The 72,089-nt window shown below is 44.7% G+C and overlaps 2 non-coding genes across 2 annotated transcripts; both read right to left on the reverse strand.

Moving 5' to 3' along the window:
• Nucleotides 1-19,886: 19,886 nt before the first annotated feature.
• LOC125555182 lies at nucleotides 19,887-19,974 on the reverse strand. The gene has a single exon (XR_007304613.1). It is a non-coding gene; the product is annotated as a small nucleolar RNA snoR118 (small nucleolar RNA).
• A 68-nt stretch (nucleotides 19,975-20,042) lies between these two features.
• LOC125555096 lies at nucleotides 20,043-20,116 on the reverse strand. Its single transcript, XR_007304538.1, has one exon. It is a non-coding gene; the product is annotated as a small nucleolar RNA R66 (small nucleolar RNA).
• Nucleotides 20,117-72,089: the final 51,973 nt, after the last annotated feature.

The raw sequence follows: 72,089 nt of genomic DNA on the forward strand, positions 1-72,089 counted from the left end.
GCACCTATAGGTAGGGCTTGGTTCAGCGTCACCACCGAACTTGGCATACTCATGATAGGATTAATGGGTGCAACAATAATTTGATTTGTTGGGCAAGAATAATAGTTCATCGGCACTGGAGGCGCCGATGAAATAGGTAAAATTGGATTAGGGAATTCTTCGATAGTAGGCACACCAATATTACCACTAGGTGATTGAGGTATATTTTTTAGCATTACTATTTTCCAAGAAATCTTGGTATAAAAGATTATTGCTATCAGTAATGCGACTATCAAGTTCAGTCCATACCTCCAGGCAGAAGGCATTACTCACAGAGGGTTTAACCTGCTCATCATGAAGAGGAGGAAACTTGATTTCTCCAACCGGAGTGATGTTGCCTTGGAAATCCTTCTTATAATTTGCAAGGAACTCCTGTAACTCCTTCTCTTCACGTGCCTTCTTGTACTCCTCATATATTTGGCGATGCTCCTCCGATAATTCCTCAAGATTGGGCTTGATGATGTTATCGGCCTCAATTTCTCAGGGCTTAGGAATCTTGTCGCTGCTAGACATGATGGATGATGATGATTGCTCTTTAGTCCCTAGTGGAGTCGCCAAAAGTGTGTTCACGCATGAACACGTGACATGTACCCTCGACGCCGGGGTGATGCGCCACAGCTCACGTCGAAGGAGTCTCACCGGAAACGCGATTCGCAAGATGATCGGCAAGAACTTTTGAAGACCCGAAATCTCACATGCCCGAGGGGGACCCTATCGGGAAATGCGGCGGCTATGGGCTGCCCTAGATCAGCCCAACCGCCCCTAGAGCCTCGGAATACGCAGCTCCCCAACACGAAGAACGAGGAAGCAAGAACGAAGGAGACAAACGTAGATGAAAAAGTAGTAGATGTGTTTTTGTGATTGTGTATTGTTCAATCGATCATCACGTCTCATCCATTTATGGGATGGTTGGACTTTCCGTACAAGAAAATGACTAAAAATTCCGCTCAAAATGTCAAAAATCCTAACCTAACTCGGGCAGGAATCTTTGACAATTTTCCGAATCAACTCGGAGCCACCGAGTGGTTTGCTTCGGTCCCACCGAGTGAACGTGGCCGACCTTCTGTAATCTTCTGTATCTCACTCGGAATTTCTGAGTGGTTTCACTCGAAATTACCGAGTCAACTCGGTCTCACCGAGTCAAATAAACACGGTCGGTCCGAAATGACTCTGCAGCTTCTGTTTCTGACCTTGTTTTAGCTCCACGGGTTGCATACAACCTTGGGTTAAGATGATTTTTATATCAAATCAACTGTTTCGATGAGACGCACAAATTTCATGTTGAAACTTTTTCCACCAGAGACCACCTTAATTGAGTTTTTGGCCATTTTAAGCATCTATAAAATTGTCACGACTTTTGCATCCGAGCTCCGTTTTAGACCATCTTCGTATCCATTTTGATCTTCTTAAAGAAAGCCATCAGAAGGTGACTTCCAATCATAAGTTTGAATTAGTATTGATATAGCCTAAGCTACTTTTATGACCATATCATCACGTTTTAAGTGTCAACACGCTCTGTTCAATTGCACCAAGCGCAACTGTTTTGGGATGAGATGAAGTGGGTGCATATGAAGGTATCAACTTTGCACCCTGTGACTTGGGCTATTTTGAGGGAACACCATCATGGCTTACTTTATTAATTAACACAAAATGCTTACATCATTTATGAGCGATTCAAGAGTAAACAAAAGATGATCTTCTACTCAATTACATCAATAACTGTCGTGGATATGGGACACGGGTATTCTCATGGAGGTAGGCGGCGGCCCATCATGAGAGGTGGCCCGGCAGGCCGACTTAAATAATTTGAATAAGACCTATCCGTCTTGTAATAGAAAAGAGACTAGTCCTAATCCTAGGACTCTACATGTAAGCCGGCCTCTTCAACTTATATAAGGAGGGGCAAGGCTCCCCAAGAGGGACAAGATTCACAAGTTAGGTTTAAATAGACAAGTCAATAGCTCTTAAGATAGAGCATCCTTGTAATTGTGATCATCATCATCAATATCAATGAAGCAGTGATGAGGACATGACTACCTTGGATACGACCAAAAATATTGCATACATGCATATTTGTCAGGTGATTTCTAATGCAAACTATTCAATAATCTATTTATGTTATCCAAAACAAAAATACTTCACACAATTTTGTGTTTTGTCTAATTGCGGGTGTATGGGACATTTGTACAATCCCATATGAAGATAAGGGAAAAGAAGAAGTTTAGGTTCTGTTCAAAAAGTCCTCTCACGTCACTTTTGGGCCAAGAGAAGATAGAGTCCAAGTCTCTCACGTTCTGGATTCATTCGGATTGCACAGACATACCTGACTCAAAACGCCAACAACTTTTTCATACGGACTCCGAATTGGGTGATTCTTTTTTTGTTAGAAACTAGATTTCGTGCTCTTTCCAACCCAATTGGATTCATCTTCAAATTCATCCGGAGCGTTGAGTTATGGATGAAACAATCTGACGTTGCAGCAGAATCCGAGTCAAACTACAAGCCCAAAGGTGTTGCATCACCTCCACTTGGGCCCATGAGCCTTGTACGACCTAGGGTTAGTTTTAGGCTGCCTTGGGACGTCTGCCCACCTCCTTGGCCGCCACCCCTTGCTCCTATATAAGTAGATCCATCTAGTAGCTTTTTCCTTGGGATTTGTTTAGTTAAAAGTTAGTCATTGCAACTTCGTGTACTTCGTTTGTGTCCAACGACCAGACCAAGACCGCTTACGGATCCCCACCATTATCAATACTTCATATATATTCGCAATATTCAGATTGCTTTATCATATTCATGCTTGTTCTTCGATTGCTTGCAGGAATAGACCTTCGTGGTTAGGCTGACCGTGCTTCTGGCATCGTCAGTAACCTCAGGAGATTGGTTTAGCGATTGCTAAGGCGCAACGTCGTGCACGTTTGTAGTCGGATCGTTAAAGTTGACTCCACCAAATCGATAGTTATCATCTCATCGAAAGATCGGGACACCCCGCCTCTATCAAGTGGTATCAGTTTTCAGGTTGCTCGGTGAGAATTTCTAGTTTCCCCTAGATTAGATTTATTTTCTTACCTATTGTCCAAGAAAAAGCCACAAAAAAGTTAGATCTATTCTTCCTTTTGTCCAAGCCAGTCTGAGCCTTTGCAATTTTCTTTTCATTGTTTGCATTATTGAATTATCGGTTGCATCGTTGTGTCGAGTTGCTGGTCTTAGTGTCTAATTCGTTTAGAGTTTCGAGTTCTGTTCACATTAGTCACGTCGCCGCTACATCATTATCCCTTCCGCTGTCCACCACACCATCCAGCAATTTCCACCACGTGCTACCCATAGTTCATTGTCACAATCATAGTTGAGGTCGTTCACATCTTCGCTTGATCCAATCTGCATCTTATCTAGTTTGTCTTGGAAAGAGGGAGAGAAAAAAAGACAGAGAAAAAAAGAGAGAGAAAAAGAAAAAAGTCAGAGAAAAAAAAGAGAGAAAGAAAAAGAAAAAAAGTGTGAGGAAAAAAAGAGAAGAAAAAAAAACAAAATTCGGATCTATCTAGACTCAATCTCGTAGTTGAATTCTGTTTTGTGCACTGTTCAGTAAAACATGCATAACTTCCTCATACGAAGTCTGATTTGGCTCCGCGAGTACTCAAATAAAAGCTAGCGATGAGCCGCATCTAAATAGTTGCAGAAGTTAATTCAATATTTGGCACCTCAAAATCGACTTCTAAATAGGTCTTTTTTCCCTCTGAAGTTCACAAACACATCTTATTCTAGTTTTTCACGCTAGTTTAGAATTTTTTGACTCCTCATATCAACTCGGAATTGAGTGATTCCTTTTGTGTTTGAAAGCATGAGTCAATACCATTCTTGAAAAAAAGTAATCAGAAAAATTGGCTCGAACTTTTCTAGAGGAAAGTTGGAGAGAGAGAGTTGTTGTATATCCTGCTTGGCAGTTGTTTTTCATCATTATCTTTACTGCCGTTGTGATCTTCACTTATATCTTGCTGTCCAGAGCTACTTAGTATCCTTCATTGATGCTAGTTGTGCTATGTCGTGACCTCATTAGTGTTCTAGGCTCGCGTCTCTAGTCCGGTCTAGCCTAGGACCAGCACAGTACCGTCGTTGAACGTTTATTCAACATTGCATCTTTGAATTGATTATTGCTAATCTTTTGCTACCATATATAGCCAACCCAGCTCCACATATTTGTACCCGTGTATTGATACGTCTCCGTCGTATCTACTTTTCCAAACACTTTTGCCCTTGTTTTGGACTCTAACTTGTATGATTTGAATGGAACTAACCCGGACTGACGCTGTTTTCAGCAGAATTGCCATGCTGTTGTTTTATGTGCAGAAAACAAAAGTTCTCGGAATGACCTGAAACTCCACGAAATATCTTAGAATAAATAATAAAAAATCCTCGCCAAAGATGAAGACCAGGGGGCCACACCCTGTCCATGAGGGTGGGGGGCGCGCCCCTCCCCCCTGGGCGTGCCCCCCTACCTCATGGGCCCCCTGGTGGCCCTCCGACGCCAACTCCAACTCCATATATTGGCTTTTGAGGAGGAAAAAATCAGGGAGAAAGTTTCATCGCGTTTTACGATACGGAGCCGCCGCCAAGCCCTAATCTCTCTCGGGAGGGCTGATCTAGAGTCCGTTCGGGGCTCCGGAGAGGGGGATTCGTCGCCGTCGTCATCATCAACCATCCTCCATCACCAATTTCATGATGCTCACCGCCGTGCGTGAGTAATTGCATCGTAGGCTTGCTGGACGGTGATGGGTTGGATGAGATTTATCATGTAATCGAGTTAGTTTTGTTAGGGTTTGATCCCTAGTATCCACTATGTTCTGAGATTGATGTTGCTATGACTTTGCTATGCTTAATGCTTGTCACTAGGGCCTGAGTGCCATGATTTCAGATCTGAACCTATTATGTTTTCATGAATATATGTGATTTCTAGATCCTATCTTGCAAGTCTATAGTCACCTACTATGTGTTATGATCCGGCAACCCCGAAGTGACAATAATCGGGACCACTCCCGGTGATGACCATAGTTTGAGGAGTTCATGTATTCACTATGTGTTAATGCTTTGTTCCGGTTCTCTATTAAAAGGAGGCCTTAATATCCCTTAGTTTCCAATAGGACCCCGCTGCCATGGGAGGGTAGGACAAAAGATGTCATGCAAGTTCTTTCCATAAGCACGTATGACTATATTACGGAATACATGCCTACATTACATTGATGAATTGGAGCTAGTTCTGTGTCACCCTATGTTATGACTGTTACATGATGAACCACATCCGGCATAATTATCCATCACTGATCCGGTGCCTACGAGTTTTCCATATACTGGTTTACGCTTATTTACTTTTCCGTTGCTACTGTTACAATCACTACAAAAATACCAAAAACATTACTTTTGCTGTCTTTACTTTTTACCGTTACCACCACTATCATATTACTTTGCTACTAAACACTTTGCTGCAGATACTAAGTTTCCAGGTGTGGTTGAATTGACAACTCAGCTGCTAATACTTGAGAATATTCTTTGGCTCCCCTTGTGTCGAATCAACAAATTTGGGTTGAATACTCTACCCTCGAAAACTGTTGCGATCCCCTATACTTGTGGGTTATCAAGACCTTTTTCTGGCGCCGTTGCCGGGGAGCATAGCTCTATTCTTTGAGTCACTTGGGATTTATATCTGCTGGACACTATGAAGAACTTGAAAGACGCTAAGACAAAAATTTATCCCTCAACTACGAGGGGAGGTAAGGAACTGCCATCTAGCTCTGCACTTGATTCACCTTCTGTTATGAGTAAGCTAGCGACACCTAAACCTACTACTGCTATGAATTCTGATATGTCGCATGTTATTGATGATGCCACTTCTGCTATGCATGATACTTATGATGAAACTACTTCTATGCTTGATACTACTGTGCCACTTGGTGAATTTCTAGATGAGCAAATTTCTAAGTCTAGAGGAAGAAAAATTAGTGAACCTGAATAGGATGATGTTAGTGATGATGAACCTATGCCTGTTATTCCTGAGGGTTATCTTTTTAATAATGAATCTTATGAAGCTATTCTTTCTTGTCCGGATAAACCTAAACGTAAGAGGTTACTAATTAAGTGGAGTAAGGAATCTTTTAGAGGTAGGATGAGACCCAACCCTGCTTTTGCTACTTCACCTATCTGTGTTCCTGATCAGGATTATTATGATATTACTGTTGATCCAGATATAATTACTTTGGTTGAATATGATCCTTTTTATGGCTATGAATCTGAAACTGTTGTGGCACATCTTCGTAAGTTAGATGAAATAGCTGCCCTGTTTACTAATAATCTGAGATCGTGCCACTTTTATATACTCAAAATATTTCCGTTCTCATTAAAGGGTGATGCTAAGAAATGGTTTAATGCTCTTGATCCTGCCTGTGTGCAAAGTCCCCAGGATATGATTTATTACTTCTCTGCTAAATATTTCCCTGCTCATAAGAAACAAGCTGCTTTGAGGGAAATATACAATTTTGTGCAAATTGAAGAAGAGAGTCTCCCACAAGCTTGGGGAAGGCTTCTCAAGTTACTTAATGCTTTGCCTAATCATCCTCTTAAGAAACCTGAAATATTTGATATATTTTATAATGGACTAACTGATGCTTCCAAAGATTACCTGGATAGTTGTGCTGGTTCTCTTTTCAGGGAAAGAACACCGGATGACGCTGAAATTTTATTGAATAATATGTTGGCAAATGAAAATAATTGGGCACCTCCTGAGCCACCTCCCGAGCCAGCTCCTGAGCCAATTACTGAGCCTATTCCTAAACCAACTCCGAAGAAGAGAGGTGTTCTATTTCTCAGTCCCGAAGATATGCAAGAGGCAAAGAAATCTATGAAAGAAAAAGGTATTAAAGCTGAAGATGTTAAGAATTTACCTCCTATTGAAGAAATACATGGTCTTAACTTACCGCCTGTTGAAGAAGTATATGATCTCAATTACTTATTTACTGAAGAACCTCCCGATATCCCGACACAGGTAGTAAAGGTAAATTCTCTCTATAGATATGATAAAGTTGAAGTCCCTCCTACTAAAATTGCTAGTCAGTGCTTGGATGAGTTTGATGACTTTATGTTTAAGCAAGATGACTTTAATGCTTATTTTGGTAGACAATTAAAGCAGAATACCTTTATGATTAAATGCTTGAGTGATTATATGGATAATATTAGAGGTGAACTTAAACTTGTTAGCAAACATGCTTCTATGGTTACCACTCAAGTAGAACAAGTACTTAAAGCTCAGAAAGAAATGCTTGATGAAATGAATAGTAAGAAAAATGATTATGCTGTTAGAGTGGCTACTAGAACTGGTAGAATGACTCAGGAACCTTTGTATCCTGAAGGCCACCCTAAGAGAATCGAGCAAGATTCTCAAAGAAATAATATTGATGCACCTAGTTCTTCTAAAAGGAAGAAAAAGAAAAATGATAGAACTGTGCAAACTTCTAGTGAACCTATTGCTGAACCACCTGATAATCCAAATGATATCTCTATGTCTGATGCTGAAACACAATCTGGTAATGAACATGAACCTAGTGAAAATGTTAATGATGATGTTCATGATGATGCTCAACCTAGTAATGATAATGATGTAGAAGTTGAACCTGCTGTTGATCTTGATAACCCACAATCAAAGAATCAACGTTATGATAAAAGAGACTTCGTTGCTAGGAAACATGGTAAAGAAAGAGAACCATGGGTTCAGAAACCCATGCCTTTTCCTCCGAAACCATCCAAGAAAAAGGATGATGAGGATTTTGAGCGCTTTGTTGAAATGATTAGACCTATCTTTTTGCGTATGCGATTGACTGATGTGCTCAAAACAAATCCTTATGCTAAGTATATGAAGGATATCATTACTAATAAAAGAAAGATACCGGAGGCTGAAATTTCCACCATGCTTGCTAATTACACTTTTAAGGGTGGAATACCAAAGAAACTTGGAGATCCAGGAGTACCTACTATACCATGCTCCATTAAAAGAAATTATGTTAAAACTTCTTTATGTGATCTTGGAGCCGGTGTTAGTGTTATGCCTCTCTCTCTTTATATCGTAGACTTGACTTGAATAAGTTGACACCTACTGAAATATCTTTGCAAATGGCTGATAAATCAACTGCTATACCTGTCAGTATTTGTGAGGATGTACCTGTTGTGGTTGCAAACGTTACTATTTTAACGCACTTTGTTATTCTTGATATTCCCGAGGATGATAGTGTGTCTATTATTCTTGGAAGACCTTTCCTTAATACTGCAGGGGCTGTTATTGATTGCAACAAAGGCAATGTCACTTTTCATGTTAATGGTAATGAGCATACGGTGCACTTTCCGAGGAAACAACCTCAAGTTTATAGTGTCAACTCTATTGGAAAAATTACATCGATTATATTTGGAGGTTTTGAATTTCCTCTTCCTACTGTCAAAAAGAAATATGATATACTTATTGTTGGGGATGTCCATATCCCCGTTGAGGTAACATGGTGTTATTCGAGATTTCTCCGGTTCCATGATTATCGGAATGAGTTTGTTAACAAGACTTTATCAACCTTGTTACTGGATTCTTTTTGATGAGCATGAGATGGATGAAACTAGAAGCACAACCTTCTGTACCCTCTTTATATTTTCTGTTCTTTAGTAGAAATAAAGTAAAATAGTATTTTTCTGTCTGTTTCCTGACTTATCCGTGCAATATAAAAATATCCCAAAAATAAAAGTCCTCAGAATGCCATGCCAATTTAATATGATTTTTCAGGAATATTTAAGGATTTTTAGTGCAAAAATTACCGCGGGGGGAGCTGCCACCTGGTCACAAGGGTGGAGGGCGCGCCCCCCTGCCTCGTGGGCCCATGGTGGCCCTCCTCCCCTTATTCCTGCACCCATCTTCTTCCCCTGTCTCGCACAAACCCGAAAAACCAACTCAAGCTCGTGTTCCAGCAACTTTTGCTGCGATTTTCGATCTCCTTGCTCAAAGCACCTCTTGCAAAACTGCTTGGGGAGATTGTTCCTTGGTATGTGACTCCTCCATTGGTCCAATTAGTTTTTGTTCTAGTGCTTTATTCATTGCAAATTTGTGCTGCATAGGTGACCATGTTCTTGAGCTTGCATGTCAAATATATATGGTTCCAAGTAGTTCTAATGCTTGATATATGCTCTAGGCACTTGTATGAGTAGTTGCTATCAATCTTATTGAAGTTGGTTCACTTTTGTTTGAAGTTACTAAAAATTTCAGATTGTTTCAGAAATAATGGAGACTTTTGAGGGGCTCGTCGAGCCGAAGTTCTAAGGAGAAACAAAAGGAAGAAGAACAGAAGCCCAAATTTAATCTACCTCGTATCGCGGAGGTCCGGCCGTGTGAATGGCCTTCCGATGACTTCTTGAGGAGTGCCGGGATTTATGAAGATTTCTATCTATTGATTGAGAACGCCGGCCTCACCAACTTCCTCCGCGACCAACGTCATCAGTATCTCTTACTCACAAATACTTTTGTGCAGAACTTCTACTTTTTCCCTAAGAAATCACCTCCAACAGTAGAGTTCCATTTATATGATGTTGCTAGGGAGATGACATTAGCTGCATTTTGCGAGGTTTGCAAAATACCTTTCGAGGGTTCTTTAGATGAACCACACCGTAATGAAGTGGAAGCTTATATTGACACTATCACTGTGGGAGAAACCAGGAAGGTTTCTGATGCAAGAATTACTAGCATACATTTCCCTGTTTTACGCTACTTTGCCTTATTTGCTAGTCGTTGCTTGATTGGTCGCGGGAACTGTGGGAACCTTAGTATTCCTGATATTATTATTTTGCTCCATGGTTTATACCGCAATAACTCTGTTAGTATGGGTGGAATTTTTGCTAGACGGTTGAGTATGAACCGTACTAAGGGCCCCATCTTTGGAGGCATTTATGCTTCACGCCTAGCTGAACATTTTGAAATACCTATTAGGCATGAGGAGAAAGAAGAAACAGCGCTACCCCGTGCTTATTTAGATTATAAGAGTATGGTAGCGCATGATTTTCTTGTTAAGAATCGTGAAAGGGCGCTTAAATATAAATTGTACTTTGATAAACATCACCCTGAGGCTATTACTTTGCCTGCTCCCTCTTTGTTTAACTTGTCTGCAGGTACTTACATTGTTCCGTGGGCGGCTGTTCAAGCCTATCGGAATCCTGCACCAGCCTCGGAACCGGAGCCTCCACGAATGTCTGTTTATTCTTGGGATCCTGAGGCGGTTGCCAGCCAGTGGCAGTCAGAGTCCTCTTCATCACATTATGATCCCAACTATTCTTCATCGCAGTACGACCCCAGCTTCACCTACGGATATCAGCCAGGTTATCCCTGGCAATAGACCAACTTAGGCCAAAAGCCTAAGCTTGGGGGAGTACGTATTTCCCACAGACATTACATTCATGTTCACACTCATTGCTAGATATCGGTGCTCATACTCTTTCATTGTAATATCCATGTTAGTTTAAATTTATTTTTCTAGCTTTCTTCTTGTGTGTTTGATAAACCTTAAGAAAAAAAAGAAAAAAATTAGTTAGTCTACTTTCCATGCTTGTAGTAGAATTAAAAAGAAAACCCAAAAATATTTCCCGTCCTTCTTTTGCTTGTTGGGAGCTTTTCTGTGTAAATAGTTTTTATTTTTCTTTTCCTTTCTTTGGGGGTCGAGAAGACTATATTGAAAATGCTTAGTGGCTCTTATATGCATGATTGTTTATTTAACTTAGAGCCCATATTACTTGTCTTCTCTCTAGAGTTGAATGCTTGCAGATTCCAGCTTAGTCCAATGCACGTGCACTCCTATTATTATACACACCGTTCGGTCGTGCAAGTGAAAGGCAATAATGATGATATATGATGGACTCATTGGGATGAGAAAAGCTGGTATGAACTCGATCTCTCTTGTTTTTGTAAATATGACGATTCATCGTTCCTGATTCAGCTATTATGAAGTAAACATATTTGCAATGACATTTAGAGATTATAGTTGCTTGTGCCATGCTTGATTAGCTATGAGTTATAATGGTTAACCTTGCGTGCCAACATGCTATTGAGATGATTATGATGTGGTATGATAGGATGGTATCCTCCTTTAAATGAATTGAGTGACTCGACTTGGCACATGTTCACGCATGTAGTTGAATCAAATCAACATAGCCTTCATGATATTTATGTTCATGGTGGATTATATCCTACTCATGCTTATATTCGGTGTGAATTAATTTTAATGCATGTTTATGGCTGTTGTCGCTCTCTCAGTTGGTCGCTTCCCAGTCTTTTGCTAGCCTTCACCTGTACTAAGCGGGAATACTGCTTGTGCATCCAAACTCCTTAAACCCCAAAGTTGTTCCATATGAGTCCACTATACCTTCCTATATGCGGTATCTACCTGCCGTTCCAAGTAAATTTGTATGTGCCAAACTCCAAACCTTCCAATGAAATTATGTTTTGTATGCTCGAGTAGCTCATGTGCAACTATGGCTGCCTATATCTTCCATGCTAGGTGGGTTATTCTTAAGAGGAGTGGACTCTGCTCCTCATTCACGAGAAAGGGCCGGTAACCGGGATGCCCAGTCCCATGATCCAAAAATATCAAAGCAAATCAAAATAATTAAACAAAACTCCCCCTGGGACCCGTTGAATGTTGGAGGCACTCGTTGTTTCGAGCAAGCCATGGATTGATGCTTGTGGAGGAGGGGGAGTATAAACCTTTACCATTCTGTTTGGGAACTGCCTATAATGCATGTAGTATGGAAGATACAGCCATCTCATAGTTGTTACGTTGACAGTGAAAGTATGCCGCTCAAAATATTATTTATCTCTATTTCAAAAATCGAGCTCTCGCACCTCTACAAATCCCTGCTTCCCTCTGCGAAGGGCCTATCTATTTACTTTTATGTTGAGTCATCACCCTTCTTATTCAAAAGCACCCGCTGGAGAGCACACTGTCGTTTGCATTCATTATGATTGGTTTATATTGGGTATGACTTGACTGGATCTCTTTTACCATGAATTACAATGTTTAGTCAGTCCTTGATCTTTAAAGGTGCTCTGCATTTATGTTTTGCGGTCTCAGAAAGGGCTAGCGAGATACCATTTTGTTATATCATGTTATGATTATTTTGAGAAAGTATTGTCATCCGAGTTTTATTATTATGGCTCGCTAGCTGATTATGCTATTGATATGAGTAATTTTGAGACATGCGTGTTATTGTGAGTATGGTTAGTTCATAATAATTGCTGAAACTTGAATGCTGGCTTTTCATGTTTACAACAACAAGAGCAAACAGAGTTTGTAAAAGTGTTTCTTTTTCTCTTTCAGTTTGTCAACTGAATTGCTTGAGGACAAGTAAGGGTTTAAGCTTGGGGGAGTTGATACGTCTCCGTCGTATCTACTTTTCCAAACACTTTTGCCCTTGTTTTGGACTCTAACTTGTATGATTTGAATGGAACTAACCCGGACTGACGCTGTTTTCAGCAGAATTGCCATGGTGTTGTTTTATGTGCAGAAAACAAAATTTTTCGGAATGACCTGAAACTCCACGGAATATCTTAATAAAAAATCCTCGCCAAAGATGAAGACCAGGGGGCCCACACCCTGTCCACGAGGGTGGGGGCGCGCCCCTCCCCCCTGGGCGCGCCCCCTACCTCGTGGGCCCCCTGGTGGCCCTCCGACACCAACTCCAACTCCATATATTGGCTTTCGAGGAGGAAAAAATCAGAGAGAAAGTTTCATCGCGTTTTACGATACGGAGCCGCCGCCAAGCCCTAATCTCTCTCGGGAGGGCTGATCTGGAGTCCGTTCGGGGCTCCGGAGAGGGGGATTCGTCGCCGTCGTCATCATCAACCATCCTCCATCACCAATTTCATGATGCTCACCGCCGTGCGTGAGTAATTGCATCGTAGGCTTGCTGGACGGTGATGGGTTGGATGAGATTTATCATGTAATCGAGTTAGTTTTGTTAGGGTTTGATCCCTAGTATCCACTATGTTCTGAGATTGATGTTGCTATGACTTTGCTATGCTTAATGCTTGTCACTAGGGCCCGAGTGCCATGATTTCAGATCTGAACCTATTATGTTTTCATGAATATATGTGAGTTCTAGATCCTATCTTGCAAGTCTATAGTCACCTACTATGTGTTATGATTCGGCAACCCCGAAGTGACAATAATCGGGAACACTCCCGGTGATGACCATAGTTTGAGGAGTTCATGTATTCACTATGTGTTAATGCTTTGTTCCGGTTCTCTATTAAAAGGAGGCCTTAATATCCCTTAGTTTCTAATAGGACCCCGCTGCCATGGGAGGGTAGGACAAAAGATGTCATGCAAGTTCTTTTCCATAAGCACGTATGACTATTTACGGAATACATGCCTACATTATATTGATGAACTGGAGCTAGTTCTGTGTCACCCTATGTTATGATTGTTACATGATGAACCACATCTGGCATAATTATCCATCATTGATCCGGTGCCTACGAGTTTTCCATATACTGGTTTACGCTTATTTACTTTTCCGTTGCTACTGTTACAATCACTACAAAAATACCAAAAACATTACTTCTGTTGTCTTTACTTTGTTACCGTTATCACCACTATCATATTACTTTGCTACTAAACACTTTGCTGCAGATACTAAGTTTCCAGGTGTGGTTGAATTGACAACTCAGCTGCTAATACTTGAGAATATTCTTTGGCTCCCCTTGTGTCGAATCAACAAATTCGGGTTGAATACTCTACCCTCGAAAACTGTTGTGATCCCCTATACTTGTGGGTTATCATGTATACGTACGCTCCCCTGGCAATCTCTTTACACAATCTTCAGAGTTACTTGACACCGCTGGTTGCCTGTCACCACCTGCTGCTTGGTAAAAACTTGTAAGATATTGATATTTGCTTTACTGTGAGCGCTTTACCACCACACCCTAGTAGTTCATAGGAACATTATTTTTGAATTTTGTTTCTTGTTTCAACTAATCATGACAGGTTCCGAAGATAGAAGTTCTTGGACGACGAACACATCTTCACCATCATGAGAGTTGGGACAACACACACAAGCACATGGTCAGGTTATCTTTTTACCGTCATTTGAGGGTAGATTTAATCCTACTACTTATCTAGCTTGGGAGCTTGAAGTAGAACAAGTTTTTAGTCACCATGACTTTTCTGAACTTGAGCGAGTGCGAGCAGCCACTAGAGCATTTACTAGTTTTGCTTCTGTTTGTTGGAGTGTACATTGTAAGAAAAACATTGATAACCAACCCACAACTTGGAAAGTTTTGAAAGCTGTAATGAGACAACAATTTTCCCTCCTTACTATCATCGTGAATTGCTTCGCAAATTTGAACAATTTAAACAAGGCAGCAACACTGTTCATGCTTACTACCAAGAGTTCGAATCTTATATGCATCATTGTGACATAGAAGAATTTGAGAATGATACAATGGATAGATTTTTTGGTGGTTTAAACCTTGATATTCAGGCAAGATTTCAGTATATTCCTCGTTGCATTACTGGTATGTATGTCCGTGCTTGTACCTTTGAGAGACAGATATAGGAGGATGCATTGGGTGACTACAACAACTACTATTCCAGTTCATGCTCACCACCGCCGGTTGGTTACTCCACCGTTGCACTTACTAGAGCAGCCCCACCTCGGATTGTGATCGTGACATCATCTCAAGAGTATGGTACATTGTCAACGTCCGTACCTACATCAGCTACATCTCTGCGACAAGGTAACAGTAAAGGTATTGATGATATAACTTCACATGAGAATGATGCATGCCTAGTTAACTTGAATGCATCATGTGTTGAGTTACCTGTTGATTTGAGCACACCACCTATTTTAGAGACTCTTTTTACTGTCATGAATGCGTCATGTGATCAAACAACTGAAATATCAACAATTTTGAGTGCACCCATTGAATTAACTGTTGATGCAAAAGAACCAATGTTTAATCATTTTGATATGACCTCTAATCTTGATGATGATTCTGTGTCCAATGACTTATTGCATGTTTGCTTATTTAAGCATGTTGTAGCATGTAAATTTGATGCAAGTAAGGTTTATTCATCGAAGTTAGGATGGTTTAATGATGAACATTGCCAATCTTTTGAAATGAATAAGAGCTTCACTTATATGTGCAAACTGAGTTGCAATATTTTCATGCCTTCTACTTCTTGTGATAATTTTTTGGCTTTAGATTTTATGAACAATGAAAGTTACTCATGTATACATGTGTCATATGTGCAAAAATCAACGGAAGTTAAAACGGATGACATATACATATACAACATGTACACCTTGTCTCTTTTGTTAGCCACATTTCAGATTAAGCAACGCCGAGGACGGCTTTATTTTCAAGAAGGGGAGGATGATGAGGACATGACTACCTTGGATACGACCAAAAATATTGCATACATGCATATTTGTCAGGTGATTTCTAATGCAAACTATTCAATAATCTATTTATGTTATCCAGAACAAAAATACTTCACACACTTTTGTGTTTTGTCTAATTGCAGGTGTATGGGACATTTGTACAATCCCATATGAAGATAAGGGAAAAGAAGAAGTTTAGGTTCTGTTCAAAAAGTCCTCTCACATCACTTTTGGGCCAAGAGAAGATAGAGTACAAGTCTCTCACGTTCTGGATTCAGATTCGGACTACACAGACATACCTGACTCAAAACGCCAACAACTTTTTCATACGGACTCCGAATTGGGTGATTCTTTTTTTGTTCGAAACTAGATTTCGTGCTCTTTCCAACCCAATTGAATTCACCTTCAAATTCATCCAGAGCGATGAGTTATAGACGAAATAATCAGACGTTGCAGCAGAATCCGAGTCAAACTACAAGCCCAAAGGTGTTGCATCATCCCCACTTGGGCCCATGAGCCTTGTACGACCTAGGGTTAGTTTTAGGCTGCCTTGGGACGTCCGCCCACCTCCTTGGCCGCCACCCCTTGCTCCTATATAAATAGATCCATCTAGTAGCTTTTTCCTTGGGATTTGTTTAGTTAAAAGTTAGCCATTGCAACTTCGTGTACTTCGTTTGTGTCCAACGACCAGACCAAGACCGCTTACGGATCCCCACCATTATCAATACTTCATATATATTCGCAATATTCAGATTGCTTTATCATATTCTTGCTTGTTCTTCGATTGCTTGCAGGAATAGACCTTCGTGGTCAGGCTGACCGTGCTTCTGGCATCGTCAGTAACCTCAGGAGATTGGTTTAGCGATTGCTAAGGCGCAACGTCTTGCACGTTTGTAGTCGGATCGTCAAAGTCGACTCCACCAAATCGATAGTTATCATCTCATCGAAAGATCGGGACCCTCGCCTCTATCAAGCAGGATGTAGCCTTTTACCTCCACCGTGAGGGGCCAAACCTGGGTAAAACCTTGCGTCTCTCGTCCCGCTCAACCCCTCTCAAACTACCACATAGATGTGTTGGCCTCACGACTAAGTCTTTTCAACGAGGACATCTACCGTGACAATTTCATGACAATAATGATTCTCATAGCAATGTCTATCTAGTTCATGAGTGTGCAATTGGCTTCCCTATACAATGCTCATACTAAACATTACCAATCTTCGTCACAAGATCAATATTGCAATTTGCATATATAGCGGCTTAATGACAAGGCTACATAGAGAATCGGATTAGGAGTAAGTTAGTAATTAAAAAAGGTCAAAATGCACACGGGTGTTCTCATGGAGATATGGGACACAGGTATTCTCACGGGTATTCTCCATACGCTTCAGCTGCATAGGGAGCAAATGAAAAAGGTAAATGTTTCCAGCCGGAGCACCGGCGGAACGTTTCGGCCGGCTGCGTGACACGCTGGCTTTACACCTCCACGCAAAATAGTCATGCATGAGACGCTTGTTGTGGTGGGTCCATGGGAACCGCCTTTTCCCTGTATCTTATCTCTTCCCATCCCCTCGTTTTTCTAGCCACACAACGCTTTTTGCCTGTATCTTATCTCTTCTCATTTCCTTTGTTTCCCTGGCCTCACGCCGCTGCAGCACTTGTTCTTCCACCTCCAGTCTAGCGCATGCACCAGCAATGGGTGTGGCCGATGCTGTAAACAAGACGGCCACCGGCGGATTTGGGCGCGAAGGTGCGGCAACCGTTGGGGCGTCAGAGCTGCAACCACATCGCCGGAGATGCTACCACTGGTGGTTGTGGGTGCTACAACCCCTTGTCGGTGGAGCTGCATCCATCGGCGTCTGGCGATGGAGAGCTACAACTGTTCACTCGGCGCAGCCCGGCAGTGGTCGTCGCATGTCTCTAACCATGGCATGGCTCGAGTTTTTTTTGCTGGAACCATCTCTAAATTTTGCTACTAGTGTCTTCGGTTTTTGTTGGATCCAACCTAGATTCTGCTCCCATGTTTGGTTTTGCTGGAACCAGTGTACTAATTTGTTACCACCGTCTTCGTATTTTGTTGGAACCAAGTAAATTTTGCTGCCATGTTTTTTGCTGGAATCATTTTTGTACCACGTTTACTACAACGGTTTTTGGTTTTGCTACTGTCAGCACTTTCGTTTGTTACATCCTTTTCGATGAGGACAAACTCGCCGTTCCCCATTCCCCGTTCCCTCGCGTCGCCCTTTCGAGGGCGACCGATCTCCCCGCCCGCCTCCCCCCTTCTCAATCCCTTCCCTCGCCACCGCCGGAGACGGGCGCCGGGTCCCCCGCGCGGCCACCGATGAGGGTGGCGGCGAGGCCCTCGGCCGCGACACCGCTCGGGCTCGGGCCCAGGGTTTGAGGCGGCGGACTCTGCTGGTGAGGGCGGCATCGTCCTGGGCGGGCGACTCGCCAGTGTTGAGGGCGGCGTCTACTCGACCGCGCGGGCGGCGAGTTGGCGGTGGATGCGGGCGCCGCGTTGGAGGGATCCCCTGCTGCTCTCCTTCGCCAGATCTGAAGACGGCGCTCCCGTGCTGCTGCTTCCTCCTCGTCAGTCCCGCCGGATCCGGTAGCTGATTGCGCGGATGTGGGGTTGCGAGCTCTAGATCGGAGTAATTTCTTGGCCGGCGGCACTCCGGGCGCCGTTTCCTTCTTGAAGGCGGCTTCAAGATCCAGCTCCCTCCCCCTCGTCCTTCCCCTACACCCGGGTGAAAACCCACAATTTTGGTTGGGCGGCGGCGATGTCCGGCTTCGTCGACTTGAAGGCGCCGCTTTGGGTCCGCGGGGAGGTGAGACAGCTGCAGCGCGTTCTTGGAGTTCATGATGGCGGCGGTTCTCTCTTTAGTGGTGTCGCTTCGCCATGGCAGTCAGCTGGTCCGGCTCTCGTGGTGATTGTAGTGCTCAACTCTTCACCGTGTTTTCCTGGGGTGCTCCCGTTGAGAGAGGCTGGAGGTGGAGCGGCTTCATCTTGCATGTCTGACCGACAGGTGCTACACTTTGTCATGCCTGGTCGGCAGGTGCTACGCACGACAAATCTTTCAAAAACTTCAAGCTGTGTCGGCTGGTGGTACTTGGCAATATGGTGCTGAGGTGTATCAGTGGTGCCGCGACGTGCTCAGCCATTTGCGCGCAGGGAGGAGGTGTCATTGGGCGCCGTGGTGGCGTCGACGATAACTGGACCGAGCAAGCTTACCAATGAGACCCATGCCCGGCAGGCGTCCTGGATGGGGATGTTAGGTTAGCTGCGATGTCTGTTTGATATTAGGCCCAAACTATCTGCGCCCCTTCATCAAGGGAATAGGTGTAGCAACAGTCTATTGCTTAAACGACAACTTTAGTCTTACTATTGTATTTCTTTATAAGGTCTTATGAGAATAATTAATAAAATGACCGTAGTATGTATGTGTGCTTGCATGTACGCGCTTCCGCCGCCGCAGGTATTCAGGCATGTACAGACGGTAAGTATCAGATGGCGATGATCATGTCATCATCGTGTACTTGCTCACAATGCATCCATGGATGGGTACACGAAAGAGCACCCATATGCATGAATGAATCAGTAACTAATGTGCTAGTACATGTGTGTGCGCTTGACGTCGTTTTTTTCTTCTTCTTTTTTTCTACAATCACCAATTATTTTGACATAGCTCCGTACAAAACCACTTCAAATGAAATAAAACACAAAAGCATGGGAAAGGAGTAAAATAAATAATAGTCATTTCGTGTGCAAGTCAACAATATTGTTAAATAGGGAATATGATTTTAAAGTAGTGTTATACAAGGAATTCTCTCCTTTCTTAGCTTCGTCTCAGTTTTTACGAGAGCCTTTTGTCCACCATGATTTATGTCGTTAATTCTTCAATTGGCCAAATTTTAGATAAGTTACACACAGATAAGGATGTATCCGGTTTCTCGTTTAACAATTTTTGTTGCCCTAAGAAAGAGAAATGTATACATCAGTGACGCAGCCTGAGACTTGGCAACAGGCTGCCTGGATGATGAGCCACCGTACGATCTTCCTCGCAGGATTTGAAACGAATAAAAGGAGACGCAGGTTCATTACAAATCACAAACGGACAGTCGGGTCTTGTTGTCGGAGAGAGCCTGCTTAGGAATGGATTGCACCACTCCCCTCCACTGCCCACTCGCATAATCTTAAAAGGATGGAAAGAACAGATGCAGTGCTGAGATATAGGAAGGTTGGTAAGCGGGTTGCCCATTGAGATGGGCAGGCCGACCAGATTTCCTTCCATGTTGGTTTGACTACAGCCGAATCTGGCGAGCAAGACGAGGGTACAAAGAACCCAGGCCTTGGTACAATGCAGCCCTGGATAGTTGAGAAAATATGAACGATAATGTGTTGAAAGAGCTGTCAGACAATGCTTTCTAGGCAAACGCATCTCCATCAGAACGCAGACATGTTGGCTGCTCGGAGCCCAGTGCATATCTTCATCCATGCAGACTAATCAAAAGAAAGACCCCTCAAAAAAATCAAAAGAAAAGAAACAAAGCGATCGAATCTGTAGCCCTCAGCGATTATGCTTATGATTTTCATCAAGGAAGAAAATTCTCAGGTCTCAAAGATGTGCCATCACTGGGCCAACAGAACTGGTCCGCCAAAACAAGAAGAAACAAGCAAACTAAAAGATCAAAAACCATAAGGATGGGATGGGATGATCGGTGGGGCAATTTTGGAGAATGTTATTCGCTGCGCCTCACGATAATCAGCAGGCGAAGCGACTCAAGATCCCCATACAGTCTGGCCCCTTTGGAAAATTCGAGCCCCGGAGAAATTATACTGAGGGATCGACTCATCAAGGGGCTCGAGTGAGATACGAATTGAGCCACACAACCAAAAACAAACAAGAGAGAAGAGAGGAGGGGAAGTATTGCCATGAACAACTCAGATCTTACCTGTGGCGGCTCTGCTGCGAGGGATTCGGTTCTGCGTGCCTCTGTATTTATGCCGGCCGGATTGGCTAGGGTTTGGTTTGGGTTCATGGGCCATGTGATCCTCTTGGGCTGTTCAGGCCGAAACTTTTGCAACGCCCAGCCTATGATGGCAGCAAAAATTGAGCCGAGCCCAACTTGCAAAGGAAGCAAACGGCACGGCTGGCCGGCGAACTCCGGTTTGATGCGCGCGAGCAAGCACCACGAAACGGGCCGGCCCAGTTCTAGGGTGAAAGCGGTGCGAGGCAAACGGTTTTGGATCGACCTTTTTTTTTCCTGTATCCTTTTGCCGGTTTTCTGGGATTTCTTTTTGCCTTTTTTGTTTCTGTTTCTGATTCTATGTCTTTTCTTTTTTTCGTTTCTTCATTCTACCATTTTTCAATATAATTTTTATTCAAAAATCTTAGAATTTCCAAATTTCGTTTATGATTTCAAAATTTTGTTCATGGTTTTCAAATTCTGTTCACTTTTTAAAGAAAAATCACAATGCAAAATTTGTTCGGCGTATATCAAAAAAATGCTCAGTGTGTATTTAAATATTGTTCAGCGTATATCACAAAAAAATCCATTGTCTTCTTAAAAAAAGTTCGGTGTATATCTCAAAAATGTTCAGCGTAACTTAAATATTTGTTCAGCGTATACAAAATAGTGCTCAATATGTATTTAAATATTGTTCATCGTATATCACAAAAAAATTAAATGTATATTTAACAATGGTCAATGGTCAAAATTTTGATTTTCCTTTAATCTGTCGTTGTACTTTGTTCTTAAATGCGGGCACAGCTTATAAGTCTCTGAAACTCGCTAACTCAAGTGTTAAAAGAACAATTACTGAGAGCGAGCCTAGTTTATTGGATTTTAGTAGCGACTCTATGTGAACGCCACCGGATGGGCTGGCCCAATAAGATCTCACCCTGCGCGAAAAGCACGTCTGATTGACGCTCACGAGTACCCCTCAAAAAAAAAAGATTGACGCTCACGAGTGTCAGCTCCGAACCATGACTCAGTCATGCGTACCGAACAAGCTATAAGGAATCCAAATCCTATTCAACGCCTTATGCGTCCGTTATAGGTGTTTGGGCAAACCGACACACACCCCTCACCCTCGCCCTCCCTCCTGGGCTTGGCCCATTAAATACCTTCTTTTCTTTCTGGTTCCATCGTTGTTCATTGTGAGCACCACATTCTTCGACCGGTCCAGCTTTTCATTTCGATGCAAAAGGCTATTTTTCTCACCAGTTTTTGGAACCTTATAAAAGGTTCCACCGTTTTTTCTGGAGCGTTTTTCATTGCTTTTTTGCAGGATGGTTTTTTTACCTTTTCTTCTTTTCCCTTTCCCTTTGCCTTTTTTGTCTTTGATTTTTTTTATTCTTCTCCAAAATTTGTTAAACATTTTTCGCAAAATAGTGCATTTCTCCTACAATTGCGTGATTTTTTTTCGAATTTGTATTTATTTAAAAGCTATTTGAAGTTTTAAAACCCATTTATATATTATTATCTTTCATTCTATTTTTTCTTCCTTTTTGAAATGGGTGAACTTTTTTCAATTTCATGATTTTTTTTTCTCAAATTTGAAGAAAACAAATCATAAAAAACTTATTTTCTAACTACTGTTTGAAAAAATATAATTTCTTTTCAAATTATGAACCTTTCCAAACCAGATAACTTTTTCAAAAATCTTTGAACTTTTGAATCCGCAAACTTTTTCCAAATGCATGGCCGTTCCAAAGTCCATGAAATTTTTGAAATTCATATTTTTTGAAAATCCATGAACTTTTCATATACGTGTTTTTTTGAAAAATTAGGAACTGTTTTTGAAACCCAAGATTTTTATCCAATTTTGATTTATTTCAATTTTACGTTTAGAAAAAAACAAATGTCAACGATCAAGGTCAACCAACCAACTAGTCAATGATCAAATGGTCCATGTGGCAACAGTCCACGCGGCAACCCATCAATGGTTCACTTGTGAGTCCACCAGCCATAGCTGGGCCAACACAACACCCGCTCGCGGGGGCGCCAAATGGCCAAATTGATGATGTGGTGGTGGTTAGGAGCTGTCGGTAACGACATCTCACGAACTCGTTGAACAGAAGTGAACTAGGTGCTCTCTCCCCCTCAATCCCCCGTGTGTGTGTCCAGTTCCTCCGAAATCATGTTGTATGTGCCCCGAAATATCTGTTACTTCTCTGCAATATATCCAGGTTCATCACAAAGAGCATTTACTATCTTTCAAAAATATGACCGACTAATCAGGGATGTCTATGCCTGATTCGGTGCTTCCCACGGAGGTAGGTGGGTCGCACCTATTAGCACGCTCACTAGACATTCATGCGCCTTCTTTTGAATTTGAATTATCGTCGCTCATTCACTACTTGTGGTACATTAGCTACTAGTTAACCAAGAAAAACTCGACTTTGTTTTTTTACAATTTTTAAAAATGTACACACAAAAAGTTGTTCATGGATGTATAAAAATCTTCAGGAATTTCAAATATGTTCACGAAGTTCAAAGAAGTTTGCAGAAAAAATGTTTACAAATTTGAAAATTCATTCATGTAGAAAAAATGTTCGTTGACTTAAGAAAAGTTCGCCGGTGTATAAAGCGCTCATGATTTTTTTGTAAAAAAAATAACTTTTTAATATGTTCACTGATTTTAGAAATGAAATGGATAACAATCTCCATGACTCCCCATGCCGCGTCTATGCTAACCGGCTAGCCCGAGCAGCATGACATTCGTCTTGCATGTGCCGGCCACAAACCGACTTAACGAGCGCCCACACGACGAACATACCCGGAGACTGCAACTCCTCTAGCCGGATGCGACGATCTTATTATACTTTGTTATACTGTATATTCCCCAAAACGACAATTGTCAGTTATTTTTGGAAGAATTTTTCTTAATACTGCAGGGGTTGTTATTGGTTATAATAAAAGCAATGTCATTTTTCATGTCAATAGCAACGAGCATAAGGTTTATTTTCCAAGGAAGCCAAACAAAGTAAATAGGTTCATCGGAAAATTTGACAATGGATTAGATAGCTCAATCCTGGGATTTGCTCCTCGGACGATGGAGAGATATTGTTAGGGCCCTCTTGATGTGACGGTATCCATTATCGTTTGTCCAGACACAGGTGACTGATACGTCTCCAACGTATCTATATTTTTTTTATTGTTTCATGCTATTATAATATCTATCTTGGATGTTTTATATGCTATTCTATATGATTTTTGGGACTAACCTATTAACCTAAAACCCAGTGCCAGTTTATGTTTTTTTCCTTGTTTTTTGAGTTTCGCAGAAAAGGAATATCAAACAGAGTCCAAATGAACTGGAAATTTACAGTGATTTTTTATGGACTAGAAGAAGCCCCTGAAGCAAAAGAGTTGGGCCACAAGAGCCATGAGGCCTCCACAAAGGTGGAGGGTGCACCCACCCCCTCGGGCGCGCCCTCTGCCCTTGTCGTTGACTCGTGGACCCCCCTGACTTGTTCTTGACGCCAAATATTCCTATAAATATAGAACCCCCATAAATAAACCTAGATCCGGAGTTCCGCCGCCGCAAGCGTCTGTAGCCACGAAAAAACAATCGGGGCCCTGTTCCGGCACCCTGCCGGAGGGGGAAATCATCACCGGTGGCCATCTTCATCATCCCGGTGCTCTCCATGACGAGGCGGGAGTAGTTCACCCTCGGGACTGAGGGTATGCACCAGTAGCTATGTGTTTAATCTCTCTCTCTCTCGTGTTCTTGATTTGGCACGATCTTGATGTATTGCGAGCTTTGCTACTATAGTTGGATCTTATGATGTTCCCCCCTCTACCTTCTTGTAATGGATTGAGTTTTCCCTTTAAAGTTATCTTATCAAATTGAGTCTTTAAGGATTTGAGAACACTTGATGTATGTCTTGCATGTGCTTATCTGTGATGACAATGAAATATTCACGTGATCCACTTGATGTATGTTTGGTGATCAATTTGTAGGTTCTCTGACCTTGTGAACTTATGCATAGGGGTTGGCACACGTTTTCGTCTTGACTCTCCGGTAGAAACTTTGGGGCACTCTTTGAAATTCTTTGTGTTGGTTTGAATAGATGAATCCGAGATTGTGTGATGCATATCGTATAATCAAATCCGCGGATACTTGTGGTGACATTGGAGTATCTAGGTGACATTAGGGTTTTGGTTTATGTGTATCTTAAGGCGTTATTTTAGAGCGAACTCTAGGATTGTTTGTGACACTTATACGAATAGCCCAATAGATCAGTCAGAAAGAATAACTTTGAGGTGGTTTCGTACCCGACAATAATCTCTTCGTTTGTTCTCCGCTATTAATGACTCTGGAGTGACTCTTTGTTGCACGTTAAGGGGTTGTTATATGATCTAATTATGTTATCATTGTTGAGAGAACTTGCACTAGTGAGAGTATGAACCCTAGGCCTTATTTCCAAGCATTGCAGTACCATTTTCGCTCACTTTTATCACTAGTTATCTTCCTGTTTTTATATTTTGATATTACAAAAACCTATATCTACCATCCATACTACACTTGTATCACCATCTCTTCGCCGAACTAGTGCATCTATACAATTTACCATTGTATTGGGTGTGTTGGGGACACAAGAGACTCTTTGTTATTTGGTTGCAGGGTTATTTGAGAGAGACCATCTTCATCCTACGTCTTCCACGGATTGATAAACCTTAGGTCATCCACTTGAGGGAAATTTGCTACTGTCCTACAAAACTCTGCACTTGGAGGCCCAACAACGTCTACAAGGATAAAGTTGCGTAGTAGACATCAAGCTTTTTTCTGGCGCCGTTGCTGGGGAGGCTAGGTAAGCGACACTCACACCCTGTCAACTATGCTCTTTTCTGGTGCCGTTGTCGAGGAGGTTAGTGCTTGAAGGTATATTTTTAGATCTTGCAATCGAATCTTTTAGTTTCTTGTCTTATCACTAGTTTTGTCTATAAAAGAAAACTACAAAAAATGGAATTGAGGTTGCCTCATATGCTTCATCTTTTTAATGCCTTTCGTGAAAATAAGGATTCTGATAATTGTGCCAAAGTGTTAGAAGAAGAATGCATTAAAATGTTTGGCACTAAATATTTGAATGATGAGCATGATTGCAATGTTGTTAGTATGAATTCTTTGAGTATCCATGATGCTAATGATATGAAAAGCCACAAGCTTGGGGATGCTATGTTTGATGAATATGATATTTTTAGTCCCCCCAAGTTTTGATGAGCAAATTTATTATGATGATAGCATGCCTCCTGTTTATGATGATTATATTGATGAAAGTGGGTTTGGAAGAGTGTCAACTCTAGGTAATGATCCCACTATTTTGGAGGGTGTTGAATCTTATAATATTTATGAAAGTGGATTTGGAGAGGTCATGACTTTATTTAGTGATGAATCCACTATTTCGGAAAAGGTTCCAATTGATTATGAGAACAAAATTGCTATCTATGATGATTATTGTGATGACATGCATGTTATAAAGAATAATGATAACCATGAAACTTGTCATCTTGATCTTAATTTTCAATTGGATTATGCCTCACATGATAGTTATTTTGTTGAGTTTGCTCCTTCTACTATTCATGAGAATAAATTTGCTTATGTGGAGAGTAACAAAAATTCTATGCGTATGCATCACGAAAAGAATGATTTATGTGATGGTTATATTGTTGAATTCATTCATGATGCTACTGAAAATTATTATGAGGGAGGATTATATGCTTGTAGGAATTGCAATAATATCAAGTTTGCTCTCAATGTGTTGAAAATCATAGAGTTATGCTTGTTTTGCCTTCCTATACTAGTTGATTCTTATTCCCATGAATTATTTGCTCACAAAATCCCTATGCATAGAAAGTGGGTTAGACTTAAAAGTGCTAGTCATTTCCTTCATGATGCTCCCATTATGTTTCAATTCTTGTCCTTTATGTGAGCATCATTGAAATCATCATGTCTAGCTAGAAAGGCATCAAAGAAAAGCGCTTGTTGGGAGACAACCCAACATTTACCCCTACTATTTTTTCGTGTTCACATGATTATGCTACTGTAATAATCATGTTTTATAGCTTTTGTTTCAATAAAGTGCCAAGTAAGACCTCTGGGATGGCTTACGGTGATAGTTGATTTGATCTTGCTGACAAACATAAAATTTTGCGCTCAGGAAAACAATTCTAATTTTTAACAGAAGCATGATAAAATACTGATTCTTTTTTAAGAAGATAAATAAACAAATTTCTTAGGTTTTTTCCTAATTTTTTTTAGAATTTTTGGAGTTATAGAAGTATCCAAGAGTTACAGATTACTATAGACTATTCTGTTTTTGAAAGATTCTGTTTTCGGTGCATAGTTTGCTTGTTTGCTAGTTTCTATGGCTTATATTGCTTAATATAAATTTTAGAAATGATAGGGTACAGTAGGCATCATGTGAGAAAATTATGAATCTTGTCTTGACAGTACCTAAGTGGTGATTTGCTTTATTATACTAATGGAGCTCACAAGTTTTCTGTTAAGTTTTGTGTTGTGAAGTTTTCAAGTTTTGGGTAAAGTTTTGATGGACTATGGAATAAGGAGTGGCAAGAGCCTAAGCTTGGGGATTCCCAAGATACCCCAAGGTAATATTCAAGGACAACCAAGAGCCTAAGCTTGGGTCATCTTCGTTCATCAGGAACCTTACTTGGAGCTATATTTTTATTCACCACATGATATGAGTTTTGCTTGGAGGATCATTTTATTTTATTAGGATTTTCTTACTGTTATTTAGAGTAATTTTTTGCATATTTTAGTTCAATAAAAAGGTCAAGTATAGCCTTTACCATGCTTATTTTACAAGTCCATATGTTGATGTTCTGAAAAACAAAAAGTTTTCTATCATTGTTTGAATACTTGTGAATAGTCCGAACATGATAAAATCTTTAAATTTTTACACAATGAGTAACAAAAAATTATCTATAGTGTGGTAATTTTTCAGAATTTTTGGAGTTAGAGAAGTATGATTCCTCTTGCATTCTTTACAGACTGTCCTGTTTAGACAGATTGCTGTTATGATTGCATGTTTGCATATGTTTGCTTTTTTAATGATTCTATTTGAGGATAGGAGTATTAAATATGCAGAGGCATTTAGTATGCAATGTTAAATTATAATTTTAGTGATTTTCTATAGTAGAGAAGTTTTGCGTTGATTTATACTAATATATCTCATGAGTTCTTATTGAGTTTTGTGTGGTTGAAGTTTTTAAGATTGAGGGGAACCGCGATATGAAGGGAATTAAGGATACACAAAATCTCAAGATTGGGGATGCCCAAGGCATCCCTATTTAATATTTCAAAAAGTCTCAATCATCCAAGCTTGGGGATGCCCCGGTTGGCATCCCACCTTTCTTCTTCAACAATTATCGGTCAGTTTTGGTTGAGCCTAAGTTTTTGCTTCTTCACATGATATGTGCTATCCTTGCAATGTCATATTTTTTTGTTTTGCTTGTTGTTTGAATAATATCCCAAGATCTAAAATTCTTAAATGTTAGAGAGTCTGCACATAGTCACACAATTATTTGACTACTCATTGATCTTCACTTATAACCTTTGGAGTAGTTTGTCAGTTGCTCTAGTGCTTCACTTATATCTTTTTAGAGCACGGTGGTAGTTTTATTTTGAAGAAATTGATGAACTCTCATGCTTCACTTATATTATTTTGAGAGTCTTTAAACAACATGGTAATTTGCTTAGGTTATGAATTTAGTCCTAATGTGATGGGCATCCAAGAGTGATATAATAAAAACTTTCATATAAAGTGCATTGAATAATATGAGAAGTTTGATTCCTTATGATTGTTTTGAGACATGAAGATAGTGATATTAGAGTCATGCTAGTGAGTAGTTGTGAATTTGAGAAATACTTGTGTTAAGGTTTTGTGAGTCCCGTAGCATGCACGTATGGTGAACCATTATGTAACGAAGTTGGAGCATGAGATTTTTTTTATTGTCTTCCTTATGAGTGGCGGTCGGGGACGAGCGATGGTATTTTCCTACCAATCTATCCCCCTAGGAGCATGCACGTAGTACTTTGTTTCGATGACTAATTGATTTTTGCAATAAGTATGTGAGTTCTTTATGACTAATGTTGAGTCCATGGATTATACGCACTCTCACCCTTCCACCATTGCTAGCCTCTCTAGTGCTGCGCAACGTTCGCCGGTACCATAAACCCACCATATACCTTCCTCAAAACAGCCACCATACCTACCTATTATGGCATTTTCATAGCCATTCCGAGATATATTGCCATGCAACTTTCAACCCACTGGTGCGCGTCAGTCCCTAAACAAACGGTTTTTAACCCCCTTTTCATGATGGCATATGGAACCGTCTCCAAGTGAGTGTGGGCGATAGGGGGGTCCTTCCCACACGACCTAGAAACCGTCGGGGATAGGGAGCCTTGATGCATGCAGTTGTCCCTGTATAACTGTTTCCGATATCTCAAATATCCCAAACGCTTCATCCTTGCTACTCGTTTGTGCTCGCATTGCCATCGCAGTCGGAGTTTTGTGGTTATGCCTAAAACCAGGTAGATTCCAGACACGAGAGTTTTCTAGGCAGATTCTAGGCACGAGAGTTTTATGATGCCCGGCACATCACAAACAGTTCATGATTATAAACCGTGTACGATACGTAGACAATCACACACATTTAGTTTTCCCGCACCGTATGTGATAGTGTCTGACATCACACACGCTTTGCAAACGGCAACTGTGTGCATGCTTGCACACGTTTCCTCTCTATGAACCGTCTCGGATTATGGTGTATATCGCAAATGTTTGTATTTTACCAACCGTGTGTGCCGTAATGATCTACACAACGTAATTTCACCCTAATTTAATTGCTGCTTTTTAAAATTGTACCTAATTTAAACTTGAAAGTAGGCTATAGCTTTATTCATATCCATCAGGTTCAAACAACCAATGCATTATTCAATTCACAGGTACATATGTTTAAGAATTACAGAAGCACCAAATAAAGAATGATGTACCTTGGTTCTATACTTTTACCATTACAGATGATAAAGAAAGAGGCGACAGACATTCCAGTTGCTGAACAAGGTGAAGCAGAATGGCCCTATTGTGCTCTCCTGGATGCAGAAGGCATGCAGGACTCTAGTCCAACCCCTTGTGATGGCCGGCCGCCAATCATGTAGTTTGAGAGGTAATATTGAGTAAACTGCTTCAGGATCCACTACAAAAGAAAAAAGATTCAGATATTTTCATCTAACACAACTCATTATGGGCAGTAAAAAGAAGGTTACATGGTTCTGACTTACCATCCTGCAGATCACTGTTGTCTTGCATAAAGTGTAAACAAATAGTTCGATTGACATCTTTTGACCCATTTTAGTAACAATCTTTATCAGTTTCCTGACTTGATGCTGGTTCATGAATATCTCATTGCCCCATACGTAGAAAGGGTCGAAGTGTGGATCTTTGGCAATGATATATGTACCTAAAAGCACCAAGTTAATATTAGAAGCTAAACAACATTTGAAAAATGATGTAGTACAACACTCCATCCATCCCATTATATAAGATTTTATTACATGTATATCTAGACATCATCAGAACATTAAGGTAACACTCTTCCTTGTTGCTATGTAGCCTGGGATTGCATATTTAGTCATTCACTACAATGCATGTTGCTAAACAACAACTGAAAAACGAAAAGGCATGCTAACTGCAATATCCTTAACAGCAACCAAATATCATAATTCATAGTGGTATTGTTGAAACTGTTATTGATGAAATTGAATTGCACAACAAATAGTTGCACATATAGAGCATCACATTGTGAAGAACTGAAATAAACAAGTCATAAGGACATCTCTAGGCGATCCTTAAAAAGTTAAAGGACTAAAACCCTTAGTGGATATATATATATACTCCAGCAATTTTTGGCCTTTTCTAGTCGATCCCCTAAACTTAAGGTTGTAAACTTCAATTTGATCAAGTTCAAAGCAGGTTCAACCGAAAGTAGCATGCATTCAAACATAAACATAGATAGTTTTGCATAACCGAACATAAAACATAAATTTAAACTAAGCTAGACTACTTTCGGTCGAAGTAGAGGTCGAGCCAATCCTTCCTCGTCATGTACGGTGTGCCGCGAGCCGGGTCCGGGCCAGTACCGTCATCGGGGTCGTTAGGGAAGGCACTCCTCGACTATCATCGAAGGAGAGCACGGTAACCTCACCGCCCTCCGTGCCGGCAAAGATTGCCCGCTCCGCCTCCACGAGCTCCGGGTGCTACCGGCGGAGCTCTTGCATGTAGGCCTCATCGGTGGCCTCGGCCTCAAGACGCTCCCACGCCTCGCGGTCCCCCCGCGCCATAGCCAAGCTCACCACCCTGGCTCTGGCGGAACGAGGTGGACCGGACGTGTACCGAAGGGGAAATTGAGCCTAGCCGCCACGCCGTGGTAGCGGACCTGCCAGCGGTCGTACTCCATGGCCGCGAGCTCGGCCGTGTGGAAGCTACCGAGCCGCCGACGGGTGTGGGTCTCTCGATCTGTAATCTCGGCGACCCACGTCCCCCACCGCCGCTGCCGGACCCTGAGGTAGGACTTCGTCGGCTGCCGGGTCCGGGGGAGGACGGGGAAGTCCTCGAACCGGCGTAGGGCGCGGCGGCGAGCAGATCAGGGGACCGGCGATGGCGGATCGGGTCCGCACAGGACGACGGGGACACCTCGGCTGCCACCTCGCCGGCGTTGGGCGAAAAGGCCGTGATAAACCTCTTTTTGGCCATTGTCTACTCGAGCTCCCCGGCACACAGGCAGAGGTTGAGGATGGAGGCGCCGGCAATGGCGGCGACCTACCAATGGTTTCGAGGGTTGTGTGTGTCTGTGTCAGCGGAGGTTGTGTTTGAGGAAATACCGCGACAACTGAAAATTTTACTAGGCGGGAGTAACAAGGCGGGGCTACTGAAAATTTGGATCAAGGGTGAGCAGATATTTTTGAGATTGCGAGGGATGCAGAGGCGGGAATAAAATGCCGGGGCTACTGAAAATTTGAATCAAGGGACTGAAGCAGAGCGGGAGTAACAGACATCGCACACGGTCCACACATACTAATCGTGTGCTATCAAACGTTAAAACCTTCCAGGCGGTAGATATTTTTGAGATTGCGAGGGATGCAGAGGTGGGAGTTTGGGGGGGGGGGGGCGAGCATGTGTGCTTGACACGCCGGCTGTGGACTGTAGCTGACGCACCTTCTCGCGTAAGCCATAGGCGTACTATACATCGATGGTGCTCCAAGATATTTTGTACTACATCTCACACAGTTGGTGAGAATAAACTGTGTGGGATCTAATTGATTTGAATTACAAAATAGGGTCACAACGGCAATGGACGGTGTTTGAATTGCTAGACCTTTTATCTGCAGTGAACATGCAATTGTATGTGTTTCGTAAAAGAATTGGAATTATTCAGGGTTCATTTGGACATTTCATATATTAAACTGGTTTTCTAGCCATTTCAGGTGCACAATTCAAAATTAAACTGCATGCACATGCTCCGGTGCATACAAATTGGTTGAAAAATCAAATATGTGTCCTTCAGTGCATGATTAGGTCCCATGGAAGAAATGGGAATGAATTTTTTGGGGTTCGTTTGGCCTTTTTTTATACATTAACAGGGTTTTCTAGGCATTTTATGTGCATAATTCAAATTTGAACTACAGGCACATGCTCCAATGCACTAAAGTTGGTTGAAAAATCACATGTGTGTCCTTGGGTGAATTTTAGGTCCCATGCAATAGATGGGAATGAATTTCGAACACCAGGGCACAGTTGATTGCCGGCAAAACGTTGGGATACCTGGATTTTAAATTCTAGTAAATCCAAAACTCGTCTGAAATTCATGAAACTTGGCATGCTATCAAGGAGCGACATCAACATGCCGTCGTGAAAATTTTGTCCCATTTGGGGCAGGTTTGGGTATAAGCTTCTCACAAACCAGAGCTTCTCACAACAAGCATGATGGTTTCGATAGGGAACGTACCACCTTTGGGGACGGGACGATATTCGTTGCCTCTTATTGCTTTCAAAAATTTTCTAGTGTCAACATAGAACAACAGGAGTGTTGTGTTCAATCTTGGAATTTTTTAGGGTTCGTTTGGCCTTTTTTATACATTAACTGAGTTTTCTAGGCATTTTATGTGCATAATTCAAATTTGAACTACAAGCACATGCTCCAATGCACCAAAGTTGGTTGAAAAATCACATGTGTGTCCTTGGGTGAATTTCTAGGTCCCATGCAAGAGATGGGAATGAAATTCAAACACCACGGCCCTGTTGATTGCCGGCAAAATGTTGAGATGCCTGGTTTTTAAATTCTAGTAAATCCAAAACTCGTCTGAAATTCATAAAACTTGGCATGCTATCATGGAGCGGCATCAACATGCCGTGGTGAAAATTTTGTCCCATTTGGGGTAGGTTCGGGTATAAGCTTCTCACAAACCAGAGCTTCTCACAACAAGCATGATGGTTTCGATAGGGAACGTACCACCTTTGATGACGAGACGATATCCGTTGCCTCTTATTGATTTCAAAAAAATTCTAGTGTCATCATAGAGCAACAGGAGTGTTGTGTTCAATCTTGGAATTTTTTGGGGTTTGTTTGGCCTTTTTTATACATTTACTGGGTTTTCTATGCATTTTATGTGCATAATTCAAATTTGAACTACAAGCACATGCTCTAATGCACTAAAGTTGGTTCAAAAATCACATGTGTGTCCTTGGGTGAATTTCTAGGTCCCATGAAAGAGATGGGAATGAAATTCAAACACCAGGGCACTGTTGATTGCCGACAAAACATTGAGATGCCTGGTTTTTAAATTCTAGTAAATCCAAAACTCGTATGAAATTCATGAAACTTGGCATGCTATCATGGAGCTACATCAACATGCCATGGTAAAAAAATTGTCCCATTTGGGGCAGGTTGGAGTATAAGCTTCTCACAACAAGCATGATGGTTTCGATAAGGAACGTCCCATCTTTGGGGACGAAACGATATCCATTGCCTCTTATTGCTTTAAAAAAAATTCTAGTGTCAACATAGAACAACATGAGTGTTGTGTCAATTTTTGTGATATTTCGGGGTTCGTTTGGACATTTTTATGCATTAATTGGGTTTTCTAGGCAAGTTATGTGCATAATTTAAATTTGAACTACAAGCACATGCTCCAATCACTGATACCCATCGGTCCTAAACAAACAGTTTTTTACCCCTTTTCCGTGACGGCATTAGGAACTGTCGCCAAGTGAGTGTGGGCGATAGGGGGGTCCTTCCCACCCGACCCAGAAACCGTTGGGGATATGCCCTCCTAGCACACACGCTCGGCAAAATGAGGTCGTGTGCGACCAGCGAGCACTCAAATACAGAAATACGTACAGTAGTGCTCAAAAAAACAATTATACAGGAAAAATCATTTCTGGTCGTAAGTACATCCCACACAGTCAGTCACCACTAAACGTTTCCATTCGTATATACATCCCACACAGTCACTACAAGGAAAACGTTTGTGCAAGGTGGCGTAATGCAAACAATTTTGAAGAAAATGCCATGTGTGATTGTTCATTGGTCCAACACGGTTTATTCCTAGAAACTGTGTGTGTTGCCTTAGGTCATCACCCATGGTGTTTTCTCATTAACCATTTGCAATAAGAAAACCCAATTTGCAAGCTAATTGGCCAATTAGCAGGCTAATTGACCTATTATTAATAATCCATTTACTAATCTAATTGACATTCATATTAAGCACACAATATATTCCATTTCCATATTATGGAAGCAGGATTTCATAATTGAAATACATCGGAGTACAACATGATATAGCTTCAGCACTCAGCTACCCCATTACACAAGTGCACCAGCAGCAAGTTTCACATGCAACATCTAGAACCTTTCGAAATTAGCATCATAGACGGTACATAGATAGATGCATCTCATCTGGAAAACTATTGAAGCGAAAAGCAAATATTGAGCCTTCATTCATGTTGAAGGTCTTTGCAACTTTAGGCCAGTGCCTGTGGATGATTGACCGTCCATCCTTCGACCTCTTCAGGAACACTTCAATATTGAACCGTGGGTGTTGTATGTTCATATATTGGTGGGAATTTTAATTATAGAACTTGGCTTGTATATTCCAACGATGGGCTTTCTCAAATTTCCCTAGGTCTTCATGATCAAGCGAGTTGGACGCACACCCACTTAGTTTTCTTTTTGAGCTTTCATAAACTTATAGCTCTAGTGCATCCGTTGCATGGCAATCCCTACTCACTCACATTGATATCTATTGATGGGCATCTCCATGGACCATTAATATGCCTAGTTGATGTGAGACTATCTCCCTCTTTTTGTCTTCTCCACAACCACCTTCTACTCCACCTATAGTGCTATGTCCATGGATCACGCTCATGTATTGCGTAAAAGTTGAAAATGTTTGAGAACATCAAAAGTATGAAACAATTGCTTGGCTTGTCATCGGGGTTGTGAATGATTTGAATATTTTGTGTGATGAAGATGTACCATAGCCAGACTATATGATTTTGTAGGGATAAGCTTTCTTTGGCCATGTTATTTCAAGAAGACATAATTGCCCTGTTAGTATGCTTGAAGTACTATTGTTATGTCAATATTAAACTTTTGTTTTGGATCTTATGGCTCTGAACATTCATGCCACAATAAAGAAAATTACATGGATAAATATGTTAGGTAGCATTCCACATCAAAAATTCTGTTTTTTTTTCATTTAGCTACTCGAGGACGAGCAGGAATTAAGCTTGGGGATGCTTGATACATCTCCAACGTATCTATAGTTTTTGATTGTTCCATGCTATTATATTATTTATCTTGGATGTTTTATATACATTTATATGCTATTTTATATGATTTTTGGGACTAACCTATTAACCTAGAGCTGCCAGTTTCTGTTTTTTTCCTTGTTTTTGAGTTTCGCAGAAAAGGATTATCAAATAGAGTCCAAATGAGCTGAAAATTTACGGTGATTTTTTATGGACCAGAAGAAGCCCCTGAAGCAAAAGAGTTGGGCCAGAAGAGCCACGAGGCCCACAAGGGTGGAGGGCACGCCTACCCCCCTAGGGGTGCCCTCCGTCCTTGTCGTTGACTCGTGGACCCCCTGACTTGTTCTCGACGCCAAATATCCCTATAAATATAGAAACCCCCATAAATAAATCTAGATCGGGAGTTCCGCCGCCGCAAGCCTCTGTAGCCACCAAAACCAATCGGGACCCTGTTCCGGCACCCTGCCGGAGGGGAAAATCATCACTGGTGTCCATCTTCATCATCCGCGCGCTCTCCATGATGAGGAGGGAGTAGTTCACCCTCGGGGCTGAGGTTATGTACCAGCATCTATGTGTTTGATCTCTCTCTCTCGTGTTATTGATTTGGCACGATCTTGATGTAGCGCGAGCTTTGCTACTATAGTTGGATCTTATGATGTTTACCCCCTCTACCTTCTTGTAATGGATTGAGTTTTCCCTTTGAAGTTATCTTATCGGATTGAGTCTTTAAGGATTTGAGAACACTTGATGTATGTCTTGCATGTGCTTATCTGTGGTGACAATGGGATATTCACGTGATCCACTTGATGTATGTTTTGGTGATCAACTTGCGAGTTCTGTGACCTTGTGAACTTATGCATAGGGGTTGGCACATGTTTTCGTCTTGACTCTCCGGTAGAAACTTTGGGGCACTCTTTGAAGTTCTTTGTGTTGGTTTGAATAGATGAATTTGAGATTGTGTGATGCATATCGTATAATCAAACCCGCGGATACTTGTGATGACATTGGAGTATCTAGGTGACATTAGGGTTTTGGTTGATGTGTGTCTTAAGGTGTTATTTTAGAACGAATTCTAGGCCTATTTGTGACACTTATAGGAATAGCCCAATAGATCAATCAGAAAGAACAACTTTGAGGTGGTTTCATACCCGACAATAATCTCTTCGTTTGTTCTCCGCTATTAGTGACTTTGGAGTGACTCTTTGTTGCACGTTGAGGGATTGTTATATGATCTAGTTATGTTGTCATTGTTGAGAGAACTTGCACTAGTGAGAGTATGAACCCTTGGCCTTGTTTCCAAGCATTGCAATACACTTTTCGCTCACTTTTACCACTAGTTACCTTGTTGTTTTTATATTTCCAGATTACAAAAACCTATATCTACCATCCATACCACACTTGTATCACCATCTCTTCGCCGAACTAGTGCACCTATACAATTTACCATTGTATTGGGTGTGTTGGGGACACAAGAGACTCTTTGTTATTTGGTTGCAGGGTTGTTTGAGAGAGACCATCTCACTAGTACGCGTCGGTGCTATACAAACGGTTTTTAACCCCTTTCCGCGACGGCATTTGGAACCGTCTCCTAGTGAGTGACGGTGATAGGGGGGTCCTTCCCACACGACCCAAAAACCGTCGGGGATAGGGACCCTACAGTACTCCTACTCGTTTCTGCTCGCATTGCCATCACAGTCGGTATTCTGTGGTGCTACGTTTACGATGCACGGCTCATCATAAACGGTTCACTACTATAGAACGTGTATGATAAGCATACAATCACACACATTCACTTTCCCAAACCATATGCGATAACTAATTAAGAAGATTAGCTAATCGTCGTATGAGTGTCGGACAGGATTACGAAATGTCGGACTGTCGTAGCATCGTCGTACACGACAACTATCGCACACGCTATTCTGTGGTGCAACGTTTACGATGCATAATTCATTAGAAACAGTTCATGGTTGCGAATCGTGTACGATAAGGAACTAGCACAAACGTTTAGTTTGCCCACACCGTTTGTGATATTGTCTGACATCGCACACGCTTTGCAAACGGCAACTATGTGCATGCTTGCACACGTTTCCTCTCTGTAAACCATCTCAGATTATGGTGTATATCGCAAACGTTTGTGTTTTACCAACCGTGTGTGCCGTAACAACCCGGAGAGCGCAATTTTTCACCGTAATTTAATTGTTGTTATTTCAAATTTTACCAGATTTGAATTTGAATTTGAATGTATGCTACAACTTTATTCATATCCATCAGGTTCAAACAACCAATGCATTATTCAATTCATAGGTACATATGTTCAAGAATTACATAAGAACCAAATAAAGAATGATGAACCACAGTTGTATACTTGTACTATTAAAGATTGTAAAGAAAGAGGCGAATACATTCTGGTTGCTGAACAAGGTGAAGCGGAATGCCCATATTGTGCCCTCCTCCATGCAGAAGGCACGCACGACTCTAGTCCAACCCCTTGTGATGGCCGACCGCCCATCCTTCACGGTCTTCATGAAAACATCTAGATAATCATCGTGCTCTGGTAGAAATACTTCAACCTTTGCATGCCCACCAATCATGTAGTTTGAGAGGTAATCTTGAGTAAACTGCTTTGGCAGCCACTGCAAAGGAAAAAGATCTAGACATTGTCATCTAACACAACTCATTATGGGCAGTAAAAAGAAGGCTGCAGAGTTCTTACTTACCATCCTGCAGTTCATTGTTGTCTTGGATAAAGTGTAAAAAATAGTTTAATTGCCATCTTTGGACCCATTTTACTAACAATCTTTATCAGCTTCCTCACTTGATGCTGGTTCATCGATATCTCATTGCCCCATATGCAGAAAGGGTCAAAGCACGAATCTTTACCAATGACATATGTACCTAAAAGCACCAAGTTAATATTAGAAGCTAAACAACAATTGCACAATGATGTAGTACAACACTCTTTTATAATACTCCCTCCGTTCCTAAATATTTGTCTTTCTAGCGATTTCAACAAGTGACTACATACGGAGCAAAATGAGTGAATCTACACTCTAAAATATGTCTATATACATCCATATGTGGTAGTCCATTTGAAATCTCTAAAATGACAAATATTTAGGAACGGAGGGAGTATCTTATAACATCCAATATACTCACATATTAGATGAATTAGCATCTTATATTATGGGCCGGAAGGAGTTTAGTGCATTCTTACAAATTATCGGTTGATGAACTGCTGTTGTATCCATGGGTTAAAGTTAGTTTGAGCTAGTTCAGGCTCAAATAGCCCTAAAGTATATCTAAACACGAGGGCTAGTTTGAGCTAGTTGCATCTATAACCCACCCAAAAAAACTATCCAACCCAAGAGGTGCTAATTGGAGCTAGTTCTCTTAGTGCATTTATTGTGAATCTAACCCTGCCATCCAAACAACTCTTTGGATGGAGTTAGTTCAGGGTTAGGCATGAGCTAGAAACTAACTCTAACCTCTAGCTAAGTTGAGTATCCAAACAAGGCTGTGTTGTTATTGTTGTTGCTGATGCTCTTCTACGTATATCTAGACACCATTAGAACATTAATGTAACACTCTTCCATGTTGCTATGTAGCCTAGGATTGCATATTTAGACATTAAGTACAGTGCATGTTGCTATGTAGCCTCAGATGTATTACATATGGCCCTAGTTAACCTATCGATAAATGGGTTGCAGATATATTCAGTTAAAAGTCCGATTCACCGATTAGTCCCTTATCAGCCCCCGGCCTATATGGTACCAGCTACCGACATCCTAAACAATGAGCAGATATAAGCCATGAGATGAAACTAACCTCGATGGAAAACAACAATCGTTCCCAAAATTGTCCTGTGTAGGTACATTGAGAAGCATGTTAAGCACAACATGCTAAACATCAACCAAAATTATCCATGGCAGACAAAATAATCTCCAAAAGATAGCTTCAGTGTGCAGGTTTAAGCATGCTCGTAAAGCAAAACAAGTGGAAAGGTGTGTTAAATGCAACATGCCTAACATTTAACAACGAGCAAACATATTCATTCAAGCTGGTATTGTGCCGGTCTAAGTACACCGGTTATTGTTAAATAAAAATCGAAAGGCATGTTAACTACAAGATGCAACAACCAAATGTAGTCATTCATAGTGGTATTGTTGAAACTGGTACTGATGAAATTGAACTGCATAGTTCATACTTACACATATAGAACATCACGTTGTGAATACCTGGAATAAACAAGGCATACTACGAACAACCAAAGATAGCATTTGAATCTGGACATATGCTAACTACAAACAACCGAACAATCAAAAAACTTCAAAAGAGGCATATGCTAGCTATAACAGGCTTAACATCAAGCAAATATATGCATTCCTATCGGCATGTTTAAAACTGGATTGATGAAATGTACTACACAGTAAATAATTGCACATATAGAGCATCACATTGTGAACAACTGAAATAAACAAGGCATACTGCAAACAACCAGATATAGCAATTAAAACTGGAATATTCTCACTACACTACAAAAGGGACTCGACAAAACAAATCATGGGTTCCCTCACTTGTCACAGATGGGCCCGTTCCCGTGGGAAGAGCACGAACCCTGGATGCACTCCATGTTGTCGCAGATGGGCTCCTTCCCCTTGGAAGAGCACGACTGTAGGGTGCCCTCCCGGATGTCGCGGACGAGCGCTTTCCCCTTGGAAGAGTAGATGGGCTCTTTCCCCTTGGAAGAGCCGGAGAGGGTGCCCTCCTCGTGGTCGCCGTCGACGAGGTCTGAGTTGGAAGCTGTGGATCCCAAGCCAGCGTCGCAGAACGTGTCCTTCAGAAATGACAAAAGGGGCTCGATGGCGATGTAGGATGGCAAATTGTTGACAGCGAGCCAGAGGAGATTAGCAGCGGGGCCATGGATGAGATCGACGGCGGTTGAACCCGAGGGGTTGGGGGTGGGCCGCTTAACCTGTGACATAGCCCACCTCAGGATGTCGCTGTCGATGACCTCGATGTCGTAGCCGGTGGCCGAGACATGCCCGCATACTCTAGCCCGCTGCTTGAGTGCCTGCCGCCAGTAATGGTCGTCAGCTTCCTCGGCGACGTCGGGCGAAGAGACCGCGATACACCTCTTTTGGGCCAGTCGCTCCTCGAGTTCCATGGGAAGCGTAGCCGGGCTTAGGCTGCGACGCTCTAGAGTGGGGGATGGGGTTGGGGATCTGTGGGAAAGGGGGCGTTTGGTAGGCGTCATCTAAGAAACTTAGGGCAGCCTGGGTATGTTGATCGGTGGGTAATCTGCATGGGCAAACCGATAGATGCTGACAATGGAGGCCTTGTGGCGGTGGCGGCGGCGGGGACCTTGCTAGGGTTTCGAGCGAGGGAGGGTGTGTGTGTGCGCGCACACACGCCCGAGGAGGTTTTGGTGTGTGTGTGTGTGTGGAGGGGGGGTGTTTGAGGAAATGATGCGGGTACTGAAAATTTTACTACGCGGGAGTCAAACGCGGGACGAAATGCCGGGGCTATTGAAATTTTTGATGATAGTGCATCGCACACGGTCTAGAGACAACAACCGTGTGTTATGAAATAGAAAAACCCTCGAGGCGGGCATATATTTTGTAGGGATGCAGGCGGGATTGGGAACAAGAAACATCACACACGGTCCGGAGATAACAATCGTGTGTTATGAAACAGAAAAACCCTCGAGGCAGGTAGATATTTTCTAGGGATGCAGGCGGTATTGGGAACAAAAAACATCGCACACGGTCTAGAGATAACAACCGTGTGTTATGAAACAGAAAAACCCTTGAGGCAGGCAGATATTTTTGAGAGGGGGATCCTCATGGAGCCCAATGTACTGTGCGGATGTGTGCGTGACAGAGGCAATGTCGTGGCGCACGGTTAGTTTGAGTGAACCGTGTGTGTTGCGTCATCCGACTTGTCTAATGTTCATAAATTTGGCGAAAAATGACGTAGGAGAGGGTCAAAACATGAACACACTTGCATGTGGACCAAATTTTTGTACGAAAAGGGTGTTTTGATTTTCAAATACAAAATGCAACTTTGATGTGGCACCTATCTTGCAAAGCGCACGGTATTGCTTGCCCCCACCCCCCCTCATGTCGGCACGAAGGGAATCCTAAGCTATGAATGCATGCCCCTCCCCCCAACCGAGTTTCACCTAGCAAAGTGCGAAGTAGCTAGCAGCCCCCTCCTCCCTCGTGCCGGCATGAAGGGAATCCTAAGCTATGAATGCATGCCCCCAACCAAGGTTCACCTAGCAAAGTGCGAAGTAGCTAGCAGCGCCCCTCCCTCGTGTCGGCACGAAGGGAATCCTAAGCTATGAATGCATGCCCCCCAACCGAGGTTCACCCTAGCAAAGTGCGAAGTAGCTAGCAGCCCCCCTCCCTCGTGTCGGCACGAAGGGAATCCTAAGCTATGAATGCATGCCCCCCGACCGAGGTTCACCTAGCAAAGTGCGAAGTAGCTAGCAGCCCCCTCCCTCGTGTCGGCACGAAGGGAATCCTAAGCTATGAATGCATGCCCCTCAACCGAGGTTCACCTAGAAAAGTGCGAAGTAGCTAGTATCCCCCTCGTGTCGCCATGAAGGGAATCCTAAGCTATGAATGCATGCCCCCAACCGAGGTTCACCTAGCAAAGTGCGAAGTAGCACCCCCCACACACAAACACTTTCAGTCGGCGGGCCAGAGAGGCATATCTCACCAAGATGGATCGTAAAACGGACCAAGAGTAATCCACCTTAGTCATACAACCTCTCTCTTGTTGTTGGTCAAAGTGATGGCCATCCATGCGACACCGGCCATGGGCTAGCTCGCCAATAATCATGCAAGTAGCTAGTCCCCGAAGACAACCACTGCATGTGTGTGGCCCAAACATATGTATGGAGAGGTGTGTTTTTCAGTAACAATAGAACAACTTTGATGTGGCACCGTGATTTTTAACTAGAAATCCCCACACTAAGTGAGGGTTAGGTTGATGATGCATATGTATGTTACACCACACTTCAAGCCAACGATGGGGATTCATGCATGCATGTGTGCATAGTATATGCGCTCAAACTTAAGGTCTGAATCTCACCATGACCTATACTACGATAACACGAACCAAATGAAGAATTCGCCATGGTAACCTATCTTGTTGTTGGTCAAGGTGATCATGGATGTCCATGTAGGCCCACGAATATATAGGCTTGTCGCCGATAACCACGCGAGGGAGTGTACCGTTCGAAGGCAACCACTACATGCATATATATGGAGGTGATGCGTGCATGCATGTTTGAATACCATTTCACAACATTGATGTGGCGCGTGCGTCAAAAATCATACATAGCTCCCCACACAGAGCAAGATCGGTTCATGATGTGTCGTTGTACTAGCCACTTCGACTCGATGGGAGGGATTCATGCATACACATGCATGTGTGTGTGCTCAAACTGTATCATGCATGTCATCCCAGAGCATGACCTATATATATACGTATTACAAGCAAAAATAATAATCCCCTCCTAAGTCAAATTAACCTCTCTTGTTGTCAGGCAAAAACTAGTGATGGACTAAGCAGGCCCACGGATGGAAAGCATTGATATCGCTGATAACTGCTTAAGTGGGTGCGAGAGGACAACCACCACTGCTTTGCATGTGGGCCAAACATATATATGTTGAATACCAAAAATGCACAACTTTGATGTGCCACATGCCTTAAAAACCATAAACCATGCACCCACACAGAGTGAGGTTCATGAAGCGTACTACATATGATGGTCCCCTTCTCCCTCTTCACTGCATACTATATGCTCCTGCCGTAATACGTACAACCCAAAAGAATCCTCATCGATGGTGAAATTAATTAACCTCTCCCGATGTAGGTCAAAGTGATGCATGCATGCATCGATGATGGCCTCATGGGCCCACATATGGAAGCGTCACACGTGAGTGTCCTAGCTAGGATAACCACCGCGTGCATGCATGTGGCCCAAAGAGGTGTTGTGTGATGTTTGAATAGCCAATTTCACAATTTTGATGTGGCATGTGCCTCGGAAACCAGAAAGTCCTGACCCTGAGTGAGGTGTACTTGTTCATGGACGTGTAAGTATAGTATATATGCTAGTCCCCTCCCACCTCTTCGACGCGTACTATATACCAGCATACCACAAACAAAAAAGATTCTACCTTGCTAGTCAAATTAACCTCACTGCCGGCTATTCGTCAAAGTGGTGGACGACGACCTAGTGGGCCCACAGAAAGCGTCACACACAAGTATCAAGTATCGTGTAGGACAACCATCGACTGCATGTGGCCAACACATGTATGTACGAAAGGGTTGTGTAATGTTTTAAATAACGATTTCACGACTCTGATGTGGCACCGGCCAGCCTAACAAAACGGCCAAACCACACGGTGGCTCACAACTCGTAGTGTACTGCGAGCCACCCGCCACCCCCAGACGCACACACACCCACACACACCGCGAATCCACCGCAACTACGATGCATGCTAAATTAATTATCCCACGGTGAACATATGTTACCAAAGGAGGGACGTTTTAATTTCAAAAAAATCATAGAGATCATTATGTTTTAGTACATTAATTGATTGCAAAAGCACATGTGTCTCACTGGGTGCATGTTTACTCCCCGTGCAACAAATTTCAAACATTGAGAATCTTGATTTTTAAATTCTAGTACATCCAAAACTTATTTGAAGTTCATGAAACTTATCGTGTTGTCATATGGACACCAATACAAAGTGGCATTGTACTTTTTTTTGTCAAATTTGAGACCAGTTTTGATGTAATCTTTATCTAATTACAAATGGGAGATTATTAATAATTGGGAACCAATATCCCAAACAGATTATTTATTCGAACCGTGAGCGTTAGACCAACAATGGATACGTTCCATGCTTCGGTTAAACAATAAAGCGGTAGCATTAATCATCCAAATAGAAAAACAATATACGTGCCGCCGCACGACCCATGTGCCGTGCGAGTAGGCTTGGGTTGACGGGACGCATGCGAGCAGTTCACTGCGCAGGCAGGCGGGGAGGCGTGCATGCAGGTGTGTGAATTGACGAAGGCATGCTCGCTGCATAGTGTCATTGAGAGGCATGCGAGTAGCTGTGTGAAACTTTTGGTAGGCATGCCAGCAGTCCGGTGCGCATGCTCACCGGGGAGGCGAGCCAACAGTTTGACCGCCGCCCACCTCTCTCCCACAACTCCCACTACTCCATATTAATGGTGCGCCCGCCCCATCCTCGCCACACACACAATCCTCTCTCTTCGCTTGCATCCGTGACGCCCCTCTCGGTCCTCAAAGCCGTTAGTGTATGAGGATGCCACTGAAGCACCCTATCGGAGGGAGTGGCGACACCGGGGCTGCTAAAGCACTGGAGCATGGCGTGGAGATGGGGACAGAGGTTGCCGTCACCGCCGGCGAGTTATCGCTGCACCCTGACGTCGTCGAGCTTCCACAATCGAAGGCAGAGTTCCACACCGACTCTGGCGACGACTCCGACGACCACTCCGGCGACGACTCCGACGGTGACGGACAACTGGTTAGTCATCTATACCCATTTATGTGTCAAATAGATCATAGGGTTTCTCTGGTTACTCCTACCTCCCCCTTTTTTGAATAGAAATCCTATGGTTATGTTCTCCCAATCCATGAAATCTGAGTAAGTTTTGTTAGATCCGTGTAGTGTATTGATTGTTTGAATGGTACAAGTGATAAGTGATTAGTTGTTTCATCTATGCAAATGATTTCTGCTAGTAATCCGACTAGGGTTAGTGTGCGTGCTAATAATTCCTAGCCAGGACTTGACAATTGATTTTGAATGACCTACATATGTTTGTGTCATTATTTTCTTCAAGATTGGTCTGTACATAGACGACCGTGCTTAAAAATCAAACCATAATCTCTGGATATGTATATAAAAAAATAGCCACAAATTCCCAATCCTACTTCACGACATGTAATCATTGATTTGATGCCAAATTTGTTTTACTATTTGTATAGTGCCGTCTAACGATGTGGACAACAAGGATGAAGATGGCCAGAGGAGGTACAAGAGGCAAATCCTGAGGGAGCTTTATGCGGGAATGCATAACAGGCATATTAGGACCTAGAACGGCAGCTATCGATGCCCATTTTGCAACCACAAGCTTCATGACGCGTATCTAAGTGTTCTGGCGCATGCAAGAGGACGGGCCGTTGACTCCTTCAAGCAGAAGTATTCTCGCAGGGTGGCGCATGACGCGTACGCCGAGTACCTGGTGAAAGGATCGATATGGTTGACTAGAGGGGGGGGGGGGGAATAGGCAACTAACAATTTTTAACTTTTCTTTACCAAATTAAACTTTGCATCAAAGTAGGTTGTCTAGATGTGCAACTAGGTGAGCAACCTATATGATGCAGCAACAACGAACATACACGCAAGCAAGAGAAGTAACACTAATAAGCTTGCAGAAGTAAATGTAAGAGATAACCAAGAGTGGACCCGGTGAAGACGAGGATGTGTTACCGAAGTTCCTTCCTATTGAGGGGAAGTACGTCTCCGTTAGAGCAGTGTGGAGGCACAATGCTCCCCAAGAAGCCACTAGGGCCACCGTATTATCCTCACGCCCTCACACAATGCGAGATGCCGTGATTCCACTATTGGTGCCCTTGGAGGCGGCGACCGGACCTTTACAAACAAGGTTGGGGCAAACTCCACAACTCAATCGGAGGCTCCCAACAACACCACGAAGCTTCACCACAATGGACTATGGCTCCGTGGTAACCTCAACCGTCTAGGGTGCTCAAACACCCAAGAGTAACAAGATCCGCTAGGGATTAGTGGGGGAATCAAATATCTCTTGGTGGAAGTGTAGATCGGGGCCTTCTCAACTACTCCCGAGCAAATCAACAAGTTTGGTTGGCTAGAGAGAGAGAGAGATCGGGCAAAAATGGAGCTTGGAGCAATAATGGAGCTTTTGGGGGAAGAGGTAGGTCAACAAAGAAGAAGGGGACCCCCTTTTATAGTGGGGGGAACAATCCAACTGTTACCCCACTAAACAGCCCCGTAGAGGGCGGTACTACCGCAGTGGGCAGCGGTACTACCGCTAGACCCAGCGGTACTACCGCTCCCCCTTACGGTACTACCACCCAGCTAGAGAGGGCTTGAAGATAGAGGAGGGACTGACCCAGCGCGGTACTGCCGGACAGGCCCAACGCGGTACTATTGCTCTCGAGCGGTACTACTGCACCTACTACCGCTACAAGTGCCGCTCAACCCGACACGAGAAGTGGCCCCCTCGAGTCGAGGCGGTAGTGGCCCGGTACCGCAGCGGTACTGCCGCTGAGGACACACAAGCGGTACAGCTGCTGGGGCTAAAGACTGCCCAAACAGCATGGAATAAGACCTCCAATGACGCGGGAAGGCCTAGAGGGTGAGAAACGAAAGTGTACGTGATGATTCCACCCTAGCCATACCAAAGCGGACCCCCTCTTGATAGTACGGTGACTCCTACGAAACTAATCCACCAATAAGAAAAGAGCTACACCGTCTTGAAAAACACTCTGAGGGGAAAGAAATCGTCTCGAGCCAAAGGATGAATATCTGAAATGCTCAAAGCACAAGGTTAGTCCGCAAATATGTTGTCATCAATCACCAAAACTACATCGAGAGAGATATGCCTTAACAATCTCCCCCTTTTTGGTGGATTGATGACAACCAGGTATTTGCACAAGGAAAAGACATAAAAGTAAGGATACTTAGAACTACAAAATATAGACGAGCTCCCCCTGAATGTGTGCACCTAGTTAGTAGTGCCTTTGGAATGCAAGGCACACACATTCGGATCAACACTCCCCCTATATTTTATAGTCCAAAAGTTCTAAGCACAGGATACATGAGAGCAGGGAATAAAACAAGATAAGCAAGCAACTCATAAGATACTACAGTACTGAATAGACATAGATAATAAGGTAAAGATTGAAGGAAATATGCCCTAGAGGCAATAATAAAGTTATTATTTATTTCCTTATATCATGATAAATGTTTATTATTCATGCTAGAATTGTATTAACCGGAAACATAATACATGTGTGAATACATAGACAAACAGAGTGTCACTAGTATGCCTCTACTTGACTAGCTCATTAATCAAAGATGGTTATGTTTCCTAACCATGAACAAAGTGTTGTTATTTGATTAACGAGGTCACATCATTAGTTGAATGATCTGATTGACATGACCCATTCCATTAGCTTAGCACCCGATTGTTTAGTATGTTGCTATTGCTTTCTTCATGACTTATACATGTTCCTATGACTATGAGATTATGCAACTCCCGTTTGCCGGAGGAACACTTTGTGTGCTACCAAACGTCACAACGTAACTGGGTGATTATAAAGGAGCTCTACAGGTGTCTCCAATGGTAGATGTTGGGTTGGCGTATTTCGAGAATAGGATTTGTCACTCCGATTGTCGGAGAGGTATCTCTGGGCCCTCTCGGTAATGCACATCACATAAGCCTTGGAAGCATTGCAACTAATGAGTTAGTTGCGGGATGATGTATTACGGAACGAGTAAAGAGACTTGCCAGTAACGAGATTGAACTAGGTATTGGATACCGACGATCGAATCTCGGGCAAGTAACATACCGATGACAAAGGGAACAACGTATGTTGTTATGCGGTCTGACCGATAAAGATCTTCGTTGAATATGTAGGAGCCAATATGGGCATCCAGGTCCCGCTATTGGTTATTGACCAGAGATGTGTCTCAGTCATGTCTACATCATTCTCGAACCGTAGGGTCCGCATGCTTAACGTTACGATGACAGTTATTATGAGTTTATGCATTTTGATGTACCGAAGTTAGTTCGGAGTCTCGGATGTGATCACGGACATGACGAGGAGTCTCGAAATTGTCGAGACATAAAGATTGATATATTGGAAGCCTATATTTGGACATCGGAAGTGTTCCGGGTGAAATCGGGATTTTACCGGAGTACCGGGAGGTTACCGGAACCCCTCGGGAGCCATATGGGCCTTAATGGGCTTTAGTGGAAAGGAGAAAGGGGCAGCCCAAGATGGCCGCGCGCCTCCCCCCTCCCCTAGTCCTATTAGGACTAGGAGAGGTGGCCGCCCCCCTCTCTCTCTTTCCCCCTCGGGGAATCCTAGTCCAACTAGGATTGGGGGGGGGGAGTCCTACTCCCGGTAGGAGTAGGACTCCTCCTGCGCCCTCCTCCTAGCCGGCGGCCCCCTCCCCCTTGTCTCCTTTATATACGGAGGCAGGGGGCACCTCTAGACACACAAGTTGATCCACGTGATCGTTCCTTAGCCGTGTGCGGTGCCCCCTGCCACCATATTCCACCTCGGTCATATCGTTGTAGTGCTTAGGCGAAGCCCTGCGTCGGTAGAACATCAAGATCGTCACCACGCTGTCGTGCTGACGGAAGTCCTCCCCGACGCTTTGCTGGATCGGAGCCCGGGGATCGTCATCGAGCTGTACATGTGCTAAGAACTTGGAGGTGCCGGAGTAATGGTACTTGGATCGGTCGGATCGTGAAGACGTACGACTACTTCCTCTACGTTGTGTCAACGCTTCCGCAGTCGGTCTGCGTGGGTACGTAGACAACACTCTCCCCTCTCGTTGCTGTGCATCACCATGATCTTGCGTGTGCGTAGGAATTTTTTTGAAATTACTACGAAACCCAACAAAGATATGGTAGCATATGTCTCACACCATATGTCTAGAACTTAGGTCTCACTGGCACCAAACCAAACCAAGCAAAACGACGAGAAAACACAAGACACCACAAACCACAAAGGCACACTCGCAACACGGCAACAACACAAATCCCTAAACTCTCTCGCCCTTTGGCAGCGAGACACCAAAAGGGCAAAGAGCGAAGCTACGGCTCCAGGTGATAACAACCTCATCACATCCTGGCAGCGTCATCCGCACTGCCATCCTCAGTCGGAAACTGCTCGGTGTCTGAATCGGTCCACGGACAGTGCTGCTGAATCCATTCCTCCTCTTCAGTGATCTGGCCCTCAGAACCGCTGGCAACAGTCGCACCCAGCTAACGCATGAGCTCCTTGTGACGCCCCCTAGCCTGCTTCTCAGCCACATGAGTCATGTACTAACCATGAGACTCCATGCAGAAGAGCTTCTTCATCTTGCATTTAAGCTTCTTTGCCCAAGAGGGTTATGCACTAGAAGGCCCAAAGTCCTCAGCGTGATCATCGGCCGCAGCCCCACCCTCGGTCTCCATGTCAACAACAGTAGATGGACCCCTTGGTTTAGGCACTGGGGTGCCCCAATTGTCCTTCTTCCTCAGACGCTTGATCTCATGAGAAACCAATTCTCCAATTTCCAACATCTCCTTGGGATAGACACGTGCCCAAGCCTTCTCAATGAGTCGCATGATGATTGGACCATAGATTGGGCACTTGCGCTCAGAAACGACAGAGAGAAATTCAGACCACATAACATGAGAAATGTCTAGGCACTCTCCAGTGTTTGCTTCCTTCTCATGCTGGCAGAATAGAAGCATGTCCACGAGATAGGAGTGGACCATATCCAGATTCCTGATGCGAGGGAAGAGAGTCTCTCGAAAGACATGATGAAGGATGTCCAGAAAGGCAGACAACTCATAGGTTTCCTTCTTAGTCACAGGGTGAACCTTCACAGTACAGTAGGGCCAGAGGGCTTGCTTGTGAGTGGAGGTAGCATTGTGGTGAGGGCAGAAGCCGACTGGAGTCTCAAGCCCGTGATCTTCTACCTCAAGTAACTCCATGAAGGCCTTCCACTTGATGGAAAGCAACTTGCCATTGGTCATCCAAGTCAGAGTCCTGTCGGCATTAGTTCCAAGATGAACAGTAGCAAAGAATTGAGCCACCAAATCTGCATCAAAATCCTTGTTGAACTGCATGATTCTGAGAATGTTCAACTGAGAACACATCTGAAGGGCTTCGCCAAAGTACTCAGGGTCCTTCTCCATAGCATCTGTGTCGATGGAGCGTACATCAACATAGAGATTCTTCTTAGCCTTGATCACATCAAAATAGATGGAAAACTGAAAGTGGTTCCAGAACGGGCGGTTGATCAAAGTGGGATCTTGGTCTTCCTCATAGGGGTTGCGGCGATGCTTTGCCCAAAACTCCTTGTCAGTCATCTCAGTCACAGTCTTTCCCTTTGGCTTGTTGGCGGATCTCTTCGACTGCTGAGGTGGCGGTGGAGCACTTGAGGTTGCGCCTGCTGGTGGTGGTTGAGTACTAGAGGAACCACCTGCTAACTCAGAAGTGCGGTAGCGCTTTGACGTTGCACGACCGGGGTTGACATGGCGGACCTGCTCCTCAGGATGATCATCACCTGGAACCAAAACACACGACCAGAAGAAACACATGAAAGAAAGAGCATAAGCCACCAAACAAAACAACAAGGATCCAAGCTTGGTAGGAAAAGATGGAACTGGGCATCGAGCGGTAGTACCGCGACCCAACAGCGGCAGTACCGCATGAGTGGTAGTACCGTGACACAACAGCGGCAGTACCGCTTGAGCGGTATTACCACTCGAGGGGAGCGGTAGTACCACCCCAGATGGGGAACGGTGGTTCCCTACAACCGTGGTCAGATCCGACACTACCGGAGATGCCAAATTCAAAAAGAAACCTACCAAACTTTAATGCACAGTGCCTAGAAGCCATCTCCATCCTACTCAAGCCTCGCCTTGGCCAAAAGACGAGAAGAACAATGCCTATTGCCCCTAAAAACTAGATGCAAGATCTAGGCAAAGAGAGAACGGGAACGGGGGCAATACCGACATCCATGGCAAGAGGATGTGGTGGGGATCGACTCCACCGGAGGAAATGGAGAGGGACGGCACGAAAACGGCGGCCGGCCAGGCCCCTCATGCGGTGAGAGGTTGCAGGAGCAACGAGGAAGACGAGTGGGGGTGAATGGGTATGGGGGAGAAGCAACTCCCCCTGCCCCGACATACCCCCCCGTCGCCCGCCCCGCAGCGGTAGTACCGCTGGGGTGGGCGGTAGTACCGCTTGCCGCTTGTCAGCGGTAGTACCGCTCACGCAGCGGTAGTACCGCTCTCCCGCAAAAAGGGCCGACCAAACTGGGCAGAACACAAGAGAAGAAACCGAGACAAAACGAGAACACACACACACACACACACACAAAACCAACAAAAAGAAAGAAGACACACACCTCTCCAAGAGAGGACGGTGGCCGAGGCCACCTATGTTTGAGTTTAGAGGTATGGCGCCACAAAGATTTTAACCTTGGGCCCATGACCAACACTCATCTTTGAAGCACAAGTACCATAAAAAATGGCTAATGTGAAAGAGTTTGGTTAGTGAGGGAGTCCTGGATTAGGGGGTGTCCGGATAGCTGGACTATACCTTCGGCCGGACTCCTGGACTATGAAGATACAAGATCGAAGACTTCGTCCCGTGTCCGGAAGGGACTTTCCTTGGCGTGGAAGGCAAGCTTGGCGATACGGATATGTAGATCTCCTACCATTGTAAACGACTCTGTGTAACCCTAGCCCTCTCCGGTGTCTATATAAACCGGAGGGTTTTAGTCCGTAGGACGAACAACAATCATACCATAGGCTAGCTTCTAGGGTTTGGCCTCTCTGATCTCGTGGTAGATCTACTCTTATACTACCCATATCATCAATATTAATCAAGAAGGACGTAGGGTTTTACCTCCATCAAGAAGGCCCGAACCTAGGTAAAACATCGTGTCCCCTGCCTCCTGTTACCATCCGCCTATACGCACAGTTCGGGACCCCCTACCCGAGATCCGCCGGTTTTGACACCGACATTGGTGCTTTCATTGAGAGTTCCTCTGTGTCGTCACTTTTAGGCCCGATGGCTTCTCCAATCATTAACAGCGATGCGATCCAGGGTGAGACCTTTCTCCCCAGACAGATCTTCGTATTCGGCGGCTTTGCACTGCGGGCCAATTCGCTTGGCCATCTGGAGCAGATCGAAAGCTACGCCCCTGGCCGTCAGGTTAGATTTGGAAGTTTAAACTACACAGCGGACCTCCGCGGAGACTTGATCTTTGACGGATTCGAGCCACAGCCGAGCGCACCGCACTGTCACGATGGGCATGATCTAGCTCTGCCGCTGAACAGTGCCCTGGAGGCCGCACCCGCATCAGCTCCGACCCTTAATTCGGAGCCAACTGCGCCAATCAAGGATGGGTGGTTGGACACCGTCTCGGGGGCTGCAATCTCTACGGCGATCGAGCCGAACACCAGCCCTATTCTCTGCGAAGCCCGTGACTCCAAGGAGCCGGACTCCTCTCCAGACTCCGAGCCCTCCGCGCCCCTACCAGTCGAACCCGATTGGGCGCCGATGATGGAGTTCACCGCCGCGGACATCTTTCAGCACTCGCCCTTCGCGATATTCTGAATTCACTAAAGTCTCTCTCTTTGTCAGGAGAGCCCTGGCCGGACTATGGTCAGCAAGGTTGGGATGCGGATGAAGAAGAAATTCAAAGCCCACCCACCACCCACTTCGTAGCCACTGTCGATGATTTAACCGACATGCTCGACTTCGACTCCGAAGACATCGACGGTATGGACGCCGATGCAGGAGACGATCAAGAACCAGCGCCTATAGGGCACTGGAAAGCCACCTCGTCGTATGATATATACATGGTGGACACCCCAAAAGAAGGCAATGGCGATGGAACAACGGAGGATGACCCCTCCAAGAAGCAGCCTAAGCACCGGCGTCAGCCGTGCCGCTCTAAATCCCGCCAAAGCAAAAACGGTGATTCCGGCACGGGAGATAATAACACCCCGGACAGTGCTGAAGACAACCACCTGCAGCAAAATTCAACACAGGAGGATGGAGAAGCCAGCCCTCATGAGAGAGCGGCAGACAGAGAGGTTGAGGACGATAATTATATGCCTCCCTCCAAAGACGAGGCAAGCCTCGACGACGACGAATTTGTCGTGCCGGAGGATCCCATCGAACAAGAGCATTTCAAACGCAGGCTTATGGCCACGGCGAGCAGCCTCAAGAAAAAACAGCAACAGCTTAGAGCTGATCAAGATTTGCTAGTCGACAGATGGACTGAAGTCCTTGCGGCCGAAGAGTATGAACTCGAACGCCCCTCCAAGAGCTACCCAAAGCGCAGGTTGCTACCCCGACTAGAGGAGGAAGCACCTAAACCTACATCACCAGCACATGTTGCGGCCGATCGGCCACCCCGTGGCCGCGACAGAGAAGCCTCTCGGCCCTCCACTCAAGCCGCACCCCGGCGCCGCTCAAAAAATACCAAGGCAAGGGAAAATGCACCAGACCTGCGAGATATATTGGAGGACAAGGCAAGGTAAACAAGATCGATCTACGGATCGCGTGGGCGCCCCACGGCACAAGACGGTAATCGTCACTCCAGATACAGTCAATCCGGCCGGGCCGAACACAGTAGACAAAGCTCATTTGAGCTGCGTCATGATATAGCCCAATACAGAGGTGCCGCACACCCACTATGCTTCATAGATGATGTAATGGATCATCAAATCCCTGAGGGTTTCAAACTCGTGAACATCGAATCATATGATGGCACAACAGATCCCGCGGTATGAATCGAGGACTATCTCCTTCATATCCACATGGCCGACAGTGATGACCTACACGCCATAAAATACCTCCCACTCAAGCTTAAAGGACCAGCTCGACATTGGCTTAACAGCTTGCCAGCAGAATCAATTGGTTGTTGGGAGGACCTGGAAACCGCATTCCTCGACAATTTCCAGGGCACTTATGTGCGACCACCAGACGCCGATGACCTTAACCACATAATTCAGCAGCCAGAGGAATCGGCCAGACAATTCTGGACACGGTTCCTAACCAAGAAAAATCAAATCGTCGACTGTCTGGACGCAGAGGCCCTAGTAGCCTTCAAGCATAACATCCGCGACGAGTGGCTTGCACAACACCTAGGACAGGAAAAGCCGAAATCTATGGCAGCCCTCACGACACTTATGACCCGCTTTTGCGCGGGAGAAGACAACTGGCTAGCTCGCAGCAATAACATGAACAAGAGCCCTGGTAATTCGGAAACCAAGGACAGCAGTGGCAGGTCGCATCGCAACAAGCAAAAGCGCCGCATTAACGACGACAATGCTGAGGATACGACAGTTAATGCCGGATTCAGAGGTTCTAAACCCGATCAGCGGAAAAAGTCATTCAAAAGAAATACTCCGGGCCCGTCCAGTTTGGACCGAATACTCGACCGCTCATGCCAGATACATGGCACCCCTGAAAAACCAGCCAATCACACCAACAGGGATTGTTGAGTGTTCAAGCAGGCGGGCAAGTTAAATGCCGAAAGCAGAGACAAGGGGCTGCATAGCGATGACGAGGAGGAGCCCCGGCCGCCGAACAATAGTGGACAGAAAGGTTTTCCCCCACAAGTGCGGACGGTGAACATGATATACGCAACCCACGTCCCCAAGAGGGAGCGGAAGCGTGCGCTAAGGGACGTATACGCGATGGAGCCAGTGGCCCCAAAGTTCAACCCATGGTCTTCCTGCCCGATCACTTTTGATCGAAGGGACCACCCCACTAGCACCCGTCATGGCGGATTCGCCGCATTGGTTCTAGACCCAATTATTGAGGGATTTCACCTCACTAGAGTACTTATGGATGGCGGCAGCAGCCTGAACCTGCTTTACCAGGATACAGTGCGGAAAATGGGCATCGATCCCTCGAGGATTAAACCCACTAAAACGACCTTTAAAGGCGTCATACCAGGTGTAGAGGCCAACTGTACAGGCTCAATTACACTTGAAGTGGTCTTCGGATCTCCGGATAATTTCCGAAGCGAGGAGTTAATCTTCGACATAGTCCCGTTCCGCAGTGGCTATCACGCACTGCTCGGGCGAACCGCATTTGCCAAGTTCAATGCGGTGCCGCACTACGCATACCTCAAGCTCAAGATGCCAGGCCCTCGAGGAGTCATCACGGTCAATGGAAACACCGAACACTCTCTCCGAACGGAGGAGCATATGGCGGCTATCGCAACGGAAGTACAAAGCAGCCTCTCAAGGCAATTCTCCAGTCCGGCCATTAAACGTCTGGACACCGTCAAGCACGCCCGGAATAACCTACAACAAGACCACCGGGCACGTTCCGAGCAAGTGTAGCAATGCGGCCCCAACCCCAGCCCTCGCGAACTTGCGAAACCAGTGTTGCGCGTACATAACTATGCTCTGGAAATACCATGGGCAAAAGGGGAGGGGCACCATCACGGCACGCCCGAAATGCGGCTTAAACCGCACTAGGGGCTGCCAATTTCTTAATTTTCTCTTATTTTCACGACTCCATTCTTCGGAAGGCTTGTCCGGCAGTACAATTGCTGCACAAACGATACAACCAGGGAAGCAGAAAACTACGCGCACTATGGAACTCTAAGGTGGTCTCTATAACGAGCAGTATACCCGTTTCACATAACATTTCGCAGCTTGCCCCTGGAAAGGACTTGTTAAATAGTCCCATCTTTTGCTTATTGTAGTATTTGTATCGTTCTGCTTTGATCGTAGCTTTTTTAAATAAACAATGCATAGCTTCCGTCTATTATTGCAGTACCTTTTTTTTACGAATATATGTTCATTAATGACATGTTGCACCCGTACACTTTGGTACGGCCAATACGCCAGGGGCTTAAGTACCCCACAATACGGTGTGAGAAGTCCGAACACTTTCACAAGTGCGGCACCCCGAACTTATAACATTATATGCATCGGCTCTGAATCATGTCTTGGGTCAATAGTTGGGTTTGCCCGGCTCCTATGTTTTGGTACCTTACGTTCCGTTATATCGGCTAAGGTAGCACTAGGAGAATTGCTGCGATTGTGCCCCAGTTGAGCTGGGCTAAGCACCTCAGTAGAGAAAGCTAAAACTGACCGTCATGATGAGGTGAGAGATGGTCGCTGTTCGAGAGGTTTTCGAGTCCCTAAAGACTTATGCCGCTTAGAGCGAGGAGTCAGCTTTGTCCGGCCTAGGCGTGGATAGCGCCCCGAACTCGGTCTTCCGAACACTAGGGGCTTTGCTGAAATTTAAAATTATAGAATTCTATGGCTAAGTGATAGTGTTCAAGCATTATAGTCCGATTGCCTTGTTCGTTGTGTTGAGCGCCCCCCTCGAAGGACCCAAGAATTGGAAAAAGTGCGCTCATGTTTATCCCGAACACCCCAGCACTCGTGCCATGGGGGCAGAAGCCGACGACTCGCCATCTCTCAAATTTGATAAACGGTCGCACAGAAGGTAATATTTTAAATTCAAAAAGCATTGCTTAGCGCACATGAACAAGTTTTCAGCGCACAGGACAAAACGAGCGAGTTTACTGAAAAATTACATCCATGGAACATTCATCCGCCACAAGGCGGGCACCCTTCAAAACGCCCTCATAATACATCTCGGGCTTGCGATGCTCCTTGCCTGGCGGTGGCTCGTCCTTCACAAGCTTCTCAGCATCCAGCTTGCCCCAGTGCACCTTCGCACGGGGAAGCGCCCTACGGGCACCCTCGATGCATACGGAGCGCTTGATGACTTCGAGCCTTGGACAGGCCTCCACCAGCCACCTCACCAGCCCGAAGTATCTCCCAGGCATGGCCTCTCCAGGCCACAGCCGGACTATGAGGCCCTTCATGGCATGTTCAGCCACCTTATGGAGCTCGACCAGCTGTTTCAGCTGGCCGCTTAAGGGCACCGGGTGTTCGGCCTCAACATACTGAGACCAGAACACCTTCTCCGTCGAGCTCCCCTCCTCGGCTCGGTAGAAGGCGACGGCATCCGACACGCTACGGGGCAAGTCTGTGAATGCTCCTGAAGAGCTCTGGATTCGGGTAAGTAACAAGTAATTCACTTTTACGTGCTTGCTTTGCATAAAGAATGCCTTACCCGCTGCTATCTTTTTTATTGCCTCAACCTCCTGGAGGGCCTTCTGGGCTTCGGCCTTGGCAGACTTGGCATCTTCAATGGCCGCCGCGATCTCAGACTCTCGCGTCTTCGAGTCAAGCTCCAAACTCTCATGTTTTTTCATGAGAGCCTGGAGCTCTTGCCGCACCTTGCCAACCTGCGTCTCATGCTTCTCCCGCTCGGTGCGCTCCGTGGCCACCCTCTTCTCGGCCTCGGACAATGCTTGCTTAAGGGTCGCCACCTCAGTTGTGGCCCCTACAATAGCCGCGTTAATCCTGTCACTTTTTGCAATTGCACCTTTCACATATTTCAATAAGGTATTTCTTACCTTCCGTCTCCTCGAATTGCCTCTTGGCATGGCCGAGCTCGTTCTCGGACCGCTCGAGGTTCTGCTTCAGTGTGCCCACCTCCACGGTCAGTGCGGCGGATGCTAGCAGCGAAGCCTGCATACGCATATTGACTTACTTTTGTTAGACTCCTGCAAACGTTATTAGATCCTCTATTCGGCTTTTCTTTCCGAACGCTGAACAGAGCATCAGGGGCTACTGTCTATGCAGTAATATTTTTACATATTCTTTACTTACCTCAAAGCCTGTTAGAAGGCTGGCACAGGCTTCAGTCAGTCCGCTCTTGGTGGACTGAACCTTCTGGATCACCGCACTCATAATAGTGCAGTGCTCCTCGTCGATGGAGGCGCCGTTAAGCACCTCCAGCAAATTGTCTGGTGCCTCCGGTTGGACGGAGGTCACCGGCTCGGTAGGCTTGCTCCTCTTGGAAGGAGGCTGCCTACCGGAGTCCGGAACCGTTGAAGGTTCTGGCGCGGTGTCCGGCTCAAAGCCGGACTTGGAACCCTTGGGGGTTCTATCCCCTTCACGCCTGGAGCCCGGGAGGTCGCCTTGCGGCGCCTCCAGGACCACCTCCTCCTGGCTCGGAACCTATTGGGACGCTGCCTCGGCGTCATCCGTAGGATGGGGGGAGGTAGCCGTCGGAAGCGAATTCACATCTGACGAATCCAGGGAACCGCTCGACGACACGTCAAGCCGGTCTTTGGATGGACTGCATAAACATGTTCGACGTAAGGAAAAGCTGTGCAATGGGGGAATACTATGAATCACTCTGGTATCCGGATACTTACGATCTCGCCAGGGGCTTGGCCCTGTGCGGCCACTCCTCTTCGCCGTCGTCGGTGTTGGTGGAGTAGTCCGGAGGAGGGGTCTTCCCCTTCTTGGACCCTTCGTCCTCCCCAGTTGGGGCGGCCTTCCTTTTCTTCCCTCCCCCCGCTGGAGGGGGAAAGGTGTTTTCTTCCTCCTTCTCGTCTTCATGGGAGGAGTGCGCCTTGGAGTCGTCGGATGATGAATCCGACACCTCCTGGCGCCGGGCACTCTTTTGAGTCCCCGTGGCCTTCTTCTTGGCCTTCTTCTCCGGCACCACATAGGGTGTCGGAACCAACAGCTTCCCCAAACGAGCGTCCGCTGGGCCTTCGGGTAAAGGAGCCGGACAGTTGATCTGTCCGGACGTCTCCTGCCAATCCTGTCAAAGGTAAGAGAGCTTAGATCCCGCATGGAGTCAAACTATGAAAAACTAAATACCCTGGAAAAGGTAAAAACAGCTTACCGCGCGAGCGTGACACTGCGTACTGAATCCGCGATCCTCGGTAGCGGATGCGGGGGCATCGGCGCCCTTGAAAAGCACCTTCGAGGCATCTTCGTACGTCGTGTCGAAGAGCCTGCTCAGAGTTTGGTGCCGCGCCGGGTCGAACTCCCACAGGTTGAAGGCCCGTTGTTGACACGGGAGGATCCGGCGGATGAGCATAACCTGGACTACGTTGACGAGTTTGAGCTTCTTGTCCACCAGGGTTTGGACGCATGTTTGGAGTCCGGTCAGCTCTCCTTTTTTACCCCATGACAGGCCCGTCTCTTTCCAGGAGGCGAGCCACGTAGGGGGTCCGGATCGAAACTCGGGGGCTGCGACCCATTCAGGGTCGCGCGGCTCGGTGATGTAAAACCACCCTGATTGCCACCCCTTTAGGGACTCCACGAAGGAGCCCTCGAGCCATAGGACGTTGGGCATCTTGCCCACCATGGCGCCTCCGCACTCCGCCTGGGTGCCGCACACCACCTTCGGCTTGACATTGAAAGTCTTGAGCCATAGGCCGAAATGGGGCGGATGCGGAAGAAAGCCTCGCACACGATGATGAATGCCGAGATGTTGAGGACAAAGTTCGGGGCCAGATCGTGGAAATCCAGGCCATAGTAGAACATGAGCCCTCGGACAAATGGGTGGAGAGGGAAGCCAAGTCCGCAGAGGAAATGAGGGAGGAACACCACCCTCTCATGGGGCCTAGGGGTGGGGATGAGCTGCCCCTCTTTGGGAAGCCGGTGCGCAATGTCGTTAGACAAGTATCCGGCCTTCCTCAGTCTTTTGATGTGTCCCTCCGCCATCCACTTGCCTCCCGCTCCGGACATGGCTGGAGAAGGTTGAGGTGGGGTGTGCGGACTTGGGTGCTGGAGCTCGAGTGCGCGGAAATGGATAGGCAAAGGAGGAAGAAGGCGTGGATGAAAAGGTGGATCCTTATCCCCTTATATGGGTGGGCGCGACTATGCATCCCCACCAGCCTGGTAAAACTCGCTTATCTCCCAAGCGCCGTAATCAATGGCGCGGTTGGGTTACCCACGCCCGTATTGATGAGAATCCCGGAATAAGGGGACACGATCTCTGCTTTGACAAGACGTGCCAAGGAAACCGCCTCGCTAAACGCGCTGAGGTAGAACAGTAAAACGATTCGAATAAAGACTTGGCGGTGGTGTGATGTCACGCTACGGAATACGTCAGCAGATTAGATTTGTGTAAATATTATTCTCTCTATGGCAATATGTGGAAACTTATTTTGCAGAGCCGGACACTACCTTTGTGTTCAAAATCTTCTACGAAGTACTTGGAGGAGGAACCTGCCTTGCAATGGCGAAGACAATCTGCGCGCCGGACTCGTCGTCATTGAAGCCTGGTTCAGGGGCTACTGAGGGAGTCCTGGATTAGGGGGTGTCCGGATAGCCGGACTATACCTTCGGCCGGACTCCTAGACTATGAATATACAAGATCGAAGACTTCGTCCCATGTCCGGAAGGGACTTCCCTTGGCGTGGAAGGCAAGCTTGGCGATACGGATATGTAGATCTCCTACCATTGTAACCGACTCTGTGTAACCCTAGCCCTCTCCGGTGTCTATATAAACTAGAGGGTTTTAGTCCGTAGGACGAACAACAATCATACCATAGGCTAGCTTCTAGGGTTTAGCCTCTCTGATCTCGTGGTAGATCTACTCTTGTACTACCCATATCATCAATATTAATCAAGCAGGACGTAGGGTTTTACCTCCATCAAGAGGGCCCGAACCTGGGTAAAACATCGTGTCCCCTGCCTCCTGTTACCATCCGCCTAGACGCACAGTTCGGGACCCCCTACCCGAGATCCGCCGGTTTTGACACCGACAGTTAGTTTATGCATTATGGGGGAGGGAAAGTTTATTGAGAGAACAACACTCCCCCTATGTCCATGCCTACACCTAAACTAGACAACAAGTTGAGTGAGGTGGTGTGCAAGGGTTCAAGTCACATTGCTCGAATCAATGATATTTAGCTGATGCCTTAACTTGCGAAATCTTGCTTCATCCAAAGGCTTCGTGAAGATATCTGCAAGGTTATCATGAGTGTTGACATAGTTAAGCTCGATCTCCCCTGGCCTAATGTGACCCCGATGAAATGATACCTAATCTCAATATGTTTTGTCTTGAAGTGTTGCACTGGGTTGAGAGAAATCTTCATGGCACTTTCATTGTCACACCAAAGAGGCACTTTGTCACAAGTGACACCGTAATCCTTTAAAGTTTGCCTCATCCATAAAAGTTGTGCACAACAACTACCGGCGGCCACATATTCTGCTTCCATGGACGAGAGAGATACACAACTTTGCTTCTTGGAAGACCAACTCACCAAAGAGCAACCAAGAAATTGGCACCCTCCGGAAGTGGACTTCCTATCCACTTTGTCTCCCGCCCAATCCGAGTCCGAATAACCTACAAGTTTAAAGTTTGCTCCTCTTGGCTACCAAAGGCCAAAGTTTGGGGTATGAGACAAATATCGAAAGATTCGCTTGACTGCCACAAAGTGACTTTCCTTAGGTGCGGCTTGAAACCATGCACAAATTCCCACACTCAACATGATATCTGGTCTAGATGCACAAAGGTAAAGCAAGGAGCCAATCATGGAACGATATACCTTTTGATCCATCGCTTTACTATTGGGATCAATGTCTAGTTGGCACTTGGTGGGCATGGGAGTGGAAGCCGGCTTGACATCACTTAGCTTGAATCTCTTGAGCATGTCTTGAGTGTATTTGGCTTAGTTGATGAAGGTTCCTTCTCTCCTTTGCTTCACTTCGAACCCGAGAAAGAACTTCAACCCTCCCATGGAAGACATCTCGAACTTTGAGGTCATGAGAGCGGCAAATTCCTCATTGAAAGCTTTGTTAGGGGAACCAAAGATAATATCATCAACATATAATTGGCACACAAACAACTCCCCTTTGACCTTCTTGGTAAAAAGAGTGGGGTCGATTAGCCCAACTTCAAAACCACGGTCTTGTAACATGTAGCGACCAGACCTCAAACAGTCTGATCTCTGTGCTCCGGTGTCATCCCTGGATCAGTAATGCTGACACCACACAGTACTCGGAGGTTTTGTAGCAGAGTAGCAATCACACACTTATTACATCGAGTATCTCAAAAGAGAACTTATTACAATAAATATGGCTTAAGGCCATCTAGTAACGATTACAGCGGAAGGCTTGGAAGATAAGTGAGTCCATCAACTCCAACGGCATCACTGAGTATAGAACCATGACCTAAAAACTCCTTAATCGACGTCTGAAAAGTCTGCAACATTAACGTTGCAGCCCGAAAACGGGTCAACACATGGAATATGCTGGCAAGGTAACACATAGAGAATAATGGAATGCAACAACTATACTATATGCGTATTTGGCTGGTGGAAAGCTCTATGGTTACAGTTTTTGTGTAAAGCCAAATTTTCCCTACTTCAAAGGAATAAAATTAATTACTATCATGGTGGTTGTGAAACATTGAGAATGGTTGACAGCATTCTCAATCCCAATTAAGTAACATCATTAAAACCCATCAAAATTAACTTAGAGTAACATGTTGAGATTCACATGATAATCCAGGTACTAGATACTCAAGATGTCCATAACCGGGGACACGGCTAACCATGATTAGTTTATTACACTCTGCAGAGGTTTGCGCACTTTTCCCCACAAGACTCGATCACCTCCGTTGGATTTCTCGCACTACATGGTGTTTGAGAAACGGATGACCGAGACACAGTCTTTCAGAAGCGCTAGCACCTTACGACGGGTAGACCGGTACACCTACTTTCCCCTACATCTGCTAGTCTACCACTGTAAGAGTTCGCACAACTTAGTCAACTATGCCAGAGCCCATATTGGCTTGTGGCTGCACACGGAAGTTTCTAGTATGAATAATCTCATGATCCCTTTGGGCCTGGGTGGCGGTCCAAGAAAATAGGCAAGTCCTGGTAACCCCAGGTGCCTCAATCCACCCAGATGTGTGTTAGGTTGCCACCTTAAATAAACCCTTAATTATCAATCTCACATCTGTCATGGATATCACTCACCCAATCCACGTCTACTAGCATAGCATGGCATAATAAGCAAACGTAGAAGTAACTCCCAAAGGTTTGATAAGAAACAGGTAATAGGTACTACCTCATCTACTTCCCATCCCACAGTTTAATTAGATCCTAACCATGCAATGTGTGAGGATTGATCTAATGCAGTAAAACTGGGTTGTAGAAAAGGTATGATCAAAGTGTTACTTGCCTTGCTGATGATCCGTGAAACCTAGAGATTCGAAGTAACAAGCGGCGCACTCCGGGTATTCTACCGCAGACAAACAACAAGCATACAATAAGTACTCATCTAATGCACAGGTAAGACTCAAGTAGCAGATCTAACCAGAAAGTTCAACTTAAGAACCCTGGTTGGCAAAAGAATCAAATCGAACGAAGCAAAAGAAAACAAACAACGAAAGAAAACAACTTCGTTCTAGTAATCTGGATCTAGGTAAAATTTTTACAGTAGCAAAAACTTGTTTAAGTTGATTATTCGGAAAGAGGGTTTCGAGACGAAACTCCAGGCGGTTGAATCGCCTGATTCCGATAAACGAGCGAAAAGTTATACTAAAACGAAAATCGGATCAGAAATCGCGATCAAAAAATAACCGCGGAAAATCCAACAAAAAAGAAAAACGACGAACAGATTTTTTTTTTTAAAAAAACAGCACGGAAAATGAGGCAGCGGCGAACCTCGAAAGGCGCGCGCTCCTGCGAGGGCGGCAGCGGCGGCGGCTGCTAGCTAGGGTTAGGTCGGGCGCTGGCTCTCTCTCCCGCGGGCCTCGGGCGCCTTATAAAGGCCTCGGCCAGGCGGTTTCCTGGCCGGTTACGGCCCGTAGTCGGTTCACGTTTTTTTTAAATCCGCTCGGAAGAAAAATAAAAAGAAATACTAAACGGACTCCGAAAATCATGAAATAAATTTTGCCGGGTTTCTAAAATCAAGCCTGATAAAGTGAACATTTATCTGGGCCCAAACTACAACTTTGAAAAACGCGCATTTTTCCTAAATTCAAATAAAAATACCGAAAAACTCCGAAATAAAACTTATTTGATTTTTTTATTAAATCTTCAATATTTCTATAGTTTGGGAAAGTCATTTTATTCCCGCTCTCATATTTTTGTAATAGAAATAATTGATGATAAAATAAATAAAATCAAATGATCCTATTTACATAATTTGAGAAAACTCAAATATGTAAATAACGAAATCCCCAACTCTCTCTGTGGGTCCTTGAGTTGCTTAGGATTTTCTAGGATCAAAACCAAAAGCAAAATAAAATATGATATGCATGATGACCTAATGTATAACATTCCAAATTGAAATTTTGGGATGTTACATAACAACTCGGTAAGGTGGTCATACCACACACGTGGGGCTTGTTTAAGGCCATAGAGTGCCTTATTGAGTTGATACACGTGATCGAGAAAGTAGGGATCCTCGAACCCGGGGGGTTGCTTGACATAAACCAATTCATTAATAGGACCATTAAGAAAAGCACCCTTCACATCCATTTGTTGTAACTTAAAGTTATGATGAGAAGCATATGCAATCAACATGCGAATGGATTCAAGACGAGCAACGGGAGCAAAGGTTTCACCATAGTCGATACCCTCAACTTGGGAGTAGCCTTGTGCTACCAAACGAGCCTTGTTGCGAATGATAATCCCATGAGTATCTTGCTTGTTCTTGAATATCCACTTGGTTCTAATGACATTGTGGTTCCCCGTTGGCCTTGGCACCAATCTCCACACTTCGTTGCGCTCGAAGTTGTTGAGTTCTTCATGCATGGCATTGAGCCAATACGGATCTTCGAGCGCCTCATAGACCTTTTGGGGTTCAACACAAGAGACAAATGCGTGATGTTCACAATAGTTTGCTAATTGTCTACGAGTGCTTACCCCCTTTCTTAAGCGTCCAAGCACATTCATCATGAGATGATCCTTGGTGGAGAGCTTGGAAGCAACCTTGGCGGCACTACGCTCCAATTCCTCCTTGGGGGTGAGACGAGGAGTGGTCACTTGATCATCTTGAGCGTTGTCTTGAGCTTGTTCTTGATCTCGTAGAAGCTCTTGATCTTGAACTTGCTCGGAGGAGGGAGCTTGACCTTGGGCATCACTTGATGTTACAACACCATCTTGAGATTGATCTTGCCCTTGGTCTTGTTCTTTAGGTTGAGGGCCCTCACTTTGTTCTTCGGAAGCGTGTGGGTCTTGGGTTGGTGAAGGTTCCACTTGAGTAGAACATTGTCCTTCTCCTTCGGCCACAAGGGGTTCCTTAATGGGTAGGATATGACCAATACCCATTCTTCTTATGGCTTGGGGAGGAATTTCATCACCTACATCACAAGTACCACTTTGCTCCACTTGGGAGCCGTTATTCTCATCAAACTCCACGTTACACGTTTCCTCAATAAGTCCCGTGGACTTATTGAGAACACGGTAAGCATGATAGTTTGTAGCATAACCAACAAATATGCCCTCATAAGCTCTAGCCTCAAATTTAGACAAACGAACACCTTTCTTGAGAATGAAACACTTACACCCAAACACCCGGAAGTACTTGAGGTTGGGCTTGTTACCGGTGAGTATCTCATATGGAGTCTTGTTCAAGCCTTTGCGGAGGTAGAGCCGATTAGATGCATGGCACGCGGTGTTGATGGCTTCAACCCAAAAGTTGTAGGGAGACTTGAACTCCGCCATCATGGTCCTTGCCGCATCCATCAACGTCTGGTTCTTCCTCTCCGCTACACCATTTTGTTGAGGGGTATAAGGTGCGGAATATTGATGCTTGATTCCCTCATCACTCAAAAACTCATCCAAGGTGTAGTTCTTGAACTCGGAGCCGTTGTCACTTCTTATTGTCAAGATCTTTGCATTGTGTTGTCGTTGAGCTTCATTTGCAAAGTCGATGACGGTTTGTTGGGTCTCGCTCTTCCTCTTGAAGAAATATACCCAAGTGTATCTTGAATAGTCATCTACAATCACCAAGCAATACTTTCTACCCCCAAGACTATCAAAGGATGAAGGTCCAAAGAGATACAAGTGAAGGAGCTCTAAAGGCCTCTTCAAGTAGATGATAGTCGTGGGAGGGTCAGCCTTCTCATGTAGCTTTCCTTCGATGCAAGCACTGCAAGCACGATCTTTGGCAAAACTAACATTTGTTAGTCCACGGACATGGTCCCCCTTGAGAAGACTTTGCAAAGATCTCATATTGACGTGGGCTAAACGGCGATGCCAAAGCCATCCCATGTCAACTTTAGCCATTAGGCATGTCGCGGTCTTAGTGGGTCGCTTCGAAAAGTTAATCACATAGAGACCGTTCTCGACATGCCCAACAAAGGCTACTTTAAGAGTCTTGCTCCACAAGAGGGCCACGGAATCAATATCAAAGAAAGTGGCAAAGCCCATGAGTGCTAGTTGACGAACGGAAAGTAAATTGTATGCAAGGGACTCAACAAGCATGACCTTCTCGATCGTAAGATCATGAGAAATGACAACTTTGCCGAGTCCCAATACCTTACAAGATGAGGCATCGCCCCACTCGACATTGGTGGGCATGGATGGAATCTTTTGCACGTCCACCACCAAGTCCTTGCTTCCGGTCATATGATTAGTAGCTCCACTATCAAGAAACCATGATCCTCCACCGGAAGCAAACACCTACAAGAGATCAATGCTTGGTTTTAGGTACCCATTTTGTAATGGGTCCTTTGATGTTAGTAACAAGGGTCTTAGGAACCCAAATAGACCATTCAATGTACTCATAAGGAGAACCAACAAATTTGGCATAAACATGCCCATCTCTAGCGCGGCACAACACATAGGAAGGATTAAAGTCGCCGACTTTGTTGGGAAGGGGAGCATTTCCCTTCTTGGCATCACTACCCCTCATGAAGTTTTTCTCCTTCTCCTTAGTAGCACCCTCACCCTCCTTCACAAAGGTTTGCTTGAGAGGAGGAGGTCGTTTGGCCTTGTCATTCTTCTTGTTGTTCTTGGACTTGGGCACGTACCCAATCCCTTCCTTGCCCACAACTCCCTTTTGGTTGGTCAAGAGGTCGTTGAGGCTCTTCTCGCCTTGTATGCAAGACACAAGACCTTTCTCAAGTTGCACCTTTAGCTTAGCGTTCTCCTCAACAAGATGCACATGCTCACAACATGGGTTAGTAGCATTTGCATTATCAATTAACATCATACGAGGAAAAGTGGCTTTCTCCTTGGTTAGCTTTACTTGAAGTTGATCATGAGACTCTTTGAGGCTAGCATGAGCACCCTTCAAGACCTTGTGAGCCTTGTCAAGTAGATCAAACTCCTATTTGAGTCTAGCAAGATCAACCCCAAGTTTGGCCTTCTCAGAGTTTAGCACACGAGGAACAACAAGAGCATGATCCAAATCTTTCTTTAACTTAGCATGATCAACGTTGTGTGACTCCTCAAGAGCCAAATGAAGACCACGCTCTTCCTCAAGAGCATTGGAAAGATCCAAAATCTCATCGGCATAGTCACGACTATGCGCCTCCATCTTGCAGATATTATCTTCGCGAGCCTCGATCACGTCATTGGCTTCACCAAGTTGTTTCAAGAGAGCAACAAAATGCTTCTTGGTTTTACCCTTGAGTTTACCCATAAAGGACTCAAACTCATTTTCCTCCACATTAGGTCCCTCACATTCATCAATGCAATCCGTCAAGGAAGGATTATTAATGATGGTAGCTTTGATGTTGGGAGTTACCTTGTTGGTGGCTTTAGCCACGAGGCACTTGGCGGTGATGTTCTCATTGGGTGAGTCGAAGAGAGATATTCGTGGAGTTTTTGCAATGGCAACGGAGGTCATGACAACCGACTCACCATCTTCATCATCATCATCATCATCCTCATGGTACTCTTCTTGAACCACCAACGCCTTGTGAGGGGTTCTCTTGGTGAAGTTGCTCTTGTTGGGGAAAGACTTGGCTTTGTCCTTTCGAATGAGCTTGCCACCATTGTCTTCCCTCTTCTCATACGGGCACTCCGCAACAAAATGACTCACATTGACACAATTGTAGTAAGTCCTTACACATTGCTTGCTCTTTGTGCCACTTGAGTTGTTCTTGTTGAAGTTTGGCCTTGAGTTTTTCTTGCTCCAAAATTGCCTTGAAGCAAGTGCCATGTGTTCATGATAGGCATACTTTGTATCTTCGGGGTTGCTTTCCTCTTCTTCTTCTTCAACGCAAACCTTGGCCTTCAATGCAAGGTTGGGCTTCTTTGCCCTTTGAGAGCGAAGCACCGCATTGTCCGCGGTCTTGTCCAAGATGTTCATAGCCACAAACTCATCCAACACTTCACTTGAGGTCAAAGTGTGGAAGTCCGGCCTTTGACGAATGACGGAGGACATGGCCTTGTGGTAAGGCATCATTGCCTTGAGGAATTTGTGCTTGATCCAATTGTCATCCATGTCCTTGCTCCCGTGATCTCGGAGTGAGACCGTGAGTTTGGTTACTCTCCGATAAAGCTCACGAGGTTCTTCATTTTCTTTCATTGAAAACTCATCGGCTTCATCTTGCACTACTTCATAGTTGGAGCGTTGAATGCTTGCGCTTCCCCGGTAGAGAGAGACAACACAAAGCCATGCATCTTTGGCCAAGGCGAAGGGCCGAAGATGAGGTAGATCTTCGGGTGGAATTGCATCTTGAATGATGAAGAGATCATTCTCATTGAATTGATTATCCACGGCTTCTCGAGGAGTGAAGTTGCTTGGATCATGCGGATGGAAACCTTCTTCAATGATTCTCCAAAGATTAGTGTTCACATGATTTAAATGACGCTTAAAGCGATAAACCCAAGAATCAAAGTCCTCATTTTTCACAATCTTAGGGGGAGGACCGGCATGATTCAAATGAGTGGAAGGAATCGGTCCACCATAAACAAGTGGTGGTTCCACATGGGCAAAGATGCTGGTGCCATTTTTACCCTAGAAGAAGGAGCCTTTTCACTACTAGCTTCCCCCTTGTCAGAGATAGCATCCGTCACCTTGTCAGTGGGATCACCCACTTTGAACGGTGCGGTGGATAGTTTAAGCCCTTCAATGAATTTAGTAAACATGCTTTCAACCTCGGTCGTCATTGAGGTTTTCAATGTCTCCAAGGCTACATTGAATTCCTCACGGGAGACCGAGGTTCCCCCATCACCCGTAGACGAGATCGGATTTACACCGGAGTGCTCCTCCACACCGTCTACGGTGTCAACCATACTCTTCGGACGGCAAAGTCCTTAGTAAAGAGACGAGGCTCTGATACCAATTGAAAGGATCGATATGGTTGACTAGAGGGGGGGGTGAATAGGCAACTAAATTTTTTTAACTTTTCTTTACCAAATTAAACTTTGCATCAAAGTAGGTTGTCTAGATGTGCAACTAGGTGAGCAACCTATATGATGCAACAACAACGAACATACACGCAAGCAAGAGAAGTAACACTAATAAGCTTGCACAAGTAAAGGTAAGAGATAACCAAGAGTGGACCGGGTGAATACGAGGATGTGTTACCGAAGTTCGTTCCTTTTGAGGGGAATTACGTCTCCGTTAGAGCGGTGTGGAGGCACAATGCTCCCCAAGAAGCCACTAGGGCCATCGTATTCTCCTCACGCCCTCACACAATGCGAGATGCCGTGATTCCAGTATTGGTGCCCTTGGAGGCGGCGACCGGACCTTTACAAACAAGGTTGGGGCAAACTCCACAACTCAATCGGAGGCTCCCAACAACACCACGAAGCTTCACCACAATGGACTATGGCTCCATGGTGACCTCAACCGTCTAGGGTGCTCAAACACCCAAGAGTAACAAGATCCGCTAGGGATTAGTGGGGGAATCAAATATCTCTTGGTGGAAGTGTAGATCGGGGCCTTCTCAACTACTCCCGAGCAAATCAACAAGTTTGGTTGGCTAGAGAGAGAGATCGGGCGAAAATGGAGCTCGGAGCAATAATGGAGCTTTTGGGGGAAGAGGTAGGTCAATGAAGAAGAAGGGGACCCCTTTTATAGTGGGGGGAACAATCCAACTGTTACCCCACTAAACAGCCCCGCACAGGGCGGTACTACCACAGTGGGCAGCGGTACTACCGCTGGACCCAGCGGTACTACCACTCCCCCTTACGGTAGTACCGCCCAGCCAGAGAGGGCTTGAAGATAGCGGAGGGACTGGCCCAACGCGGTACTGCCGGACAGGCCCATCGCAGTACTGCCGCGGTGGCAGGGCGGTACTACCGCTGCAAGTGCCGCTCAACCCGACACGAGAAGTGGCCCCCTCGAGTCGAGGCGGTAGTGGCTCGGTACTGCAGCGGTACTGCCGCTGAGGACACACAAGCGGTACTACCGCTGGGCACCGCGGTACTATCGCTGGGGCTAAAGACTGCCCAAACAGCAGGGAATAAGACCTCCAACGACGCAAGAAGGCCTAGAGGGTGAGAAACGAAAGTGTACGTGATGATTCCACCCTAGCCATACCAAAGCGGACCCCCTCTTGATAGTACGATGACTCCTACGAAACTAATCCACCAAAAAGAAACGAAAGAACTACACCGTCTTGAAAAACACTCAGAGGGAAAAGAAATCGTCTCGAGCTAAAGGATGAATCTCTGAAATGCTCAAAGCACAAGGTTAGTCCACAAATATGTTGTCATCAATCACCAAAACTACATCGAGAGAGATATGCCTTAACACCTGGAGAAGCTTCAGGATCGTGCCGGCATGTGAGATGAGATGTGGGATGGATCGAACTATGTACGCTTGAATATGCTTAATGACGGTTGAACTATGTACTTATGGTTGAACTATGCTTATGTACGTGTATGCTTATTATCTATGTCTGAGTATGTTTAATCTATGTTTACTTATGTCTAACCGTGAGATACAGATGCAACCAGTTCGGTTGATGGAATCTACCTCCGTCTTGGTTTATTGGTCCCCTTTGTAATTTGTGTTAAATTTTGACCAAAGGTTTAACTGACAAAATGTTAGTGCAGGTCAGCAAAAATTATATCGTTGGATGGGTATTTGAGCATAGTGTTCAATGATATAATTTTTGGTGACATGCATAAACATTTCTTAGTTAAATATTTGATCAAAATTTTGTAAAAATTACAAAGGGGGGCCAATAAACCAGGACAGAGGTAGTACATCAATCACACACAGTTCCCAAAATTGTAACAATGTGCAATGACTTTCATTTTGCCTGTTGCGTCAATCACACACGGTTCACTCTAGCAAACCGTCGCCTCCAAAATTCTTTGCGGGACAGAAAACCCTCACCACCCAATTCAAAAAAGAAAAAAGAAAACCCTCACCATCCCCACGTCACAAAAACCCTCACCCCGCCCGCCACCCCCTCCGGTCCCCATTCACACCTGCGCAAGATCCTCCGCGTCTATGCCATGGCACCGCCTATCACGGCGGTAAACACTTAGCTCGACGCCTGCCGCCGCCGCCAGGCTGCCGGCAAAGCCCACCACATTTCGCCACTTCCGCTTGCCACCACCTATCGCCATCGACTTTCTCGATGCTGCTCATGGTCGACCCAGCTCCGCTCGGTTGGGGAATCTGCCATACTGAGGGTTCTTTCTCATGGACTACAAGGTAACTAATTTAATGAGATATTATCTCATCTCTTATCCCAGTTCATCCGCGTCCTTTAATCACCCGGTGGAAATCGCCGTGAATTCATTTTTATTCGAACCGATTTGAGGGTTTTCTTTCATTCATAGAATGTACAGTGCGCTGACACATCAGGACTTTGCGACCTCCGCCAGAGATTCCATCTCACCATACCAGATCACTTGAGGAAGCGCGCGGTATGTTCAATCTCACCCTAAATCGGTTGGCATGGCCTACTGTCTTGAACATATTCTAAATATTGCTACATTTGGATAAAAGGTGCCACATGCACCATATACGTCAAAGCGGATTTCCCCCCTCTTCTTTCTATATTAGGAAAATTAATGATGTATTGTTCTTTTGATTACTCTCATATTTACATGACATCATGTTTACCCTATCTCTTTAATTATAGATTTTTGTCCTTTGATTTCAATTGTTGTACAGTTCTTTCAATTTGGGCCCATATTTTCATG

Source organism: Triticum urartu, chromosome 4 (assembly GCF_003073215.2).
Source record: "Triticum urartu cultivar G1812 chromosome 4, Tu2.1, whole genome shotgun sequence".
Taxonomy (NCBI): domain Eukaryota; kingdom Viridiplantae; phylum Streptophyta; class Magnoliopsida; order Poales; family Poaceae; genus Triticum; species Triticum urartu.